This window comes from Peromyscus maniculatus, chromosome 21, assembly GCF_049852395.1.
Source record: "Peromyscus maniculatus bairdii isolate BWxNUB_F1_BW_parent chromosome 21, HU_Pman_BW_mat_3.1, whole genome shotgun sequence".
In the NCBI taxonomy this organism is placed as follows: domain Eukaryota; kingdom Metazoa; phylum Chordata; class Mammalia; order Rodentia; family Cricetidae; genus Peromyscus; species Peromyscus maniculatus.
Window position 1 is genome coordinate 64114645 of NC_134872.1, and position 72089 is coordinate 64186733.

The 72089-nt window shown below is 35.8% G+C and overlaps 1 pseudogene across 1 annotated transcript; it reads right to left on the bottom strand.

Annotated features, from left to right (window-relative positions):
• Positions 1-1022: 1022 nt before the first annotated feature.
• LOC102926903 (histone deacetylase 1 pseudogene) lies at positions 1023-59679 on the bottom strand (annotated as a pseudogene). Its single transcript, XR_013046808.1, has 3 exons — positions 59674-59679; positions 58875-58995; positions 1023-7912 (listed from the first exon to the last, which is right to left on the bottom strand). The product of XR_013046808.1 is annotated as a histone deacetylase 1 pseudogene (transcript).
• Positions 59680-72089: the final 12410 nt, after the last annotated feature.

Here is a 72089-nt window from a genome sequence, read left to right on the forward strand (position 1 = left end):
TTTGTGGTGATAAAACTACATTAAATTTATAAGAAAATGACCAGAAATAAAATGGCAAGGAATTAAGCCATTTTATAGTATATGTTATCTCAAAAGCCTAGAACTTATTTTCAATCACCACTGGGAAGAGATAGTTTTATTTTCCTAATTATACCTGGAAAGAGTAAGTCACAGCAAGGTTTCAGTTATGTATGATTGGTAATTTTGGACATCTACAAAGAACCTTGTAAAATAGTAAATCATAATCTACTATGTACTTAAATATTGCTCAGAATAGACCATAAATAGTTTACTATACACAAAAATAGAAATAATTATGTAAAGAGTTAGATAAGTTAATTTGTTTGTTTGTGGTAATCTCATAATGCATACATGCATCAAATATCAGATTTTTAAGCATAAATATGTACAAATGTATTTGTCAATTTTATTTTATCTTTTAGAAGAAGTGTCAAAAGAATAATATTGCATTTCACTCTTATATATTTCCTTTTGGAAATAAGAAATATATAAAATATAGGATTTCCTTTTGGAAATCCTAGTGTCCAGAAAGTGGTTAAGAAAGAAGAGTCACTTATAAATGCAGAGTCTAAGAAACAGGCAGCACACCTACACAGGTTCAAGGGAAATGGGATCTCAGGACTGAGATTTCAAGTAGAGATCAACCACTACCAAGAAGCAATTCTAAATTGGTACTTGGTAGCACAGGGAACATTAGTTTTCTTCAGTAGTGTGTCACTAAGTATATGAACCATACACGGGCAGACCTTACAACTCAAATGAACTCCATGTTTGTTTGGTTTTTGGAATGGGCTTTTGGTTTCCACTTATTTATTTGTTTGTTTGTTTATTTATTGTTGGGTTTTTTCAATTGTGTGTGTTGTTGATTTTTATTGTTTTTGTAGAGAAAGCATATAAAGGTGTGTGTGTAGGCAGGTCAGAAGGATCTATAAGAATTTGGGGAGGGGAAGCATGAACAAAATATATTTCATGAAATAATTAGAGACACAGTAAACATAGGATAACTTTAGTGCTTTTTCAAATGAAGCTAATGTAGCTGGCTTCAAACAAAAGATGATTTTCTTTCTAGACTATAGGATCCAATTGTCTCAAGTTAAAAAATTAAGTGCTTACACTTCAGGAACACAGTGCTCTTAATTCTAAGAGCAAAGCCCTCTCCATTGAGTCTTTGTTAATGGTTCCATCTAAGGGAGAAAGAGAATGGTAAATATTCAAGAAATGCCTGTAAACAGAAAGATCAAAACCAAAACCAAATCAAAATAAGAAACAACTGTAAATAAAACCTCAAAAATGACAATGGTTTATAAGATGTACAATATAGTCATGCAAACCATTAGAATACTCATAAAATAAGACAATAGACATCAAAAAGTGGTAACATAATAAGATAATACATATATAACAAAACAGAATAAAAATCTTTGAATTGGAGTAAGACAAATATGCAAAATATCAATTACTTTTATATTGTCAATATGCATCTCTGTATTGCTCATGTAAGAATGGAATTTAGAAATATGTTGTTGTGTAAAGTAGTAAAAAAGCATAAAAGCATGAAATTCTGGGATATAAATTATGCACCCACATGCATATCAATTATGCAAATAATTTCAAGGCACTCTCTTTAATTGCTTCCAATTCATAGCTGTGAAACATTAGGGAAGTGTTTGATTTTTTTTTTAATCATTTTTATCTTTTCATGAATCAGAAATATCCTTTATCCTATATCCACATAGAAATTGGTAAAACTTTTTATGGTACTGCCTTATCTTCAGGGACAAGATACAAACAACACTATGGCCTAGGATACATGGGGAGATGTATATAACCATGGGGTTAAGTCCCACAATACATAGTTTGAAAACTTTACTTGAAAAAAATAAGCTAAAAGTGAGATTACATGAAAGATATAATTTCTATGAACTATATGAATTGAGCTTAATTTAATATTCTAAACTAGAAAGAAAAAATATGTAATTATTAACAATATATATTCTAAATTATCAATGTCATAGATATGAATGCTTGGCTAATAATATAGTATTTCCCTTTTGTAGCACACTAAAATATAGTTTTTTAAACATAGATTTTTTTCCCATTTATACTTCATTCTATACTAATATTTTAAGAAAGTTCACCTAAAATTACCTCAAACTGTTTTGATTTCAAGTTTCCCTTTCTTTAGAAACTTACTGTTTCTCTTTGATCCTTTGTGGCAATTCTTTGAAAGAGAAAATCAGAGTGTGTTATTGTAAAGCTCGGCAGTAAGTTCATAAAGGGCAGCATTATGGAACAGCAAGGACAGGCTTTATCTGAAAAGGCCTTGATCGCCTTGCAGAGATGGATCATTTCCAGGCTTCACATGAGACTCTGCTCTGGGAACAGTCCCACAGGGCAGAGGGATTTGATCTGCACTCCACTCATAAAAACAGATTGTAAACTACTTATTTTAGGTCAGCTAGTTGCAGGACAACCAAGTCATAACTAAATGAAAACAAAAATGAGCAGTAAAAATCTCTGTTCACCATATTAAACAGCATGCTTACAAATTTGTCTTTCAATGAAGCTTAAGTAAAATTAACCTAAGATAAAAGATAAGAGACATAATAATGAAGTTTGAATTAAAGTCATTGTTTAATATGTTTTGTAAAAAAAAAAAATGAACTTATGCAATACATCATTTCTGGAAGAACCAAATTTTGCATACTCTAAATCTTGTGAAAATAAATTGAAAATTTTCACAGCATGTATTAAAATGCAATGACTCAATTCCAAAAACGAGCTGCTTCTGATATTATTCCAGGGTATTGAAATTCGTGTGATCGTTAAAGAAAACAAGCGATCATCTACACACAGACAATACTTGTCAGTGACTCCCTATCCTGCATAAACATATTTTAACATTAAACAGGGCCACATTTTGCTCATCAATAACATGGTTGATCTGTCATTAGACTTTTCATTCGTGTCATTGTCAGGATGAAAGTGAGATGATATGGAACTATGAAGCAGCAATGCCTCTGAAATTAAGAGTTCTAAAGCTTTATTTTTTGATTATATATCATGGATGATGTATAAAACACAGAGGCAGAGGTAACACTAGCAACACTGTCTCTAGCACTTAGGAGATAGTGCCATATTACAGGCATCTTTTTTTCTTCATATTTGATCATTACCTAGAATGTTAATAAATCCTCATTTTTAATTTTGTTTTGTCTAGTTTTATGTCATCCTGACACAAAGTAGCGTCATTTTGGAAGAGGTGACTTAAATTGAGAAAATGTCCTTACCAGGCTAGTCTACGAGCTAACCTATAGTGCATTTTCTCGTTTGATGATTTACGTGGGAGGGCCCAATTCACTGTGAGCAATGGTACCCAGAACAGGTAGTTCTGGATTGTATAAGAAAACAATATAAGCCATCGTGACCAAGCCTATTAGCAGCACTCGCCCATGGCCACTGCATCAATTCCTGCCGCAGTGTTATTGCCTTAAGCTCCTGCCCAGGTTTTAATCACTGATGGACTGTGCCTGGGTTGTATAAGTGAAGTAAACTCCTTCTGTCTGAGTTGCTTTTGGGCATTTTGTTTTTATCAAAGTAATAAAAATCTAAGACACATGCATGAATTTTATTAGGACATTTAAACACATACACATCTCTATATTTTCTTCTTTTGTCTCTCCTGTACTATCTTCCCATGGACACATTGTTTCTCATTGTTTGTCTCTTTGCTCTTCTGCCTGCAGAGTCTGTCATTCTGCTTCCATGACACATGTATCTAGTCTGCATACATTTTTATTTATTTAAAATATAATTATATCACCTTCCCCTATTTTGTCCTCTCCAGCCACTTCCAAGTCCCTTTCCTACAACTCCTTCCATGTCCTGATCACTCTCAAATATATAGCCTCTTCTTCCCAATTTTATATATATTCTTCCCAATTCATATATATATGAATGATAGGATCAACTGGTTCTATGTATTTAGTATTTGTCCATAAATTTTGGAGTTGACCACTTGGGACTAGTCTCACTCTCCTTTAAAGCAGTCATCAGTTGCTTTTAGATCCTTGCCAAGGGTTATGATCCCATGAGGTTTTCCTCTTTCTGAATTAGCATGCCTTTTTATATTGCCATTGTACAGATCTTATTCAGCCATTTACATGAGAGACTGTTTCACAGCAGATGTCCTGTGAAATCTTATAATTCTATCTCTCTACTCCTCTATCTCAATATTACCTGAGTCACAGATGCACAAGCTGTGATGTAGACATTTTCAATTTTTGCTGAGCTCCCCAAAATCTCTTGATTTCATCAATGTGTCAAGATGTGGTTTTCTGTTATGGTCTCCATTTGCAGTGAGGAGAGGCATCTTTGATGGGAGATGACAGCTATATTTATCTGTCAGTATGAGGATAAGATTCCAAACTAAAAACATTTTGTAAAGTTAAGGAAACAGTCAATTGATAAAATAAAACATAGAATGGAAATGAACCTTTGTCAGGAATATAACTGAATGAGGATTAATGTGCAGTTATAGAAGGAACATTTTAAAAAAGGAACAAAAAGAAATCAAAAACAAACCAAAACCAAGAATCAATATGTCAAGGAAAGAAATGATCCAATTAAAAATAATGGGCCAGAGATATCTAATTAGAGAACTCTCAATATAAGGAATAAAGTGGCTAAAGAAACACTCAAAAATGGTCAGCATCCTTAGCTATTTCAGCAATGCAAACTGAACCAGCTTCTATGATTTCCTCTTAACTCAATCAGAAAGCTAAGATAAAATTAAACATTGAAACAAACTGACCAAAATGAAGGGACCTGACAGGCAAATTTAGCAAGGTTGTAAGGAATGGGGGATTCATTGTCAGCAGTAATGCAATTTGGTGCAGCCACTCTGGAAATCATTATAAATATCCTCCCTAAATATAAAATGAAGCTACCATATGACCTATCTATAACACTCTTTGGCATATGCACAGAGGACTTCACATTCTACTCAACAAATACTTGCACATCTGTCTTTCTATCTACCATACTCACAATAGCTAAGGAATTGAAACAACCTAAGTGTCCCTCAACAGATAAATCGATCATGAAAATATGGTACATATATAAAGTGGCATACTATTCAACTACAAAAAAAATGAAATCAATAAATGTGTTCCCATATATTTATGGACATAGAATAATAAAATGTAACCCAGACAGAGAAAAAAACAAGCACTGAGTGTCTTTTCCTATCTGTGGTTCCTAACTCAAACCCTTAGATGTGAACATAAAAATGAAGTAACCACAGAACCAGAAAAGTATAAAAGGACTGTGGAGGAGACACTTGATGGGGAACAGCACAGTAAGGGTGAAATAAAACAGAAAACAGAATAAAAGGAGAAAGAGGGTCTGTATCTGGGGTGAAGAGGGTAGGGGGATAAGGGACAAATAACATCAAGGTTGTTTGATAAAGCAACATGGAGTCATAATATTTTATATTTACCTGAAATGATACACAATATATACAACTATATGCATACATAATTTATATAATTTGTGTGTGTGTGTGTGTGTGTGTGTGTGTGTGTGTGTGTGTGTATGAAGTAATATCATTAGGAGTGATCATGACCTCCTTATGTATTGTATTATACTCTTGTTTTTTTAGTAGAAATGTGATGTTTTATTACAAGGAGTCTCACAATATGAAAATATCTCAAAAAAGGAAGCTAGTCTAACAACCTCCACCTGCAGAATTGTGAGAAGACAGAGAAATGCGTTTTTCTGCTTGCCTGAGACCAGTTAGAAGTTATAAACAGAACCAATCTAAAAATGACCTAATCCTGAAACTAAGGGGTCTTGGAAGGCCCAGGCATCCTTTGTAGAATGCCTAATAAGGGCATCTTAACAGAGTTCATAAGCAGGCACTTGGCAGTTTGGGAGTTTGTCTTATGGTGGTTTTCTTTCCTTGCAGGCCCTACAGGGTTCAAAACTAAGACCTGGGCCTCCATAGACAAAGCAGCTTTGGGAAGAGGTCCCCCAGCACCACAGCTCTGGGCTTTGGTCTCTGGTTTCTTTCCATCCCCTGGGGATATTATATTTAGTATATTTTATGTAAATACATAGAGGAATAGAGAATATAAAATATGAAAGATTGGGGAGAAGTGAGGAAATTAGGAGATGCTAGAGCCACGGATCTTGATTGGGTCAATTAGACCTCTTTTTTTTGAACCCTTTAACTTCTGACTTCTCCTTGGTTTTATACTCTTCTGTGGCTTCTTTTTCCTCTTCTAGATGTGTGTCATTTTTATCCTCTGTTTTGACTCTTTTGGCTTTTTTGATATTAGTAGAGTTCTTGAGACCACCTCCTCCTTCTTCATCTGAATCGGATTGGAGACTTCTTTCTCACTTGGAATTCCTTTGTCAGAGGAGCAGACCGAGATGCTTTTAATAGGGTCTTCTTTGTTCTCATCACTACTTTTCTCTGGAATGGCATTGGGACCATGTGTGCATGGGACCACATTCTGACCGTCTTAAAGAGCCAATGCTTGAATTTGTCTAGATATTTGTTAGTGTTCTGGTTAGTCATAGTGGAAGGATTTATGTGAAGCTTGAAATCTGATCCAAAGTTGCTGTGGGATGTTCTGTATGTCCTGTGGGAGCCCTTCTTGGGTTCTTTGTGGTGTTACCCAGCAGGTCCGCATAGAGGATGATTAGGACCATGGGCCTGAGTGCAGGTGTCTGAGATGGTCTGCACTTGGCTGTGCTGGGGGATGGTCTGTATGTCAAATTGTTCTGATTGATCAATAAATAAAACCTGAACGGCTGTGGCTAGGCAGGAAGGATAGGCAGGACTAACAGAGAGGAGAAATAAAAGGACAGGAAGGCAGAAGGACTGACTGCAGCTGCCGCCAGGACAAGCAGCATGTGAAGATGCTGGTAAGCCACGAGCCACGTGGCAAGGTATAGATTTGTAGAAATGCATTACTTTAAGATATAAGAACAGTTAACAAGAAGCCTGCCACGGCCATACAGTTTATAAGCAATATAAGTCTCTGTGTTTACTTGGTTGGGTCTGAGTGGCTGTGGGACTGGCGGGAGACAGAGATTTGTCCTGACTGTGGGCAAGGCAGGAAAACTCTAGCTACACAAAGTATTCAAAGTAGTCATTGTAAAGTAACTCATTAGGGATCTCTGTGTTCAGGGCAACAGGTGTTTCATAAGTCCAGCACTGAAAGACATTACAGGTGGTATATCCATCTCCTATATTATTGGCAAGTTGAAACTCTTGATAAACGCCACACACTTGGCATGTCCCTTGACGGTCAGGTTGGAGAAAACAAACCAATCCCCAGACAGGAACTTGGAGCCAAACTTAATGACCACTGAACTAGGCTGGAAATTCTTCAGAAAAGATGGGCTTGAAAATGGCTTCATAGGACTCATCATAGATTCTATCTCAGAGCAGTTAGTTAAGAGTATGTTACTTGCCTTTTCCAGCCCCAATATCATGTCGGTCCCCAATTTCTGGGAAGTACTCTCCGTACTTATAAATAGACACAATCATAATCCAGTCTGTGGTATAGAAGGCCTCTTCCAAACCATTGACATGATGAATACCAGTATCAATATAGAGCACCCTCTGGTGACATTTTAGCAGTTCCAGGATGACTAAGAAGACATCATTGATGTAGTAGAACCAGATACTTCAGACTTCTTTCCATGAGGCAGTCCCCCAGTCCAGTCTACAGCAATGTCCATCTGTGTCTTAAGTTTCACAGCACTTGCCATAACAACACCAGTAGACACTTGACATAACTCAAACAAGCCATCAAATACTGGCAGTCCTCACAAGCATTGAATCCCAGCATCCGTTTGCTGTACTCAGATATGTTACCTAGGCAAATGGAACACAAGAATTGAAAACAGACTTATAAACAGCATCAATTTATATGTTGCCTATTGAAATTTATCATTCTACAGTCTCTGCTTTAATATATTAAATATATACATTCATCATTTTGTATCTAAAATATCCAGATACTTTATTTCAGCTCATTTTGCATTTTGCTGTTACCTAAACAGTATTGCAATATCTGAATATATAATACATTAGTATTCATATATTTAATTCACAAGACTAAGGTCAGAGAAGTTAAACACTTCTCCACAGGTGAAAATATTACTAAGTGGCAAATCATGACCTTGAACCCATGCATTCATATTTCAAACACTGTGTACTTTCCAATATTTCAAACCTCCTGGTTATGAAGTCAATTGGATTTAACCTTCAATTTAGAAGTAATTAAAGTTAGTAATTCTTAAGGATTCTGAGTACTCTAAGTATTCTAAATTGTTTGTGGGATTTAGGTTAAGTGGGTAGAAATGATGATTCACATAAAATATTCATTTTTAATGAATCATTTTATTACACTTTAAGGAATTATGAATCAATGAAAATGTTGACACTAATATACATATTAAAGTCAGCTTGTCCATAGTTTAGGTTCTAGGGAACTGTCTGACTCAGATGTCCAAGTGTCCAAGGATTTAATTTTTTATTTCATTTTATTTGTATTGTTATTTTAAATAAAAATATTTTAGTGCTCTAAAATTTTCATTGCTCAGTTGTACAAAACATTTTTTATATTTGTTATTTATTTTATCTAGATTCTTTTATAAAATTAGATTTCTAAAAATAAAAATGAAGAAAGTGAAAATTATATTTTTAGAAACAGTAAACTCATAATTTTTCATGCTTCATTTTATAAATGAATTATGCTTGGGGAATATTAAATATGACATATTAAAATCACTTACATCATATTAAAGTTTCTTAAAACATTTTTTCAGGTTACATCATGAAATATCTTGGAAAATTATCTTAATTTGGGGTTAAACACATGCCTGAAATTTTAATTTTCTTAATGACAGGAAACATTAACTCCATTTTAGAGAAGCTGTGGTTTCTGCACAGAGAACTACTCACACCTAAATAATGCTTTGTTTATATCAATAAATGACAGCTTCATCTACAAAAAGCTAAATGAATACATATTTATATAAGAGAATTATTATTGACCTGTTTTGATGAATTTTATATTTTCCTGAATGAATTAATGTTTTCAATCCCATGATATTCTGAAATTATCATTCTTTGATGAGAACTTATTTAATCCTCAAGATGGGGCAGACATCGATCCACAAATGAGGGACATATAGATGAATGAAAAATTCCAAGCTTTGTATAACTCAGCAAATTCCAAGCTTTGTATAACTCAGCAAATTCCAAGATTTGTACAATCCAGCAAAGAACATAATTTCTAAAAGTGTAATTAAAAATTGATCACTGTTAGCTAGGTAAAATTTACAGACTACTTCTTGAAAAGGGGGTAAAGAATAATTAATATTCAACTAAGATGTGATGGTAAAGAAGAGCTCATCAGTGAATAAAAATAAAGTGAAGAGTTTTCCTTTCAATGAAAATAAACAAGCATAACATGGATAGATAACCTATCAATTATAAAAATTCTGATATTAATTTAATGCAAATCACATTTTAGAAAAGTTAATAAAGTTTACAACTGTTCTAAAAAGAGACATAGATTCTTTTTAAAAGAAGAAATGGTCCTAAATAAAATATGCTTTATACAGTTAGATATGGAGAGATGCCTCAACCTGTTAGAAATACTTGCTGCTTGGACACAAGTTTATTCCCAGAACCCACATCAGGCAGCTTACAAACACTTGTAACTCCAGCTACATGGTATTTAAAAACTGTTTCTTGCCTCTGAAGCCAACCTCATATGCCATAAGCAGACACACACACACACACACACACACACACACACACACACGTATATATGTATATACACACGTATATGTATATATACATATATATGTTCTATATATACAAATATGTAATATATGTACATAATCTTTCTAAAAACAAAGACAAAATGAAAAAAATAAGGTTTGGAAATATGGGGAGAAAAAATAAAATATCTGTTGAAATGTAGAATCAAGGATTATTTAATAATCACATTCAATAAATCTAGGTGATAAATGGTTGTGAGCAGTGGGCACCATATTAACCAATGTTGCTTCTGGAGATTTTAACTTAATAGACCTTGAAAAATTACATCTATCTATCACAAGGAATTTGGAAGAAAATATTCTCAGGGAGAATAAGTTTGTTGCAGATCAGTTCATTTAGAATCCTGTTTAGTTCACCTCAATGTATGGCTAGAGAAAAGTTAGAATTAAGTATTAAAGTTGAAAGGAGATGAGAAAGACATGAATATTTTTTTAGGGGACCGCACTTGATTGTGATGGGAATCACCAGAGCAGGATTGTTTACAACAGGAAAGGATCCTTATGGCTCTAACCACAGGGCAAACATGGTTTTAGATGTGCTGGGGCCATGAGTTAGGAGACTGTGGAGATCAATTAAGAAAGTCTCAAATCATGCTTAATTTCCAAATTAAGGAGAAAAGCAGCAAAAGGAAGATTTTAAAGCATCCATTAAAAATAATTAAGGAGTCTGATTCCAGGCTAAGAGCTAATGTAGAAAATATTAGGTCTATCATAGGTGATGTGAGGGCTTCACTTACCTGGCACATCTCATGGGAAAACTCTACCCCAATGCAGATATTCTGTACAGTAAGTTGGGTAGGGTCTCTAACAGTGTTGCAGCCAGGACCTCTACTCTTCCTATCTAGCATCCACCTGACAGCAGACTGTTCTCTTGCTCAGGTGTCTTGTCATGACCCTAGTTTAAGACTTTTTCCTAGTCTGTCTTATGTGGACACCATGTGTACAACCAATGTGGGGGGCACACTAAGTCTTGGTGTCTGGAGGATTTTTTCTTACTCTGCCATTTTCCCTACAGTGCTTCAGATGTACAGAGTAGGGAGAGCTTTTCCTTCAAAGGAGCAAGTAGGGGCTGATGGTCTTCACAATGTCTTGCAGTTTTAGATATACACAGTGCTCTCCTGGAGGGAGATGGCATGTTGAAGGTGACTATTTTTTTTCTGCCTAGGGTCTGGCTTACACTATGGTAGTTAATAAGTTTTTAAATAGTGCTGTGATTTTTGCCTTGAAGTTTCAATCAATCATCTTAGAAATTGGGAATCTGGTACTCTTCAGCTCAGCTCCGTTAGAAGAGCATGAGGCCCCAGGGTTGAAATAGCTATGGGATTCTCAAAGCTTGGCAGACTTGATGTTTCCTGATCTCAAAGCTGTGTTTTGGAAGAATTCCCTTGAGGAATATACACCCTAAAGCTACAATGGCACTGAGGGAGAAGTTTAAACCCAACACAAGCCAACAGTTTCTCTTGCTGCCAACTTTTGTTACCTGAAAATGTTATTTCTCACTCCACCAGGAGAGGAATTCTTAAATCATTTAAAACAATTTGAACTAATTTTTTTTTGTTTTATTAGGCCTTACAAGAGAACCATAGACTTAATCATGCATATAACTTAAACTAAACAAATATTATCATAAATGTGAACAGTGTTATTTTAAATCAAATAAGGAAAAGACAGAATTAATTTGATACCTTAATGCAGCGAGTAGCTGTTCCAGCTTTGACCTCGAAGCACTGCTCCTAGTGAGGAAGGTGGGGTAACTGCCACACCTTCCTATGACCTACCCCTGGGGTGTGGCTAAGACCGGAGCACTTAAGACCGGAGATTCATACATTCTGGCCCTCTTGGCTCCTGGTGATCCTGGATGCTGGATTGCAGACCAAGTCAGAGTTCTCCAGAGAACCATGCTGGATTGTACCTCACCTCTCCCAGATCCTGTAACTGACCCCTTTACTAGCTGTAAGTTACCCTGAAATAAACCTCCTTTTAACTATCAGATAAACTACTTGGAGTTGCCTTGCTAATTCCCTGCTTTATCTGTAGTCCACATGGGGCAAACTACAAATGCCTAGGTGGTCTCCACCCTCAGCCTCCTTTGTTGCTGCTATGGCACACTTTCCACACTTCCCTGTCTCTTTTCTTCCCTGTCTCTCTTAAAATTCCCACCCATCCTGGGGACCTAGTGCTTACTGGTTCAGCCCATCACCACTGGGTCCTGCTCCTTCCCTTCCTTCCTCCTCTCCAGCTTGCAGGGCACAAGCACCCACCTGCTGGATTCTGTATATTGGACTCCTTGCTGCATAGGTGCCAAGGAGCATCTCTGCCTGTCTGGTTCCATTCTTGATGCAAGGGAGCAGCTGAGTCCAGTCCCGTGGTAAGCTTAGCCCCTAGACTTGTGAGAGCTGCCTGAAAGAAAGTGCAGCTGCTTAGCCTGCGCTGGTTCCTGTCTGAGCCACTGTATCTCCACTATATCTCTATGAAGCCCTCAGAGGCAGCCCAGAATGGACAAGGAGGTGAGGTCTGCCACTGCCCAGCTGGCCCCCCAAGGGCGCTGACCCTACAGCTGCTCATAGGCACTGAAAGGGTCTCTTGTTCACTTCGGTCAGCTGTCGTCCTTGCCACCTGGAGCTCTCTACCCCAGGAGCTCAGGATACTCAACCCCACCCATTGGTCTCTTGTTGGAGGGAAGGGTGCTGAGCGTCGAAGGAGGCCCTGAAGCTCTGGAGAAATGCAGGAAGATCTGCTGTGCTGCTGCCACCTCTCCTTCACACATGTACTTGGGAACACTGTTCCTGCCTGCAGATGCCACCAGCCAAAGCCTTCAATGGTATCTGCTTTGGCACTACAATCGTGACACCTGCTAGCCAAAAAGCGCTACTGCCCCCAAAAAACCATCACAAGGATGATAATACAAGCAAGCCAGTGTTTCATTTCAGGTAAGAGTACTTGGTAATTTTATACCTTGAAAGTAATTTAAAAATGTTGAATATTTCTCATAATATGGCAGAAAATATTACTTCACAAAAATATAAAAACTTTTTTTTGCATGTATGATGAACGACATTTTATTGGAAATACATGACCTTCCTCAGGTGTATCTGGCATGCACCATTTTGGCATTTACCATAATAATTCACACAGCATTAAAAAACTAGCTTAATAACAATAACAAAGATGAGTCATTATTGGGACTGATACAGACTTTACAAGATAGCAATGAAGACTTACATAAAAAGATTCTTTCTCTGGAATCTACTAACTAGGATTTACAAAGTAGTAATAAAGACTTACATAACAGGCTCCTTAATTTGGGACTGGGTAACTTATTACAAGGACTTCAATTCATTAATAATAAATACAAAGCCAGATTTGATTTTATTGATAATAAATATGAATACTTAATGGATAGAACAATAACTCTTCAGGGTGAAGTTGTTGTTCCTCAGACACTTTATAAGGAAGAAAGAATATTATTAACTGATAAAATAAGGTCTATGGGCTGGGCGGTGGTGGCGCACGCCTTTAATCCCAGCACTCGGGAGGCAGAGCCAGGCGGATCTCTGTGAGTTCGAGGCCAGCCTGGGCTACCAAGTGAGTCCCAGGAAAGGCGCAAAGCTATGCAGAGAAACCCTGTCTCAAAAAACCAAAAAAAAAATAAAAAATAAAAAATAAGGTCTATGGAATCATGTGTTTCAGAAGAACATAAAAAGTTCCATGATTCCATGAGAAATCTGGAATCCCTTGCAAGAGAGGAAGATCATTCACTAGGACAGACCCTAAGTGTTTGTTTGCAAGCCCTGGAAGAAACTCTCAGTAAATGCAACAAAGGACCTAATAAGCAGAAGGGCAAGACCATACAGGTCACAACATCTCCAGATGACTTTCATACAATGGCATATCCTTTCATCATGAGAGGCCAGCAGATGATAGACAGCCTGAGCCAATGTGGAATATATATTACAACCAATTTCAATGAGAGATTTTTTTTTAAACATGTGAGGGAAGCAGTAGTCACATATGGCATACACTCAACATTTGTAGGACAGATGTTAAATTCATGGCCTACCTCAAAAAGAATCATACAAGATGACTGGAATCAGTTAATTTCAGCTATTCTGGAATATATCCAGCTGTGGTAATATTTTATTTGTGCTGAAATATGGTGATATTTTATTTGTATGTTAATAAATAAAGTTTGCCTAGAGATCAGAGGACATAACCAGCCATTTTTAAGTAAACATAGAAGTCAGGCAGTGGTAGAACATGCCCTTAATCTGATCACATGGCAGGCAGGGTCTCTGTGTGTTCAAGGACATACTAGGAAACAGCCATGGGTGGTGACACAAGCCGTTAATCCCAGTACCAACCATAGAGACTTGGAGGTCTGTACAGACAGGTAGTGACATGGAAGTGAGGTAGCTGGGCTAAGAGCCAACGAGAGGGCAGAACAACAAGGCAATAAAAGACTGGGTAGACAGGAAGTAGCTCTCTTGGGAAGCTACAGCAGTGTGTTGAGTTAAGGCTAGCTGGCAGCTCTCACTATTTCCTTGATCTCTAAGGCTTTCACTCCTATTTGGCTCTGTGTTTCTTTTTTTTTTTCCAAGACAGGGTTTCTCTGTGTAGTTTAAAACTCCCTTTGTAGCCCAGGCTGGCCTAGAACTCATAGAGATCTGCCTGCCTCTTCCTCCCAAGTGCTGGGATTAAAGGTGTGCACCTCCACCACCCGGCTCTGCCTCTGTGTTTCTTGTTTAATGAGACCATTTAGAAATCTGTCTATAGCCAGCAGTTGCAATGGCAAAAGCTAGATGGAAGAGGAGGCTAGGAACCTGGAACAACAGAGTCAGATCAGAAGTTTTGAGATCCCAAGATCCAATTCTTGGTGTGGAATGTTTCGCTGACAGGAATGTATAAGCCACTTATGATGAGCATACAATATCCCTCTGCCATACAGCAGCTCTAAAGGCTTGGGAAAAAATTCCAGAGCCAAGAAAACCAACTGAGATGTACACCAAGATATTCCAGGGACCATAAGAACCTTTCACTGATTTTTTACAAAGGCTGACCACAGCTATAACAAAAGCTGTGTCAGATAAAGAATTAAGACAAATATTAACTGAGTCCTAATACAGAATGCAAAAGAATACTTATGCTATTAAAGGTCAGATCAGCTCCTTTGGAAGAATGGATTCAGTATAATAACAGTGTCGAGTCTCTTAACTATAGTAATGAGGCTTGAATAGGAGAGGCAATTCCCAGAGGTGGAAGAAAGTCCTGGGGTACCAAATGTTTTAAATATGGTATACCAGGTTATATAAGTAAAAACTATACACAGGGTTCTCCTAGTAGTAATAGTCCTTCTATAAATAACCCAAACAGAGAACCTAACCTTCTGGATTATGTAAAAGATGTGGCAAAGGCTGACATTAGACCAATGAGTGCAGATCCGTAATAGATATACAAGGCAACACTTTACCACTGGGAAATGCCTCAAGAGTCCTCTTCCAGGCCCCCAAATTGAATGTGATCCAAACATTTCCAGCCACTGTGGAGGAAATTCCTCACAAGGACAATTAAATAACCCAGTCTCTAATGTAAAGTGTGATACTGCACTGGATGATAGAACAGCTCTGATAGATGAATCAAAACTTCCAAAAAACACAATAAAATGAATATTTTGGCAGACTTCCATAAATGAACAAAGACCAAAGCTTAGAATTTGGATTAATGGCATTTTTCTGGAGGACCTGGTAGACACAGGTGTGGATATGAATATAATTACACCAACATCATGGCATCTGAATTAGCATCTTCAAGAGATAGATGTCCAATTTCTAGGGATTGGCATCCTATCTCAGATAAAACACAGTTTGAGATGGGTTGGATGCATAGGGCCAGAAGGACAGAGAGGAAGGCTGAAGCCATATGTGACAAATATAGCAGTGAATCTTAGGGGCCAAGATCTGTTACAACAGTGGAATACACAGATTAAAATTCCTACAATCTCAGAAAGGGAATACAGACTAATGCATGTTTCTAGGAATAATATTATAACATGCTATAAAAAGTCACCAACCATTTAGACTGTACATAAACAGAACACAAATGCTGTTGAACTCTCAGAAGTAGCAACAGCCTTACCTTTAAAAATGGCTAACTAATAAACCTGTCTGGATTGGACAATGGCCTTTCATAAAAGAGAAGCTACAAGCCTTAGAACAGCTGGTTCAAGAGCAGTTAAATGCTCAACACATTGAAGAATCTACCAGCCCTTGAAATTCTCCTATATTTGTTATTTAAAAAAAGTCTGGTTATTGGAGACTGCTGAGAAATCTGAGAGCTATAAATAAAGCAATTCAGCCTATGGACTCCCTACATACTGTGATGTCTTTGCCCTCTCTGCTACCCAAAGAATGGTCTAAAAGAGTTATTGACTTTAAAGACTATTTCTTTACCATACCTTTATGAGAAAATGATAGAGAAAAAAATTGCCTTCACAGCACCTAATTATAACCATTCCCAGACAGTCAAGAGATATCAATGGAAGGTCTTCCCTAGGGAATGTTAAACAGCCCTACCCTGTGCCAATGTTTTGTGCAAAAACCATTGGAGAAAATTTATGTGAAGTTTCCACAATCCATAATTTACCATTATATGGATGATATCTTATTAGCTGATCCAAAGTTAGGTACATTGGAAAGCATATTTAAAGAAGTAAAAACAGTTTTGCCTCACTGGGGACTACAAATTGCTCCAGAAAAAATACAACGAGATTCTATTAATTACTTATGATATAAGATAAAGCTACAAAAAGTTAGACCCCAATAAGTACAACTAAGGAGAGACCAATTGCAGACTGTTAATGATTTTCAAAAATTGTTAAGGATTTCCAGCTTACTGGGTATCCTGGGAATACCTAAAGATGGACTACAAAATTTGGCTAATACTCTAAAAGGGGACAAATAATTAAATAGTCCAAGAGAATTATCATCTGAAACTGAGAAGGAATTAGCTCTAGTAGAAAAGACAATGCGAGAAGCACATGTGGATCAATCTGCTGTGAAGAAGTGTATGTCTGCTGCAGAAATGTCAGTGATGGATGAAGTAGAAAATAAATATGCAAAGTCTCTGTGGTCTTGCAACTCAAACAGTGTAATTGAATCAGTAAAGATACCACAGAAATGAACATGGTAGAGAGATTACAAGTCTTTAGATTTCCATGACTATAGATGTAATTCTGCACAGTCTTATTAAATAAGAAACACAGAGCCAAATAAAGAGTTGAATGCTCAGAGATAAGGTGGTCTTAGCGCTTGGCGCCTGCTTGATCTCTGGGCTTATAACTCTTATAAATTTATTTGGCTGGGTTTCTTATTTGATAAGACTGTTTAGAATTACATCTACACATGACCCTGTAACATCCTAAAAAACAAAGTCTTCAGAATGAATTATCTTGTGGTCTGTATCTAAGGAAGGTGAAAATGTATGCCAAAAAATTTATTACATAGAAGTCAAGTATGTGGTATTTTTATGTGGACCATAAGGTTTCTCTTTAATATTAATTTTGACCTCATATATATATATATATATATATATATATATATATATATATCATCTTTACTAATTAACTATCATTAGCAGAATGTTTTTTATTCTCTAAAGAGAAATAGGTACAAGGACAGAGAGTTGCTTATTTGATTCTGCTTCCTAATGGATAACTCATTGTCTGACATTCAAGAGTGATCACTATATTAAAGTGGAACAAAACCATTTTTGGTGTACTTTTAATAATAAAATAAAAACACTTTCTACATGAACATACCTGTGTTCTTAGCTTATATAATTGGTATTGGTGATGGCTTTCCTAAGGAAAGATAGCATTTTAAGACCCATGTTGCACTAGTTCTAAAAGCAAATGGCAGATGTAGAGAAGAGACTGTATACTCCATCTTCTGCACCATTCAGCTCTCTGTTCTATAGAAAAATTCTTTCTATGCAGTGTTAAATCCCACCTCTTTCTCAAAAATACACACACACACACACACACACACACATACAAACACAAACACAAACACATTCTTTTAGAGTTATATTTCTATCACATTAAATCATGAGAAACCGAATAATAGAGATGTTGACACTGATCACTACATTTTATCAAACAGAAAAAAATACCCACTTAGCATTAATACATGTAAAAAATTGTTTGGACAGTGATTGTTGCTACATTAGTAAATTGAAAATAATAGAAAAATATATTTATGAGGGTTCTGTAAGTTTTCAATAACATGGAACATGACTTAATGCTGTTTCAGTGTTAACAGCTTTGTATTGTTAATTCATGATAAAGATATTTTCTACCACGAGGAAGATCTAGAGTTTAAGCAAACTTCTACATTTCCCAATAGAACAAATTTGTACTTCACACCTTGAAGGACTAATGCTTAGGTCAGAATATTTATCCACACTCATACGTGCAAAACAGCCCAGGTACACATTTAAATAACAGTCTCAACATGGGTCCCAAACTAATTGTACTTCAGTCATTTGAAATGATAAATAAAATAGAAACAGATAGATATTCTGAAATTGATGTTTAAATTTAGGGTGGGTTTGTGGGTCCTATCTGTTAAAACACATAATGTCCTATGCAAACTGTAAGAATACATCTTAAAATAATAACAGATCTGTGTCTCACTTCCTATTTGGAGAGCATGCCAGGCCAGATCCCAGCTGAATGTCTTTTGTGCCTAATAAGATAAACCATGGGACAACTGGGAGCTGATTTTTTCATCTTGGCAATGATACTGAAGAAGCATTCTTGTTCCTTTAAGCCAAAATATGAAGAATTCATTTGGCAAGATTTATTCTTGGCTTTGACCTGCAGCCTTCTTGGAACAAAAGGCTCTGGCAAGAAAATCTGAAGTGATGGCATGGTTGGCTCTTAAGGAAGGAAGACATTTGAGGCAAACTCCAGGGACCTTGAATCCTGGCTTCCACATCAATAACTGAAGAGATACTTAGAAGGCAGGACCTCTGCCTCAATGGGTTGTTAAGATCTGCCCAAATTTTTGTTCCTGTTTTTGCCTGTCCTGAATGTGGATTTAAAAAGTCTTCAAAAATATTGCAAGAGTTTTATATTTTCTTAGAAACTTGGACTAATATCAATTTCTAACAAAATAGCTTACTAAAATTTTTGAGAATCTTTATTGAAAATAGACTTCACTGTTTACCTTCGAGTTAAATAGTATATTTACACATAAATATTCTGTTAGTTTGCACATGTAAAATTTAGATTTAAGCTCATATTTTTTATTATTGATTTTTTTTAATTTTATAATTTAATTTTACATATCAGCCATGGATTCCTTTGTTCTCTCCCCTCTAGCCCCCCCCCCAGCCTTCCCCCCAGCTCACGCCCCATTCCCATCTCCTCCAGGGCAAAGACTCCCCCGAGGATTGAGTTCAACCTGGTAGATTCAATCCAGGCAGGTCCAGTCCCCTCTGGCGTCCAGGCAGTGGGGCCAGGTCCTGTACTCAGTGCATGAGTTCGCTGTTTGAAACCTGGGGCTTATAAAGGGACACTTGGTTAAGCTCATATTTTGAGAAATTAAATGTTGTATACTTTCTTTACTTAGGCTTAACTGCTTAAAGAATGAACTGATAGGAATGAAGAACCCACACAGTAAAATAGAGACTGCAATATGCTGTCAAGGACTCAATGTCTGTTGCAGTAAAGTTCTACAGTGGAGTAGAAGTAAATACAGGGAATTTCCATGACATTTGAATTCAAAAAATGTAATTGAACAGATATAAAAATAAATAAGTAAATAAATAAAAGTAGTATGATAGATAAAAATCTATGAATATGTACCCATATGTGACTGAAAAATCTGAGAAGTTTCAAATTGGAATGATGCAAAATATCCTAATATTTAATAACGATTAGGTTTTGCTTACATAACCAAGTTGCATAATTAGTGTCCAGTTAACATTTGAAAAGTGCTATGTCATAATCATTGACTTTTTTAATTTAATTTTATTTTACAATATAATTTAGTTCTACATATCAGCCATGGATTCCCTTGTTCTCTCCCCTCCCGCCCCCCTCCGCTTCTCCCAGCCCACCCCCCATTCCCATTACCTCCAGGTCAAAGCCTCCCCCGAGGATTGAGATCAACCTGGTAGACTCAGTCCAGGCAGGTCCAGTCCCCAATCTATAGAAAAAATAACCAATGAGTATAATATAATACAGTTATAGATTATCAACTAAATACATAACAAATACCTTTCTAATCACCTAATTAATGCTCAGGCATGTTGATACTTCAGTACAACAAACATTACAAATTGTGTATACTTTACTAATCCCAATAATCATGCAAAGTAGTGATGATTAATGCAATTTTGAATTGGAAAGAAAGAATACCCTTTCAAGCACTATTACCCCAGGGAACAAAAAGTCAGAAAAAAAGTATTTTAAAGATATTATAGTTAATTTGATAAAATGGGAAAACAATGCTTTTTTACATTTTAAACAGAAACTATTTCTCCAATTAAAAACATAGATAAGCTAAGCATACACTGAGAGATATGTTGTTTATTTTTGATTGTTCTTTTATACAATAAGCATTTTATGACTATACCTACATGAATCAAGTTTGATATATTTTTAAAACTAAAATTACATTAAATATACATATTAGTTGTGCCACAAAGCATGTGGAAAGAACAGAAAAGTCCTATTTATCTATTAGTTAACAAAATTCCTGACATAATTATTAATGTCTTTATATATCTTCAAAGTGTATGGATCAGGGAAGCTGGGCAGAGCCAGGGAAGCTTAACTTTGTTTCATGTATTTTTATCCCCACAGAGAGCAAGGCAGTATCTGGGAGTAGAAACAAGTTTATCAAGAATTTCTCTACCATCTACACTTCTGTTTTTCAAAAAGTTTGACTTCCTACATTAGATGGCCAAACAATATGGCAACTTCATGAATGACATTTTGTTGATATTCTGACCAAGTTTGCCTGGAGATCAGAGGGCAGTGCTAGACACTAGTTAACCATAGAGGTTAGGCAGTGGTGGCTCACATACCTTTAATCCCAGGACTAGGAAGTTGTAGACAGGAATATAAGGTGGGTGGTGACAGGAACTTTCCAATCATTCAGTCTGAGGATTCCTCAAGACGGGATCTGCCCATTCAGTATGCGGTTTCCTAGAGACATACCTGCCCACTTGTCTGAGATACCAAAGAGGTAAGAAGTTTCTGGTGCCTAGCTGCTCTGCTTCTCTGATATTTCAGCTTCCACCCCCTATATCTGACTCCAAGTTTTTATTTAATAAGACTAACTAGGATTGTGCTTCAACCTCAGGTGACTGAGACTTCTGAAACTACAGCTCTGCATTCTGAGAGGCTAATTTCAGAGGCTAATTTTCAGTCAACATAAAAGCTAGGTGTGAATCTCCTCGTCATTTCCCTGGACATTGTTATTATCAGCAGTCACACGATCCCTCTATGAATGGGAATACAATCATATAATTTTTAATGTGTCATAGCCAAGACCAAGCTGAATGAAGTCCTAGTTCTGAAGGAGCCCCAAATATCTTTGTTTCTCAGCCTGTACATCAGGAAAATAGAGTTCTTGATCCATACTTTTTCAAAAATTTATTCTGAAAGTTAAAGTTTATGAATGTAAGAATTGGCTTACGGTCTCCCAAATACCAGAGCCAAGTGATAAACATAAAAGCTTGTTTGCTCACTATTTTGGAGGCTTCAGTCTGTGATCAGTTGTCTCTGTTGTTTTAGGACATGTGAGATAGTTCAAAATGTCAGGAGAGTAATTTGAGTGAACTCTTCATCTTGTAACCATGAAACAAAAGAGAGAATGAATAAGACACTGAGGTTCATTACCCCTCAGTTCTATGCCCTCAGTGATGTAATAGCCTCCAACTAAGCTCCACCTCTTAAAGGCACCATCATCTTCAAATAGCAGCCCTCTGTAGAGCAAGGCTCCAACTCATGACCTTCGGGGGCCTGTGAGAACCAAGAATAGCAACAATAACTAAAAAAATGGTTTACAAACAGCATTGTTAAATTGTATAAATGTAAGAATTTTTAATTGTACATTCTATTTAAAATTTAATTGTGGTCCACCATTTGTCATTCCCTTGGAGTTCTTTTGTATCATGCTGTTTCCATACTCTGTCTGTCTGTCTGCTGTTAATTTTTAAGCACATGTGTAGATGTAACCAACCGTCTTATTAAATAAGAAACACAGAAACAATGTAAAAGAGAAAGCCGAGAAGTCAGAGCTCAGAGCTAAAATCTCACCCTTCCTCCTGCTGTCCCAGCTTCACGAAAAAAGACCTACTTCCTGTCGGTTCGTTTTTTTTTAAAGTATGTTGTTCTGCCTTCTCATTGGTTGTAAACCCAAACACATGACTGCCTCGTCACTGTCTGAATGTACAGCCCCCTAGGTCTTAAAGGCATATGTCTCCAATGCTGGCTGTATCCCTGAACACACAGAGATCTTATGGGATTAAAGGCGTGTGCCACCACAGCCACACTCTTGCTATGGCTCTAATAGCTCTGACCCTGAACACACAGATATCTATGGGATTAAAGGCGTGTGCCACCACCGCCACACTCTTGCTATGGCTCTAATAGCTCTGACTCCCAGACAACTTTATTTATTAACATACAATCAAAATAATAATTCAGTACAATTAGATTATCACCACATTTCCCCTTTTCTATTTTAATAAAAAGAAAAAGAAAGCAAAAGGTTATAACTAACAAAAGAAAAACTATATACAAAAGTACAATAACTATATACAATATATACAAGTAATAAATACCTAAACAGGTATTTGACAAATCAGAGAAAATAATTCCATTATCTATCCTATTTTGGTAATTCCAAGATGTATCTAATGCACTTTCTATCCTAATTAATTTTCAACTATAACTAACTAATCTTCAACCATAACTAACTAATCTTCAACTCCCTCAGAGACCCAAGAAGGGAATAATAGTAGCTAACAAAAATAAAAACAGGAAGTGCATGCAAGCAACTTCCAAAAAATTTTGTGAGTTGACAGAAACAGCCAGCTGCCTGGGCAGTCACCTGAGGTTTCTCCGCAGTGTTGGGGCATCATCTTCAGCCTATAGGCTTAGTGTATCTGACAGACTCATTTGTGAAGTAGGATGTACACAAGGTCAACAGTTCAACCTCACATTGGGTGAGAGCAGTCCACATACCAGAAACACCTGAATTCCACTAGTGTCCTGTCATGATTCAGGATTTTAAATTCTGGAAATTGTTGACAGTTTTTTAATTCAGCTGTCCATTCTTCTTGGCTGTGTATATATGGCTTCATCTCAGCATCCCCTTCTTCTCCACATCCCTCTATTAAATGCCAGTCTACTTTTGAGAGGCATGAGCTTTCAGCTGCTGTTCCATTGTACAACAGAATCCATCGGCCCTCTGCCTGTTAAGCTGCCTTCGAAGAAAAGGGCACCATACCTTTTCCGGATGCGAAGGCCACTTCAGGGATGGGGCCATATTGTCCTGGCCTCAGAAGATGCCTTTTGATAAAGCCATAACCACACTTGTTTTGGCAAGAATCAGTAGTCCCTTGTTTCGTGATCTGTCTGTCGATTTTGTCCTGTTGATTCGAGGATACTTTGTTGTCCAGTGGCTAACTTTTGCCAGAATGAAAGTTGACTCCATATGCAGTTTCTTCAATGCCCATATTTTCTCTAAAGTAGATTGGTACTGCCAGGAGCCGACATGTCTCAAAAAAGAAAAATTTTCTAAGTTATTAAAACATTTTAAATGCCATATTCTGTAGATCTCTGAAGGGTTTGAAGATGACCTGTCTAAAACATCTCTGCTCAATTTTTAAAACATATCTAATATGACTACAAGTTCTATGATAATGTCTAACTACTAGCTTTCATTTCTTTATATCCTAATAGTTGATAATAATAACATTCAAGGATCAGAAATTTGCATTACATTGTTAAATGGATGGAATAAATACAATTAGAAATATACATATAGCATTTTCTAACAATATCAGTTTCAAATTTGTGTACAATATAAAACAATTCAATCCAATGTAAAGTATTTTAAACTAGTAATTGTCTTTTTCTTTTCTTTCTTTCTCTTTTTTTTTTTTAAACAAGAACTTTAAATCTAATCTCCTTTGCTTAGCCTTTTTCCTAACCCTTGACAATAACTTGTAACCAACCCCCCTAAATACTGAAAATTATCCCAGACCCAAAACCCATTAAAAAGACCAAAAAACCGCCCGCCCCACACCACCTCTTTGGGAATGTGGGTGTCGTATTCTTAAAATTGCTTCCTGCTGGGTATGGGCGAAGTTTTCTTTATCCTGAAAGAAAAATTTTAGGTTAATTGTCAAATTCTAGGAGAGGTAACTATATCCTTCATTATCCAGTCTGTGTATAATGCCAAAGTTCAGGGTTTATCTCAAGTCCTTATTCAAGTAGTCTTTGAGACTGGATCATTTCAGCTAGTCATCTCAAAATTGCTCTGAGCATCTTATAGTTCAAATCTGATCTATGGATGATGTTTGTCAGTTTAATGATATTATTATTGTCCATGTGGAATTGTTGTTGTTGTGGGGCCCCATCTTCTTTCTGGAGACTTCAGTTGATGTTAGGCCAGGCCGTGATTTCCTGCAGAAAACTGATAAGAGACTCGAACACAAAAACATATATATGCAGCTAGCCTTTTTTCTAGAATTAGTTAGTACTCTATGTGACCATTCATATCTTAACAAAGTTTAAAATGTATATATATATTAATCTTGTAAATTTTGATATAAAATTTATACTTTGAGAACAGTTTAAAGAATCAGAATAGAATCAAAGAGTTGAGATTAGTAATAGAATAGTCCCTTAATTAATTTTGCTTTTGTCCTGTACCATAGCAGAAATGGCTCTTATTCTGGCATGATACAGGGAGTTTGCATTTTCCTTTTAATAACATGCTTGATTTTAAAGAAGGAGAGAGCCATTCTCCAACTCCAAAGTCAGCTTTAAATTTTAATTGAACTGGGACTGTTAGAAGACCAATAGTGTTAAATCTTTAGAGAAAAGCAGAAACAAACATTTAGGAAGACATAAAATTTTTTTAGATAATATATACCCATACACCGTTTCACTCTGTTTCTTGGGATAGATGATTTGTCCCTTTTCTTCAGTTGTCTCATTTGTCCAGTGTTCTTCAGATTCCTTAACCTTCATTCTCCTAAAAGACAAAAACAAAAACCTTTCCCCAAGACTAATTTTGGGGATGTTCCTTTTTGGCAAGTTATTATCTGATGAAATGAAAAGGCATGTTTTATTGATACAAGTTAGTTTAAATTGGATGTTCATGCTGGTTGATGAACTATCACCTCCTCTAATTAAGAGGTCTCTCTTGTTCAAATCGAACCTTTATCAATTTTGATGGTACCCACAGCTTATCTTCTCCTGTAGAAACAAAAGCAAAACCACGTCCCCAATGTAATACATACCCTGGTTTCCATTCTGAGGTCAGCACATCCTTAAAGTATATAGGCTGATTTAATTCTGTAGTTTTTTCTATTATCCAATGTCTCTCTGCAGCTGTTGTTCCTTTCTCATTGGCATTCAGAAAATTCAAAGTTAGAAGAGCATTATGCAGTCTATTTCTGGGGGTTTTTGTTACCCATTTCTGTTTATTTAGCATATCCTTTAGAGTTCTGTTTGATCTTTCTATAACTGCTTGACCTGTAGGATTATGTGGTATGCCTGTAACATGCTTTATATTGTAATAAGCAAAAAACTGTTTCATTTTAACAGAGACATATGATGGAGCATTGTCAGTTTTGATTTGTGCAGGTATACCCATGATGGCCATAACTTCTAGCAAATGAGTGATTACAGAATCAGCTTTTTCAGAACTCAAAGCAGTTGCCCATTGAAATCCTGAATAAGTATCGATAGTGTGGTGTACATATTTCAATTTTCCAAATTCTGCAAAGTGAAACACGTCCATCTGCCAGATTTCATTTCTCTGAGTACCCTTTGGGTTACATCCTGCTGGTAATGGCGTCTGATTGTAGAAGGAACAAGTAGGACATTTCTTTATTATTTCTTTGGCTTGTTGCCAGGTTATGGAAAAATTCTTTTTTAAACCTTTACTATTAACGTGATGTTTTTTATGAAATTCTGAGGCCTCCAGCACATTTCCTATCAATAATTTATCAATCTCTTCATTGCCTTGTGCTAGAGGGCCTGGCAGACCAGTATGGGATCGAATGTGAGTTATATATAAAGGATGATTCCTTTTCCTGATTGTATCTTGTAATTGAATAAATAGTGAAGTTAATTCTGAAGCATCAGGGATAAATTCTGCAGTCTCAATATGTAACACCACTCTTTCAGCATACTGAGAGTCAGTTACTATGTTGAGAGGTTCTGAAAAATCCATTAATACCAACAGAATAGCATACAATTCTGATTTTTGCACTGAATTATACGGACTTTGAACCACTTTACTTAAATTTTCTGATTTGTAACCTGCCTTTCCTTCTTTGTTGGCATCTGTATAAAATGTACGAACTCCAGATATGGGTTTTTGCCGTACAATTCGAGGCAAGATCCATTCAGCTCTCTTTATAAGATCAATTCTATTGCTTTTGGGATATTTGCTGTTAATTTCTCCCAAAAAATTACTGCAAGCTCTTTGCCAAGGTTCACTTTCTGTCCATAATTTTTCAATGTCCTCCTTAGTTAATGGTACGACAATTTCTGCTGGGTCTATGCCTACTAATTGACGAAGTCTCAATTTTCCTTTGTAAATCAAGTCAGAGATTTTTTCCACATAAGTTTTTAATTTTTTATTTGGTTTATTTGGTAAAAATATCCATTCCAATATAATATCTTCCCTCTGCATTAATATTCCAGTAGGAGAACGCCTAGAAGGTAAGATAACCAAAATGCAATCCAGCTTTGGATCAATACGATTCACGTGTCCTTCATGCACTTTCTTTTCTACCAAGGCTAATTCTTTCTCAGCTTCAGGTGATAATTCTCTTGGACTATTTAAGTCCTTGTCACCTTCTAAGGTTTTGAACAAATTAGTCAGTTCATCATTTTTTACCCCAACAATAGTTCGTAGATGAGAAATATCTCCAAATAATCTTTGAAAGTCATTAAGAGTCTGTAGTCTATCTCTCCGAATTTGCACCTTTTGGGGTCTAATTTTTTTGTAGCTCTATTTTATATCCTAAATAATTAATAGAATCTCCTCTTTGTATCTTTTCAGGAGCAATTTGTAATCCCCAGCAAGGCAAAATTTTCTTTACTTCTTCAAATATTATTTCTAAAGTATCTGCATTTGAGTCAGCTAGTAAAATATCATCCATATAATGATAAATTATAGATTTAGGAAATTTTTTACGTATCACTTCCAATGGTTGCTATACAAAATATTGGCACAGAGTTGGGCTATTCAACATTCCCTGTGGGAGGACCCTCCATTGAAATCTTTTAACCGGTTGAGAATTATTATAAGTAGGCACTGTAAAAGCAAATCTTTCTCTGTCTTTTTCTTGTAAGGGTATTGAAAAGAAACAGTCTTTTAAATCAATAACTATGAGAGGCCATCCTTTTGGTAACAGAGTAGGCAAAGGCATCCCAGATTGTAGAGAACCCATTGGCTGAATTACTTTGTTAATTGCCCTAAGGTCTGTTACCATTCTCCATTTACCAGATTTCTTTTTAATAACAAATACAGGAGAATTCCAAGGGCTGGTTGATTCTTCAATATGCTGAGCATTTAACTGTTCTTCTACCAGCTCTTCTAAAGCCTGGAGTTTCTCTGTTGTTAAAGGCCATTGCTGGACCCATACAGGCTTGTCTGTTAACCATTTTAAAGGTAGAGCTGTTGGTGTCTTTGGAAGATCATCAGTTATTGTGCCCTGTTCTTGTATAATATGGATGGCTGGTGACCACTCATTAGAACAATATCTTCTAATATTTCTCTCAGTAACATGTGCTAGTTTATGATTTGTTTCTGAGATTGGAGGGATGTTAATCTGAGTATTCCATTGTTGCAACAAGTCTCGACCCCACAGGTTCATAGTTATGTTAGCCACATATGGTTTTAATTTTCCTCTCTGTCCTTCTGGACCTATACATTCGAGCCATCTTGCACTCTGTTTCACCTGAGATAATGTCCCAATTCCTAACAGTTGAACGTTTACCTCCTGAAGAGGCCAAGTTGGATGCCAAAATTCTGGTGCAATTATGGTAACGTCCGCACCTGTGTCTACCAGACCAGACAACAAAACACCATTTATTTTTATCATTAATTTTGGTCTTTGTTCATTAATAGAAGTTTGCCAAAAAATTTTCTTTATGTTTTCTCCTGAATTTTCTATTCTCTCTGTTTCATCATCCTGACCAGCATGATTTATTCCAATAGGCATTTGGTTATTTAATCGCTCTCCAGAGCAGGCATTTCCTCTATGGCTGCCAGAAAGGTTTGAACTGGATTTGCACTGGGGGCCTGCCTGAGGCCCCTCTGGGAGTTTCCCGAAGACTGAGGCAAAGGATTACCCTGTCTGTCCTTTGTTGATCTACATTCGTTGGTCCAGTGTTTTCCCTTACCACACCTTCTGCATACTCCAGAAGGAAGGGGCATTCTGTTGCCATTGTTCCTTGAAGAAACATTGTTTCTGGAAATGACCTGTCTACAGTCCCTTTTCAAATGTCCTTGCTTTCCACATCCAAAACATCTAACACTCCTCAAACCTTTTGAAATTACTTCTCCTACCCATGTATCATCATGCTCATCAGCTTCAACATTAATTGTTTCTCTAATCCAATCTTCCATAGGTGCAGATCTTGCCCTTAATGGCCTGATTATTCTTTTGCATGCTGCATTCGCATTCTCAAAGGCCAAAGATTCAATTATTGCCTTACCAGCTTCTGAATCCGAGACCGTTCTCTTTACTGCTGAAGCCAGTCTTTGTAAAAAATCTGTAAAAGACTCTTTTGGGCCTTGCTTCACCTTTGTAAATGACTCAGATTTTTTTCCTGGTTCCTCAACTTTGTCCCATGCATTCAAGGCTGCCGTTCGACATAAAATTAGGGTTTGGACATCATATAAACATTGTGCTTGTGCTGAAGCATATTGGCCTTCGCCCATAAGCTGATCCTGGCAAACTTGTACTCCTTTATCCCTCCATTGTTTTTCTATGTTTTTAGCCTCCTCCTTAAACCAAGTCAGAAATTGAAGTCTCTGGCTGGGTTCCAGAACACCTTGTGTGAGGTCCCGCCAGTCCTGTGGTACTATCCTATTATATGTTGACCAAGTGTTTAACATTTGCTTTACATATGGGGAATGCATGCCATAAGATACTATTGCCTCCTTAAACCTTTTTAAATCCAACATTTCAATTGGAGCCCAAGTATTTTGTGTAGCCATTTGATCAGGCATCTGCTGTACGGTTACAGGATAAATTAAGGGTGACTGTGTGAAAACAGGCTTTCTTTCTGCAACCTTATGATCCCTACTTGAAACAACTTCACTGTTAATTTCTTCTGTCTGAATTTTTACAGGTTTAACAAGTTCTTCTAAAGCTGTTATCCTGGCACTTAAATTGACTATCTTTTTAAATATTAAAATGTGGATTATTATAGTGATAAGGTGCATAATTCCACCAATACTAATATTATATAGTTGTTCCATTGCCAGACTGCCTAAAATTTCGAACAAAAACCAATTTTCTTCCAATGCACACATAAAACCCATTTGTTTTTTAATGTGGAAAAAATTTCTCTTTTAGATAGTTTCCTTTAAAATATCTGATATGTTATGACTTACCAAATCTTCGTAGAACAGTAGAAATCCGAGGGGATTTTCAAAGCAGCCACCTAGTGTCCCAGGTGTAAATCCAAAGAGAAAGAGAGAGAGAGAGAGAGAGAGAGAGAGAGAGAGAGAGAGAGAGAGAAAGCGTAGCTGGCTAAAGTTTAAATGCAGCCACGTGTTCCCTCTTGTGCCGAGTCAAGGCTTGGGTCTGACTTCCTTAAACTCTGACCACGTGCGTTGGCTTTACAGGCAGGGCCCTGTTCGGCAGGGCAGGTCTGAGTTGTTTGTAGCACCGGCTTTAAGCAAGTAGGATTTAAGCAAGCAGCTCACCGATAGTCCAGCCTGAGGTCAAGCAGAACTAGACTCAGGCTAAGAAGCCGATCGCCGCCAGCCGACCCGGGCCGCCTGCCGCCGCCGCTGCCGCCGCCGCCGCCGCCGCCGCGGGCCGCCTGCCGCCCTTGCAGGAAAGTGGACCTGCCGCCAAGCCAAGCAGTTTTTAATGGATTCTTGTCACGTTGGGCGCCAGATGTAGATGTAACCAACCGTCTTATTAAATAAGAAACACAGAAACAATGTAAAAGAGAAAGCCGAGAAGTCAGAGCTCAGAGCTAAAATCTCACCCTTCCTCCTGCTGTCCCAGCTTCACGAAAAAAGACCTACTTCCTGTCGGTTCGTTTTTTTTTAAAGTATGTTGTTCTGCCTTCTCATTGGTTGTAAACCCAAACACATGACTGCCTCGTCACTGTCTGAATGTACAGCCCCCTAGGTCTTAAAGGCATATGTCTCCAATGCTGGCTGTATCCCTGAACACACAGAGATCTTATGGGATTAAAGGTGTGTGCCACCACCGCCACACTCTTGCTATGGCTCTAATAGCTCTGACCCTGAACACACAGATATCTATGGGATTAAAGGCGTGTGCCACCACCGCCACACTCTTGCTATGGCTCTAATAGCTCTGACTCCCAGACAACTTTATTTATTAACATACAATCAAAATAATAATTCAGTACAATTAGATTATCACCACACACATGATTTCACACATCTTCACAATATGGACAGACTTACTCACATCTAGAATTACATACAAACATTCAAGCATTCACTTATTTCAATTAAAAGTTATATAATAAATAGATTTCAAATAATCAAAAAGGAAGATTAAAATTATATTTTGATGAACTATATTTTTAAACTTTAAAATCATCTTGTTTATCCTGTATATGCACAAATAAATTAAAATAATATCCAATCATAAGTATAAAAACAAGGACATCAAAATTCAGTGAAAGGTATTCTGAAAATAAATTTACATGTAAAATTTATTGAATATAGTAAGATATTTTGGAAATAAATACATTAAATTAAATCCTATTGCCTTCATTGAGGGAGTAAAATAAAAAATTTCCTCTATTTAAGACATAAAGTAGCTGGACAGCAGTGGCACTTGCCTTTACTCCTAGAATCCAGCATCCAGAGACACACAAATCTCTGGAGTTTGAGGATAGCCTGGTCTACAGAGGGATTTCAGTGTAATCAGGGGTACACAGAAAAACCTTGCCCCCCAAAAAACCAGTAAATAAATAAATAAAATTAATTAAATTAAGTTAAAAATAAGAGAAGACAATCAGGGGTACACAGAGAAACCTTGCCCCCCCAAAAAAACAGAATATAAATAAATTAAATTAATTAATATAAAGTTAAAAATAAGAGAAGCCAATGATAAGAAACTATGTAATAATGGTTAATGAAATAAACTAAAACAATAAAAAATGGTGCAGATAATCAAACTGTAAATTGAATTACTGTAATACACCTGGTTTCTATAATGCTTTGGAAACTGGATCAAAATAAATAGATGAAAGGCCATAAAATTAGCAGAAATTATAATAAGAAGTATGAAGACTGCAGCATATTAAGGTAATAATAACTTTTCCTTGACATTCAATGGAAAATTGAAAAGAAACTAATGCTGTTTAAAAAAATGTAACATTGTAAGATTATCATACATTATTCCTAAATAGAAACTGAATAAAATATCTTGAAGAATAAATAAAAAAATTGAAAAGTATCAACGTTACATCTGGGTTGCATGTATATAGTTTGTTCTACAATATTATACACAACCATCTCACCAATTATTTTATAAATATATAGAAAAGAATTCAAAACCTGAATCATCAGTCTTACTTAAACTAGAATCCAAATATACTGCTATTGACATTAAAGCAAGTTGTACATTTAAGTAATATAAAAGGCGTTATGTAACAGCCAAAATAGGGTTGTAAATAAAGTAGGAACAACTCAGGTTGAGGCTGGGTTGTCCACAATGAAACACATTTCAGATCTCAGCAACTAGCAAGAAAAAGATGTACTACTGAAGCAATATTTCCATTTTTTTATTTTTGTGAATTTTTATCATTGAATTAAAATTATATATTTGTGTATTTCTAGGTAATTCTAGTAATTGTCATAATTCCACAAAAATATTGAAATAAGAAACAAATTGAAATAAAACATAACTTAGAATTATTGACCTCTTCAATGTAAAGATAATTAATTGCTATGGATGAAACTTGAAGGTGGCCATTTTTATCAATCTTCTTGTGGTAGCAAAAGGATTTGAATGCCTGGGGTGGTGTCTTTAGAAAAGGTTATGATAAGCCATAACTTTTACTTTTTTAAAAAAAGGAAGGTTAGCATTAGTGCCCAACTTTAATGATTTCACTCATATGTCTTACTAATTCTTTTTTTTTTAATTGCATTTTGTTGTTGGCATTTAAGAGAGTATGTTCGAAGCAATTTCAGTGATTATTATTCCAGAATTTCACATTTCTTATTCACATAGTGATTTGCCTGTGCATTAAAAATATGGTTTATGTCAATCTACAGTGAGTGACTGGAATGCACAATAGAATAATATAAGATAGAGAGTATTTGTTCTTAAGTTTGACTTGGACACTAGCCAAGTTCATCAGCTCTAAAAATTGTAATGGTATAAAATCATAGAGATACTTACTGAAGCATTTTCATAATGGAATAGGTAAGTAGGCAAAATACCCTAAAAATATAAATATATTCTTAATCTACCCTTTTGTACATCATAAATATCACTGTCATTGCAGAGTCTAGCAAAGAATCCACATAATTTTCTACTTATAAGTACAGTAAAAAATAATTGAATATTATTTAACACATATATTAAGGTGATAATTCAAATTTTATTTGATATATCTAATTTATAAAATATAATTTTTATTATATAAAATTATTAGATAAATGTAATTCCAAATGTATTATTTTTAAGGAATGAATATAATAATACTGGGCAAGGAAGCACAAAAATGCACTGGATTATAATAAGCTCCTTAGGCTATTTTCTGATATAATGTAGTGAAAGAAAAAAATGTAAAAAAAAAAACATGGGGTTTAATACACAGCATGCTGTTAATCTGCTATGATAATTTATACTGTAGAGAACAAGTAAGAAAGCAAATGTGTATATCAGTTGTTTTACATTTATCATTCATTTCCCTAATCATTCAGAGAGAATACAGAGAGACACAAACTAATTATGTTCTTCATTCACATGTATGTATATTTCTGGGAACAAATCTTGTGTCCTTTTGTTCTTCCAAAGTTCCACATATAGTATAAAGTCTGGTTTGTTTGATGCTAAATAGCAGGACAAACCTTACTAAATAATAACATAAAGTATGTGTATTGAAATGTAATTGAAAATGCAAGGTATCTTGTTGCAAGTAACTCAAGTAACTATTTCCTCAAAAGATGACTACATAGAAAACCTTATTTGAAATTTTAATATCACAATTATATACTATGACACAAATCCTCCTACTGTGTGTGTGGACACATTTTTAAATATAAACTTCTGTGTGACTGATCAACATATAATGGAAACTCAATATTTTTTATATAATAAAAAAATATATAAAACAGTTGTGCAGTATCTGTGATAAAGATTCATTATATTTTTATTTATGTTTTACTAATTCAGAGATAGACAACAATTGTATTTTAAAAAAGGAAATAATTGAAGTAATTCATAACATTCAGTGTGAAACCAAATGGTGAAACAGCCCTTCAGATTGTCACTCCGTGTCCCACATATCCAGTAATATACATTTTCCTTGATTGTGTGAAAATCATGTAAATGAGACATCCCACCCAAGGACAGAATTTATTACTTGAATTTAGTTTAAAGGGAGGGCTTCATGGTTTGATCCTGGAGTGAAATATTCAGGAAGAGAGATTCCCTCCCTTAAAGAAAACAGATAACCATACCGTGAAATGAACATGGGAAGCACCAGTGCTTGTAGGAGGTCATTATGAGCCTTAGACTTACAACTACACAGCAACAATCTATTATAGACATAATGAAATACATTGTAAACAAATTGGGTGTGACTGTGAGAGAACACTAGGCTACACATGTGTTAGTCATCATTAATGATAAACATCTTGACTGTAGCTGCCCAGATTCTATCTGAAATTCAGTTCTGACTCATTACCCTTGAGACTAAAGGAAAAGTAAATTTTTAAATATCTTTAAACTAAAATTTATGATAATTTTTATAAATAATGAAAATAATTAAAAAGTCTCTGAAAATAATTGAAAAATCACAAACAAATAGTGAATTGCTCAAGTCATTACAGTAGACATCTATGAGAGAAAATGTCTTGAAAGCTGGAAACAATAAAGAAAGATGAGGTGTAAGATTATTTCACACACACATACACACACAGACAGACATCTCAGAGGAAAGAAAATCTATTATTATCATCATCATCATCATCATTATCATTATTATTAATCATCTTAAAAAAGAAAAAAAATCATGTAATTTTTTGTTAGGTCAGTTCTAGAAACGTTCTCCAGTATAACAAATCAGATAATGAAAATCAGATAACATAGTTGGGTCTCAGAACTTAGAAAACAGTTTAAGAAGTGACTAGATCAATCTACTGGAGCATGGTGACCCAGTAGGAGACATACCATTAAACAAAACTGACTAGCTCTCAGAAGCCATCAACTCTAAATATCTCCTTAATGAGGGATGGGGTCTAGTGAGCTCCTATCCACTCCCTGCTGGAAAGTTGGCAGGTCTGATCTCCTGTGGTTCTTGTGCAGGCAACCAGAGTGGCTGTGTGTTCATGAGCGAAGCAATCCTTTCACATCCAAAAGACAGTGTTTCACTCTGTTCCTCACCAATATCAGGCTATTACATTTCTTCTGCCCACTCCTCAAGACTGTGCCTGAACCCTGGGTTGAGAGGGTGTGATATCGATGTCTCATTGCTGGTGGAGAACTCACTGCCCAGACATGTGTCATTTGCACATTCACATATTGTGAATTTCTGTGTTAACCATGTCAACTGAACACAGACTCTCCCTAATTAAATCTCAGAGCTGCACTAATGTATGGGCACAAAGGTATAAATTTAGAGAGCAGTTGGATGTTATCTCTGTTTAACCAAATAAGAGTAGATATTTCAGCTCATAGGGTCTATGAGCTCCCCAACAATAGTTTCCTGGCCAGATTTTCAACACCAGACATGCATTTGCTCCTGTGGAGCTGTCCTTAAATCTAATCAGAAAGCAGAAGGCTTCCCCCATAATGTCTATGCCACTCTTGCATCCATAGGCATATCTTGACATGTGAGCAACTATTGTAGCTCACAGGGTTCACAGTTGGGTAGGACCCTTTATGAACTTTCTCCTAGCAGGCTCCAGTAGTAACTTTTAGTACTATGAGAGATAGCCAGGAGAGTGGGAGATTCGTGTTAAACAACACCTTGATATCTCCATTACCTGTAGTCAAAGTGTGTGGTTTCTTCAAAAATGGGATCTGACCATCAATTTTTGGTAAGTAACCATTATAAATGTCAATAATCTATGTTATTCTGTGGATCTCTATCACAGCCCTTACCATCAAGTGAAGGAGAGGTATACCATGCCTGATACTGGGTGTTTTATTTGCCAGCCTATGGTTTCTGAGAGCAGCATTTTCTCTGATACCAGGCAACTTAAGTCAAACTACACTATAAGAATATATATGCAACACACACACACACACACACACACACACACACACACACACACACATGAGAGGGGGGAGGAAAGATGGCTCAGCTGTGAAGAACACTTACAGATGAGAAGGGTTCAATTTTCAGAAACAACTTGGCATCTCACTATCATCTGTAAACCCAGTTCCAGAAGATTCAACTAACTCTTCTGCCCTCTGTGGGCCCTGCATGCATCTTATACATAAAGGGAAAATACCCTGACACATAAAAATACTTAAACAAATGAAAATATGTAATATAATGAAATTAATATATAATAATATTTATATATTTACATGCAATATATAATGATATATGAGTAGATACATATATTATGCATACAATTTCTAAAATAATGCATTTGTGTGTAAATTTTTCAAATATGCTTAGTGTTAGTTTCATGAGTTTTATACTCTTATAGTTTTATACCTATGTATAAATTAGTGGTGTGGTGATATTGTGCCCCCCCAATATATTGTGCACACTAATAAACTTACCTGGGGTCAGAGAACAGAACAGCCACTATACAAACACAGAAGCCAGAAACTGGTGGCACACACACCTTTAATCCTATCACTTAAGAGGCAGAGATCCATCTGGATCTCTGTTAGTTCAAGGCCACGCTAGAAATCGCCAGGCATTGGACACATGCATTTAATCCCAGGAAGTGATGGCAGGGAGCAGAAAGGTATATATATATAAAACTTGTGAGGACCAGGAACTAGAGCCTGTTAAGCTTTTTGGCTTTTAGCAGCAGTTCAGTTGACATCCATTCAGATGAGGACTCAGAGGCTTCCAGTCTGAGGAAACAAGATCAGCTGAGGAATTGGCAAAGTGAGGTTAGCTGTGGCTTGTTGTGCTTCTCTGATCGTTTAGAATTTACCCCAATAGTTGGCTACAGGTTTATTTTTTTTTTAATTAAGATTCGTGTTATGCAGGGGACATAAAACAGCACAGGAAGTAGAGAGGCATAGGGGCATATTGAAAAAATAGTGCAGGTAGGGGCATGAACATGATCAAAATGCATTATATTCTTTAGAAAAATTCCAAAAGTTCAACCACAATGCTACACATTCTTTGCAAGTGACTGGAAGGTGTTTTAGGTAAAAAAAAAAAAAAAAAAAAAAAAAAAAAGAACATGGGCATTAAGAACTCTCTCTCAGGCTATATTTCTTTCAAATATGCAGGAGAATCTAGAGAAGACTTTAGGGAGAAGAAGAAACAGAGGAAAAACTTCAAAAAAGGGTAAAACATTTATTTTTATGATTACATATTTAAGATACTTAAAACTAGACATCTTTGATTAAGCAATATTTTAAATTAACTTTGAAAATCATGTGTTATTAGAAATTACCCTCACTCTTACAATATTTATTATAAAATATTGTTTTGTGGTAACCAAAGCCTCCAGTACACATGCACAGTTTTAATAATTGTCAGTGGTAGTCATAGACAATAAACATTTACCTTCAATTTTATATTCAGCAGTAATTACAACAAGTAACAAAGGAAAATATTTAATGTAAGATAATTAGTCCATTTTAGTGTAAGAACATATAGTTCTTTTATTTAAAAGTAAGTTTTTCAGAAATTTTAATTTTATCTGAATAATATTCTTAATGTTAAAGTTTTGAAGTCTGTACAATCTCAAATAAATTCTCCTACATGTAGAATAAGAATTAAGATTTTTAGTGACATACAACAAACATAATAACATGTAAAACAAACATTTGACCAACAAACACACCTGCACATTAGATTTTTTTTTATATCCCCTTATTTATTTAAGGTGTTTCTAAAATTGAAGGTGTTTATATTGGACATGTTTCATTTTAAATTGTGGAATAGTTGTGTCTTCCTGTCTTGTTATGGTCAGCTGCTTTCCTGTTTAGTCTTCCCATGTCTTTACCTTAGAGATCCAGTCTTCTGAAATCACAGCTGAGAAGCCCAGAAGGCACCAACTATGAGTTTCCAGACACTTTTCAGGCTTAGTTTCCTAACTGGAATAGCATCAGATGTAGTGATGGAAATAGTAAAGAAAGTCTCCATTCAGCATTTGAGTTGATAAACTTCACTTAACAGGAGGTAGTGATAAGGGAAATAATAAGGAATTGCCAGCCATCCTTAATAATATTACATAAAAAAATGAATTTTGGAAGACATAGATAAAATGTTTAAAGGTATGTTATTTCTCAGTAATTGTAAATGCACAGCAATTTCGTGCAGTCTACATGTGTATCAAATATGCTTGGTTGTTTTCTCTCTTCAGTTAACCTGGGACCAGGATATAATTTTTGGTTATTATAGCATCCCGAGAGTCAAGTAATGCTGGGCTAACACATTACTTCAAACTAAAGACCTTAAGTAGCAAACTGCTCACCACTGTGGAGACTAGAAGTCTAAGATCAAGGTTGCAGATAGAATCAGAGTCTGGAGTTCTTTAGCTCTTTGGATTCTATGAAGCAGTGTTCACTTGTGCCTCCTCATGGTCTTACTTTAAATCATGTATGTTGTGCAAGTCTCAAAAAGATATTGATCATACAAAGATCCCACCCTTTGGGGTTACATAGATTCCTACCAATCACTAAAAGAGCCATTTAAGAGTGTCAACACATTGAGGATTAGCTTCCAGAAATAAAAATTTTATAGGTACAGTTTAATACATAGTAACAAATATAAAATTGTGGTGATAGTACACAATTATATAAATTTATTTACATGATTAGGAGCTAGAAGAAACCTGTGTGTGTGTGTGTGTGTGTGTGTGTGTGTGTGTGTGTGTGTGTGTGCATTGTGGGGGGTGGGGGCAGTCCTCTTTCTCTCTTGGCCAGTGAGCCATCAGTCTGAAAAGGGAAAGAGGCAGAAGGAGTGACAGAAAGCTTTGTATGTAGCCCATGAGCATAGACAAGGGAGGCCTCAGGGAGACAGAGTTTGTTTAATCAGATCAACTTTATTCCAGAGTATAAGGAATATATAAGATTGGGGAGTTTCTTCAGAATTAAGTATTAAACACACTATATTAAAGACTGTTTTTCTTTTGGAAATAGTTGAAATTCAGTTAAAACAAAATTTTAAAAAATAAACTCCATTGGTTCATATAACTTAATATTGATAAACCTAGAGGATTTAAGTGCCCTGGCTTTTATTGCAATTGAGGCTGAACCATTACAAAAAGGTCAGTACATTCAGATTCATGTACTTCTGTATATCTACTTAATTATTTTCTCCATACTTGTTCTGTTGGGATAATGAGGTAGACTAGCTATACCTTTAGTTCAAATCCATGAGGTTATAAAGCAAGTAGCAATCAAAAGTAAAAGAACATATAACAAACAGCACATAGGCAACATCATAAGGCACTTGTAACACCTGATAAAATTGATCAGATAATCCCAGATGAGAGGACCATCAATAGTAATGCAGGACCTTCAGAATAGGTGTTTACTGCATCTATCAGAAATGATTGAGAGTTTTCTGGGCACCATATCCTTATGTCCTCCCAGTGGATTGGTTCCATAGTCTTGTCCCCACTACATGAGATCAACCAGAGCTACCACTGTGAAAAATGGTTTTCCTCATAACTGTTCTCAAGTGCATAATATTTGTTAACATCTTCAAATGTGGGCTACCAGCCTGTCTGAGTCTTAGTGAACACCATCATCATAGTTAGGGATAAGAGATCCACATTGGTCTCAGATTCAGTTCTTCATTAGTACAAAAAGCATTTGACAGTTTTCTAATATAATTTGTATTAATTATTATCTAACATAGTTCAATTGGAGGAGAAAGTTAGATGATAGGTAGAGAATGCTGTAAGTCTATCACCATCAAAGTATTGACACTCTTCCCTCATTTTAAATTTTATATTTTAAATTATTTATATTATGTGTCATGTGCATGTGTATGGCATGCACATGTCACATGTGATCAGGGGAAAACCCCTGGAAGTGGTTTCTCTCTTTCTACCATGTAGAATCCAGGAATCAAATTCTTGGTGTCAGACCTGATGACAGTAACCTTTACCTGATGCTTCTTCTTGCAGGCCTTCAGCTCTCAGTTGTAAATGTATACTGTCTTGACAAGTGTTTCTGATCAGCTGTGTGCTTACCTATAGTCAATTCATGTTGGTAGAAACCTGTGACTCAATTCTGTTACCCTTGATAATCCTACATAGTTCCTTCCTGAAGAAGAAAACTTTACTAATGGAGAAAATGAAAGCTAACTAGGACATTCATTTTTTCACATGGCATAACAAGATAGCCCAAGCTATGCCTCATGACTTCAAACATATATGAACATTGACATTTGGAAGTCTAAAATACTCACAGTATGAAATGCCACCAGAAGAATTTCCCCTTTCAATTCACCTCAAGTTGGAACTGAATGAGTAAAGTAGCTTAAAAATTAATTGAGCTGGGCGGTGGTAGCACATGCCTTTAATCTGAACACTCAGGAGGCAGAGCCAGGCAGACCTCTGTGAGTTCAAAGCCAGCCTGGTCTACAGAGTGAGATCTAGGACAGGAACCAAAACTACACAGAGAAACCCTGTCTTGAAAAAAAAAAATGAATTGTAGTTAGTCAATTGATATTCTTACTTTTGAACAAATACTTTCCTTTATTCATCCTTTATTGCTTATGATTCTGAAGTCTAATATCAGAAACAACTTTCTATATCTAAAAATGAATTTCTCACATCAAACAATTATCAATTTCTTCTTACAGAATTTGTCAGGCTGGAAGAAATGCTTCAGAGATTAAAGGCACTTACTTTTAGGCCTAATAATCTGAGTTACTTTCCAAGGACCCACATTTTTAAAGAGAAGAAGCAATTCTTTATAATTTATTCTTTGACCTCTACATGCATGCTTTGGTACACTGCCGTGTGGCCTTCCTGCCACTATACACAAGTATACACAACAGACACAAAAAACTGAGAACATAATAAAAGAGATGATGTGGGCCAGGAGACTAGAAACTTCTCCTCAGCTTTCTGAGACTCATCTAGAAGATACAAAGGTAAAATCACAAGCCACCTTTGTGTCTTGGTATTGAGGTGAATCCCTGTTTTGTGGAGGTGGTTTACCTAAGATATTAACCAAAAAATATCAAATATTAAATGGGATTCACATTTTTTTTGCAATTTTGATCTACATGAATAGAAAGTAAATCAATTACACAGGGAAATTTTGTGAATCATTCTCTAATTCGGACTCAGAATACTCGAGAAATAAACCCTGAGCATATCAAATTGAGGAATACTTTCACTGGGATTCAAATATCGCAGTTTTTGTTCTTGTGCAAAAACAACTGCACAACTTACTAGAGTTAATTTTGTGGAAATTAAACAATTTTACTTTTTTCTGCATAGGATACCACTATTAGGACAAAATAACACACACACACACACACACACACACACTCACACACACACGCACATCTGTGAAAAATGAGAATACACTGCCAGGCTACAGCATGTTAACAAAAGCAATTTCTCTTTTTGGAAGAAAGAAAAATGTCTGAAATTCACAATATTTATATTTTCCTAGTAAGTAACAAACAAGAATAAAATATATGTGTGTAGATGTAACCAACCATCTTATTAAATAAGAAACACAGAACCAATGTAAAAGAGAAAGTCAAGAGGTCACAGCTCAGAGCTAAAATCTCACCCTTCCTCCTGCGGTGGTCCTAGCTTCCCAAAAGAGAGCTATTTCCCTGTGTGTAAGTCGTTTCATAGTCATTCTGCCTTCTCATTGGTTGTAAACCCAAACACGTGACTGCCTCGTCACTGTCTGTATGTACAGCCCTCTGGGTCTTAAAGGCGTATGTCTCCAATGCTGGCTGTATCCCTGAACACACAGAGATCTATGGGATTAAAGGCGTGCACCACCACCGCCACACTCTGTCTATGGCTCTAATAGCTTTGACCCCCGGGTAACTTTATTTATTAACGTACAATCAAAATCACATTTCAGTACAATTAGAATACCACCACATATGTGTGTGATTTTTGAATCCAAATGGAAGTATTTCTCAATTTGATATGATCAGGGTTTATTTCTCAAGTATTCTGAGTTCCAAGTAAAGAATGATTCACAGAATTTCCCTGTGTAATTAATTTATTTTCTATTCATTTAGAACAAAATTGCAAATGCAGTTTCATATAGAGAACATTTTCATTTATTTTTCTGAAAATTAGGCTCCAAGTTTCTGTCCAATGAGGAAAGTTGACACCATGAGCATCTTACAGCACACTGCTTGTGCTTAGCTTTTGCCACAATGGAGACAATATTCCACAAATTCCCGCAAAGTACTTATTTTCTCGAAGAAAGTATCCTGTTTCTGCCTTTGAACCCAGATTATTAAAAAATAAATAGCTTCAACTCAATGAGATTTCATGAAAATAAGCATAATAGCCTATATAGTCATCATTATACAGATGAATTGTAATGAGAAATTGAAGGTACTAAGGAAACTAAAATCGAGGTTGGGGGGGCTGGGAAGCTTTCATTCAACTTCCAGAGTTTCTTCATTTTACTTTTAAAAAATTCAAGACATATATACTCTTAGTATATCCCATAAATTTGGTCATAGGCATAAAAAGATTTTTATTTATTTATTTATTTATTTATTTATTTATTTATTTATTTATTTATTTATTTATTTTTATTTTGGACTTTTTGAGACAGGGTTTCTCTGAGTACTTTTGGTGCCTGTCCTGGATCTTGCTCTGTAAACCAGGCTGGCATTGAACTCACAGAGCTGAGTCCTGGGATCAAAGGTGTGTGCCACCACCACCACCACCCAGCCTTAAAAAGAAGCATTTTACTTGAATTAATTCTTCGGGATAGTTTTTTTTCTTTTATGATTATTCCTCTTTTGCAGACACAATCTTATTCTTTAGTAACTCCAAATTGTCTTTTTGCTTCTGGCACTATCAGTGTCTACAAAATAAGTCCCATATTCTCATGCATATATTTTTAAGAATATTTCCAATGTAAGTAAACATGGAGATGATGTAAATGTAGAGATGCTTTGAGAAACACCCCTTCCCTTTTCAGGTTTTTTGATGCAGGATGTGCCTGGGAAGTTCTCTGGTTAAAACAAACAAACAAACAAACAAAAAAAGTATTGAGGGAAATCCTTCCTGAAAGAGTCCTGTGAGGAAGGGAGTGGGAAAAGAGAGGAGGAAGAAAAGAAAACAAACAAGTCAGCAAAGCTCAATAAATTTTCTTCTACATGCTGGCATCCAATTATACCAGCACTCTTTGCTGAAAATGCTTACTTTTCTCCATGGTATGATTTTGTCTTCTTTTTCAAAAATCAGGGATCTATAGGTGTGTGGATTTACATGTGATGCTTTGACTTGATTCCATTAACCTGCCTGTCTTTTTTTAAGCCAATACCATGAAGTTTTTATTACTATAGATCTGTAGTAGAGCATGAAATCAGGGATGTTGATACCTCCAGAAGCTCATTTATTGTACAGGATCATTTTAACTATCCTGGTTTTTTGTTTTTCCATATAAAGTTGAGTAATATTCTTTTAAGGTCTATAAGAAATTGTTTTGGGATATTAAGGGGATTCTGTTGAATCTGCCTATTGCTTTTAGAAAGTTAGCCATTTTACTATGTTAATTCTACAGATTCATGAGCATGGGAGATCTTTCCATCTTCTCATATCTTCTTTAATTTTTTCAAAGTCTTGATGTTCCTCTCATACAGGTCTTTCAATTGCTTGGTTAGAATTATATTACAATATTTTGAAATATTTTATATTATTTGTAGCTATTGCGAAGAGTGTTGTTTCCATGATTTCTTTTTCTGTCATTTATCACTATTTGTATATAAATCCTGATATACTGAATCTGATAAAAGAGAAAGTGGGAAATAGCTTTGAATGCACTGGCACAGGAGATACCTTTCTGAATAGAAGATACCAAGATTGACAACTAGTAAATGGGACTTCATGAAACTGAAAAGCAAAGAACTGTAAGGCAAAGAATATCATCAATAGGATGAAATGGCAACATTCAGAATGGGAAAAGATCTCCACCAACCCCACATCTGAGAGAGGACTGATCTCCAAAACATATACAGAATTCAAAAAACTAGGCATAAAACAAACAAACAAAAATCAAATAATCCAATTTAAAAATGGGGTGATGATCTAAACAAGAATTCTTAATAGAAGAATCTCTAATGGCCAAGAAACACTCAAAGAAATGCTCAACCTTTTTAGCCATTAGGGAAATGGAAATCAAAATGACTCTAAGATTCCATCTTACATGTGTCAGAATGGCTAAGATAAAAACACAAGTGAAAGCTAATGTTGGAGAGGATATGGAGCAAGGGCAACACTTCTCCATTGCTAGTGGGAATGCAAACTTGTACAGCCACTCTGGAAATCAATATTATGATTTCCCAGAAAATTGGAAATTAATCTACCTCAAGATCCAGCTATACAACTCTTGGGCATATACCCCAAAGATACTCAATAATGCCACAAAGACACTTGCTCAACTATGTTCAAAGCAGATTTATTTGCTATAGCCAGAAACTGGAACCCATCTAGATGTACTTCAACTGAAGAATGTAAAAAGAAAATGTGATACATTTACACAATGGAGTATTACTCAAATATAAAAAAAAATATCATCATAACATTTGAAGGCAAATGGAAGGAACTAGAGAAAAATCATCCTGAGTGAGGTAATCCAGATACAGAAGGATAAATATGGTGTGTGATATTATATAAGTGGATATTAGCCTGGGGCATGGTGGTGCACGCCTTTAATCCCAGCACTCGGGAGGCAGAGGGAGGTGGATCTCTGTGAGTTTGAGGCCAGTCTGGGCTACACAGTGAGTTTCAGGAAAGGCACCAAAGCTACACCTAGAAACACTGTCTCAAAAAAAATCCATAAAATGTGGATATTAGCTGTGGAGTAAATGGTAAGCACACTACAATCCACAGACCCAGAAACATTAGGTAACAAGGAGGACTCAAGGATGAATGCTTAGATTTCCCTGGTAAGGGTAAAGAGAGGAGATTTTGTGGTTATACTGATGATGGGTTGGGATGGGAACATGATGGACCAAGTTAGGGGGATGGAGTAGGAAAATACTGAAAGAGATTATTGGAAAGGAGAAGCGTTTGAGGGTTAGGTAAACACATGGTACAAGGGATACTCCCAAGAATCTACAAAAATGATCTCGTATAAGTCTCCTATCAATAGAGGATATGGAATCTGGTGTGGCCACCTCCTGTGACCAAGAAATTCTTTCAGTGGAGGGATTAGGACACCAACCCAAGTACATGTCCCTCAACCTACAGCCTATTCTGCCTGTGGAGAGTGCTGGAGTAAGAGCCGCACAGAGATTGCGGCAGTGCCCAACCAATGACTAGTCCAGCCTGAGACCAACCTATGTGGCAAGAGTGAGCCCACACCCAAAAATCCCTGCAGTGCCAGGACCCAGAGGTTGGAAGTCTTAGAGACACAAGACAAAACCAAACATGACTGGAGAAAAAAATATTTCATGTAATGATGCCTGGTGATATTCCACTCATAGATTAATATATAGCTCAATTGTCATCAGAGAAGTTTAATACAACTGATGAAAACAGTTGCACAGACCCACAGCCAAATATTAGGCTGAGTTTGAGGAATCCTATGGATGAAAGGCAGGCAGGATCGTAGGAGCCACAGAGCTCAAGGACATCACAAGGAAAACCACAGAATCAACTAACCTGAGCTCTTAGAGAGACTGAACTGACAACCAGGGACTGTATGGGACTGACCTAGACCCTCTGCATAAATGCTACAGTTGTATAGCTTCACCCTCTTGTGGGACTCCTAACAGTGTGAGTAGGTACTATCTCTGACTCTGCTGCTGGCTTCTGGGACACTATTCCTCTTACTGGGATGCCTTTTCCAGTCATTATACAAGAGGAAGTGCTTAATCTTACTGCAGTTTGATATGCCATGGTTTGTTGATATACATGGGAGGCCTGACCTTTTCAGAACAGAAAAAAAGATGAGAAGTAGATTGAGGGGAGTAGAGGGGATATTGGGAGGATGGGATGGGAGGAAAGGAAGGAAGAAAAACTGTGGTTGGGAAGTAAAATATATAAATAAAAAAAACTTTTTATCAGCAAAAGATTGACAGGAAGAGCAAGGAAAGAGGATCTGTTTTGTCATATTGTACCTTTGGCCATAAGCCTCTTTTCTTTCCATCAAAGAACTGATTGGAGGTTTCATTCTGTTTTACTGTTGCTATTTTCCAAACTCTTGGGCTGAGGGTAGGGTTATTAAGAAATAAGAAAGGCCTAAAAGTGTGAATTCTTAAATTTAAATTTGGTTAAGAGGTGTCTATGTGTAATATATATATATATATATATATATATATATATATATATATATGATTCAATTAAGAATAATTGAACATGACTTAATAGATACTGAGTGTTTGAATCCAAAAGAACTGAAGCTTGACTCAGCTGTCACCATATGAGTATTAGTTTGGGGGATTACAGGAAAGCAGAGATGAAGCTAGGTCTGTCTTGTTGCACTGCTTTCCATAAACTGCACCTGTCACCAGGTACAGCGACTATCCCTCCATACTATCTTTGTGTCCATGATGAATCCAGACGTGCTTTAAAAAGATCATAGAATTGACTTGGAGATTAGATTGTAATCCTGGATTTTAAAGTGCCTTTCAGTTGCTTAATGAGATTTATTTAAAAGCACTGTCTCACAGAATATATGACAAGCATATTAAGAGAAATCCTATCCTCAAGAAGTACATACGGACTTAAAAAAAAACAGTTGAATAAAGAAAGCTTTAGATGACTCATGGATGATTGCTCCAGGGTATTTCAGAAGCACTTATTAGTAATAGATACATGGGGTACATTGTCAAGCAATGGCTGGAATGAGGCAATGAATTATTCTGTGGTTTGACCCCCTTTGTCTGTTCTTAACGCCTTAATGAAAAATGAAGCTGTATATTGGTTTTGTGTCTGCAGGTCCCTCTGAGACAGCGCAGTAGTGTTTAAGCCAAGTAATCGGGCAGTCACTGTGTCCCTAATTAGTTTTCCTGGCAAAGGGGGCTGTTTATTTGTGGCAGGATAGCAACCTCCTTCTTGTCTCAGTATGGTGGCTAAAAAACTAACTTTGTTAAGAAACTATTGAAAGTTTGTTGATACAGTACCATTTAAATGCTAAAAATTGGACTGGATGAAAAATACATAATACACAATTATTTCCTAATTCAGTTCTATTTTTGTCTTATTGAATTAAAAAATAGTGTCTGAGGAAATGATTTAGTTAGGAAAGTGTTTTCTGTTCAAGAATGAAGATGTGAAATTCCAATACCAAGTACCCATGGATTGGGAGAGTCTGGTTCAATGAGCAATTTTAACTCAAGGGAATGAGACAGAAAGAGATAGAGGAAGATATGAAGAAGTTTCTTTTATCACCTCTGTAGTCAAAGACAAGAGCATAAATTTACCCAAAGAATCATGTGCTTGCAACACACACATCCACATCCATACACAAACAAATAAACAAATAAATAAATAATACCTATATTTTAATTTACCATGTTTGCTTTATCTCTTCATGTACTAATTAAATTTTTTCCAAGCAACTTTATTTATTAACATACAATTAAAATCACATTTCAGTACAAATAAAATACCACCATATTTCCCCTTTTCTATTTTAATAAAAAGAAAAAAAGCAAAACGTTATAACTAACAATAGAAAAACTATATACAAAAGTACAATAACTATATACAATATATACAAGTAATAAATACCTAAACAATGTCTAGTCCATTTGTATTTGACAAATTTAGAGAAAATAATTTCATTATCTATCCTATTTTGGTAAATCCAAAACGTATCTAATTCACTCTCTATACTAATTAATCAGTTATAACTAACTAACCTTCAACTATAATTAACTAATCTTCAACTCCCTCAGAGACCCAAGAAGGAAATAATATTAGCTAACAAAAATAAAAACAGGAAGTGCATGCAAGCAACTTCCAAAAAATTTGTGAGTTGACACAAACAGCCAGCTGCCTGGGCAGTCACCTGAGGTTTCTCCGCAGTGTTGGGGCATCATCTTCAGCTTATAGGCTTAGCATATCTGACAGACTCATTTGTGAAGTAGGATATACACAAGGTCAACAGTTCAACCTCACATTGGGTGAGACCAGAAATACCTGAATTCCACTAGTGTCCTGTCATGATTCAGGATTTTAAATTCTGGAAATTGTTGATGTTTTTTTTAATTCAGCTGTCCATTCTTATTGGCTGTGTATATATGGCTTCATCTCAGCATCCCGTTCTTCTCCACATCCCTCTATTAAATGCCAGTCCACTATTGAGAGGCATGAGCTTAGTTACTCTTCAAGAATAACTGTTTCAGCTGCTGTTCCCTTGCACATCAGAAGCCATTGGCCCACTACCTGTTCAGCTGCCTTCGAAGAAAAGGGCACTGTACGTTTGTTTTCCGGATTGCGAAGGCCACTTCAGGGGTGGTGCCATATCGTCCTGGCCTCAGAAGATGCTCTTTGATAAAGCCATAACCACACTTGTTTTGGCAAGAATCAGTAGTCCTTTGTTTCATGTCCTGTCTTTCCTGTTTGTCAGCAGTTGATTCGAGGATACTTTGTTGTCCAGTGGCTAACTTTGCCACAATGAAAGTTAACTCCATATGCAGTTTCTTCAATGCCCATATTTTCTCTGAAGTAGATTGGTACTGCCAGGAGCCGACATGTCTCAAAAAAGAAAAACTTTCTAAGTTATTAAAACATTTTAAATGCCATATCCTGTAGATCTCTGAAGGGTTTGAAGATGACCTGTCTAAAATATATCTGCTCAATTTTTAAAACATATGTAATATGATTACAAGTTCTTCATTTTGTGGGGCATGTGGGAAACTCTGAGTGAATGAATTCCTAAGTGAGTGCATTCTGTTGACAGGGCATGGCCATTTCAGTACCCTAGCCTCAGACCCATCATGAATGGATGTTGAGATTCTATGTAGAATATACTTACCACAACTTTCTTCCCTCACTCAAGATATTTACAACCTGAAGAGCATCACCTGTATCAGCGATTCTCAGCCTAGTGTTGTAGCCCAAGGTTTCCCAGTGGCTGTACCCAGCAGGACTGCATAAGAGGTTGATTGGACCAAAGGTCTGGGTACCAGGTGTTTGTAAGGTTCTACACTTGACTGTACTAGCAAGGGGAGGTCTTTTGATCCACTCCTTGGCATTGTTATAAACAGACCTACGGAATAAAGTTCTGAGCTGGTGAATAAGGATCCAGGCCTGGTAGAGTCTACCCTGTGTTTTTCTCTGTTTCTCTATCCCTCATTCCTCAAGAGTCCCTGGGGTAAATAATGGTGGGAGCTGGTCTGTCACAGCCTGGGGGTTGGAACCCATTTGGAGGTAGCATATCAGATAGCCTGAATATCAGATAATTACATTATGATCTACAACAGTAGACAAATAACAGTTATGAAGTAGCAATGAAGTAATTTAATGGTTGGTCATCACCACAACATGAGGAAGTATATTAAAGGGTCACAGAATTAGGAAGGTTGGGAACCACTGCCCTACAGAGTCTACACCTACCAAGATTAACTAAACCAGTCTCCTTAATCCAGCTCTATACTGTAAACCCTGCTTCCTTGTTTATCTGTATGTAATAACCTTGCCTTCATGTTCAGCTTTATACAGTAACCCTGCCTCTCTGTAAAACCCTATATAATAAACATGCTGAGCTTCTGGGATGCTTCAGTTTCTCCATTAGAGAGCCCAGTCCATCTTGTCCCAGGTTTTTGTCTGGGTTGGTAGGTCTTTTTCATCCCCTTACTTCCCCAGTCAGATCCAACTCCCTGAAAGCATATAGGACATGGCACTGTTTAATGATTTTTAAATTAGTTATTATTTCTCACAAATGTAGAAAACCTGTTAGATATGTAAAGTTGAACTTTCTTGCTTGTAACTTGGCATTTTTTTGTAAATACTTTGCCAAAAAAAGTATATTATAGAATTTTACATTTTATTTGTTGCTTAAAATATAATATTAAATTTGGAGAACAATAATGTTCATTTTAAAATACCTTATATGGGGCTGCTGAGATGGTAGAGCATGAGAATTGTTTGTTCTATATGCTTGATGAACTGAGTTGAATCTTAGGACTTCATGGGAGAAGGAGAAAACTGACTCTTCACAATTGGTCTCTGATTATATGCATGCAGTATGACAGTCGTGCATCTGCACACACACACACAAATACACCATGGACACGAGGATAACAAATAAATGTAAGGGCTGAGTAAATGATAGATGTTGAAATGAATTTTCAGTGTTCCTGAATGTCAGATTTTGATAGTTATATCAATGATTTGTAATATCTGACATCATTTCCCTTTAAAATGAATTTAGCAGTGATCATCAGCAAGTAGATACTTTGAAATTGTTTTTACTATTTCAATTATATATCTTTATATTTATGTGCACACATGGAGACATCACAAAATAGGTCTATAATTTAATAAATTGCCTTAAGCAAATGCCCTATTAAACTAGCAGAAAAACAGAATTTGGCAGCTTCCTCTGATGCCCTGGTAGCTACTCCCCAGGAAGCTCAAACCCTCCCTTTCCCTCTCTAAAAGTGAGAACTCACTGGTGTATCCATCAATTTGTCAATTGGCTTTATCATCATAGTGTGAGTCCTTCATTGCTACTTGTTTAGTTGAGCTACTTTATATTTGAGATGGTTAATTTCTTCTAAGGTAAATAAAGATTCATTTCATTCTGGTTTCTTTTTTATTAAATTTACCTAATTTATCTTTCAGGGTTGTGTTATGATCCAGTGATAGCATTACTTGGCATGTGCAAATCCTTGGGTTCAATTGTCACGGACTCCAATGCAACTCCATAATTCACATAATTGATTCAAAGTTTGAGATTTCCTTAAAGTCTTTTTTCTTAAGAATAAAAAAAAAAAGAATTTTGTTTTTATTTTTATTTAGGTTCCAAGAAAACTGACACTAGCTTTATGAATTTTAAGTTTCAATGGAGCATAGTCATGTAATTCCTATAACTTTGTGGAAATAACACATCAATTATTTTACATTTTGTTCATAAATATTGTTTAAAATATTAATCATTGAGGCTTGTGTTAGCAGTAATAGTAACTGTTTTGCTTTGCAAACATTTACAAATAAAAATGAAAGATTTTAAAAATGATGTGCTTGTAAGTATCTTCACTGTGGTGGTTTGAATGAGAATGGCCCCCATGTGCTCATATATTTGCATACTGAGACCCCAGTTGGTAAGCTATCTAGGAAAGATTAGGGGGCATAGCTTTGCTGGAGGTGATATGGTCTTATTGGAGAAGGTATGCCCCTGGGAATGGCCTTGGAGTTTTCAAAAACACATGCCATGCTCAATGTCTATCTCTTTGCCTGCTTGCCTGAAGAGGACGATGTTAATCTCTCAGCTACTGGTATATCACCATGCAAGCCACCATGATCCTCACCATAATGACAATTGATTAACCTTTGAAACTATAATAAAGCCCCAATTAGATACTGTCTTTATAGGAGGTATCTTGGTTATAATGTTTCTCTTCACAGCAATAATATACCAAATAAGACAGTCACAATCCCACATAATATACCTAAATATTTTGATGCATTTCTCTACTCTTCTTCTTATATTGCCTCATAATTTTTCATTCAATATTAATTAATCTTTAAAAAAATAATCACAGGACATGGGATATGACTCAACTAAAAGAGTGCTTCCCAAACACACATGAAGCTGTGGGTTTGATGTCCAGAACCACAAAAATCATCAAGTTGTGGAACAGTGCTATCATCTCCAAATTTGGTAGCTGAAGCCAAAAGGATTAGAAATGTATTGTCTTCTTTAGCTACATAGTGAGTTTGAGGTCAGACTAGGCTACATAAAACCTGTTTCAAAACACATAAAAGTTTCTCAATGAATACAGTACTCTAAGGAACATAACCGTGATCCATAGTGAATATTTCATCCCAGTCACATGGTCAATTCTTGAACATATAACCTTTTTATCTTAAAGTTATTAGCACATTTCTTATTGTTTACATTGGAAGAACTAATAGGCTTGAATAATTTGTGACATATTTTTTTCAAGTGAAACTAATGATTCCAAAGGAATCAATTATATCTCTTAATGGGTTTATAATTTTTGTCATTTAAAGCCCCATCAAGAGTGTACAAAGACTCAGGAACCTCCTGAGTTCTAGACCAGCCTTGGCTCCACAGTCATACCCTGTCTATAAGAGAAAGAAGACTAAGTAAAACGTTTCCTTAAGTGTCTTTCAGCCATTTGAGATTCTTTTGTTAAGAATTCTCTGTTTAGATCTGTAGCCCACTTTTAAATTGGATTGTTTGATATTTTGATGTTTAGTTTCTTGAGTTCTTTATATATTTTGGAGACTAGCCCCTGAGCTCTGGGAGTCCAGTCAAAGAGAGGGAAGAGGGATTATATGAGCAAGGTTGGGGGTCAAGATCAGGACGGGGAAATCTACAGAGACAACTGAACCAAGCTCAAAGGAACTCAGGAATTATAGACTGACAGCTGTGTAGCTTGCATGGGATTGGATTAGGCCTTCTGCATAGAGGAGACAGTTGTGTGGCTTAATCTGTTTGAGGGGTCCCTGGCAGTGGGATCAGGATCTACACCTGGTGCGTGAGCTGGCTTTTTGGGCCATTACCTATGGTGGGATGCCTTGTTCAGCCTTGTTGCAGGTAGGGAGGGGCTTGAACCCGCCTCAGCTGAACATACCAGGCTTTGCTGACTCCCCATGGGAGGCCGTACCCTTTGGTAGGAGGGAATAGTGGTGAGTCAAGGGCAGGGAAGCCTGGGGAGGGAAAAAGGGAGAGAGGGGAATCTGTGGTTGGTATGTAAAATGAAGAAAAAATTTCCTTAAAAAAAATAAAAAGAATCTCTTTTCTTAAAAAAAAAAAAAAAAAAAAAGACTAAGTCAAACAAAGGGAGTACACATGGCAGTCAGATTAACCAGACTTTGAATAATGTTATGTGAAATATCTGTCATAGGATATGATTTCATATAAATACTTATCTTTCTATTTAGTTATTAATTACTCTCTAATACTTGTAGGTTTATTATGCACTAAATTTGGCCTAAGCTCCTGTCTATATTTTTCTCAGTTATAGATGAGAACCAGCATCTTTTATTTCTTATTATCTCCAACAACTTTTAAACTTAAGTATATCTTGAGGATTTTCTTCCCCACCTCCACGTTCATCCAGATCCTCTCCTTTTCCCTACACACCAAACGTTAAGTTCTTTCTCAAAATAAAAAGTGAAAAACCAAAAAGACACAAAATATCAAAAACCCATGCAACAGTAGAACACCAGAAACCTAGAAAACAAATGACATCATCACTTAAAGCTCAAAAACCATCCACCAAATTCTAACCCAATAAAAGCATGAGAGTGCACAGTGTGTAACCCCTACACAAAAAAATGAGAAAAGCAAAAACTAAAACACAAACAAAGAAACTGTGGTGTCCATTATTTACTGGTCACCTACCTTGAACTCTGTGCTAGAGTGGTTGATATACCTAGTGTCTTTCTATTGGAGCAAATTGATTTTCCCTCTCCCAGAAGGTATAACTGACAGTTGCATTCATAGCCTTTACCCTAGTGACTGGGTATCCATTCATTCATATATTTTAAAAATAGAACAAGATAAAATGTAATAACATATAACAAGAAACAATCACATCAATGTTGGGCAGGACAAAACAACAGAAAGGAAAGAGCCCAAGGCATGTTACAGTCAGAGACCCATTTTTTTTCATATGCTCAGAAATCCCATAAAAATACTAAACTGTAAGCCATAAACTGGAAACCTGTGCAGGTCCTGTGCATGCTACTATAGTCTCGGAGTTCATATGAGTGTACCTGAAGTTATCTCCAGTCCCGCCCAGACCTGCAGTCACTCAGATCCAAATAAACACACACAGGCTAATATTATTTAAAACTTCTTGACCATTAGCTCCGACCTACCACTAACTAGCTCTTATACTTAAACTCAGCCCATTTTTGTTAATCTAGATGTTGCCATGTATTCTGAGGCTTTAACTTTGTGCCTGTTATATGCTGCTCCCTGGATGGCAGGCTGGTGTCTCCTGACTCAGCCTTCCTCTTCCCACAATTCTCTTCTCTGTTTGTCCCACCTATACTTTTTGCCTGGCTATGGCCAACCAGCACTTTATTTATTAACCAATAAGAGCAACACATTCAGAGAATACAGAACATCCCACACCACTTCCCCTTTTCTTTTATTTTCAAAAAGGAAGGTTTTAACTTTCACATTGTAAAATTACATATAACAAAACAATTATCAAGCAAAAATTATAGTTATAATATCTAGTCTATTCACATTTGGCAAAATTAAAGAAGATATCATTTCTATCCTATATTTGTGAGTCTAAGGTTTCATATCTAACTTATCTTTGATCATAACTAGGGAAAACTGTAACTATGTATGCTTCAACTACATCAAAGACCCCAGAAGGATATAATATTACCTGAGAAATGGGAGAAGGATGCAAGCAACTTTCAGGAGTCTTTTGAAAGTAGACAGAGATAGCTGTCAGTCTCGACAGTTATCCAAACTCCCTTTGTAAAGTTGGGGCATCTGTCTTCAGCCCACAAGCCTAGAGACTCAGTCACTTTTCTCTGTGTCCTGTAGAATGTCTGGCAGTTTCCTCTGAGAAGCAGGAACCTGAAGAACCATTTTGCCAAGTTAAATTCAGTGGTTACCTTCCTATGGGTCCTACATGTCCAGTCGATCAAGCAGTCCAGGCAAGAACAGTTTTATAACCAAATGGCTATTTTTGCTAAGAAGAAGATAAACTCCATATAGAGTGTTTTTGTTACCCATCCTCCTCTCTGAGGTAAGTCAGTGATGCCAAGAGCAGACATGTCTCACTGTCCAGAAAGACTAAATTTTTAAAATATTTTAAATGCCATATTCTGTAGGTCTTTGAAGTATTTGAAGATTACCTATCTATCTGAAATATGTCTATGTATACCTAGAGAACTCAGCTAACATGGCTACAAGTTTGACTATCATAGAAGACTAATTATTAATATGTATTTCTTAATTATCAATTACAACTTAAATGAGTTATATAAACATAATACCTCAAACAAGAGTAGAAATATATATTAAACAAAATTAATTTTAAACTTGTATCAAAAAACTAAAATCCATAGCAATGTAAAACATTTCTAAACAAGTTTTTACTCTTTAATAGTAGGTTCATTAATCTGCCCTTTCATCATATCATATCTATATCTGAATGTATTGCTCTGATTGGTTAATAAGCAAAGTGCTAATTGGCCAGTAACCAGGTAGGAAGTATAGGCAGGACAAAGAGAGAGAAGGCTGAGAAGTGGAAGGCTGAGTCAGGGAGACAGTGTCAGCCACCATCATGAGAACATGTAAGATACCTGTAATCCATGAGCCATGTGTCAAGGTACAGATTTATAGAAATGGGTTAATTTAAGATATAAAAACTAGATAGCAAGAAGCCTGAGCCATTAGGCCAAACAGTTTAAATAATATAAGTGTCTGTATGTTTATTTGAGTCTGAGTGGATGCCGGCCTGGGCAGGACTGAAGATAGCTCCAGCTCCGTATGAGATATGCTTCTGTTGCTTTAGAGATCCTTGTTTCATGGTGTCCACCAGATCCTAAGGCTCTTACATTCTTTCTGCCTTGCATTCTGTGGGATTATCTGAGTTCTAGTGAGAGGGATTTGATGGAGATATCCCATTGAGGACTGAGTGTTGCAAGTTCTCTCATTCTGTGAGGGATCTGACTATAGGCCTCTGTATTTGTCCACATCTGCTGCAGGAAGAAGCTTCTCTGATCATGGTTGAACATAATACTCATTTGTGAGTCCAGCAGAATATCATTAGGAGCCATTTTATCACATTTTTTTCTTTTTCATTGTTGTCGTTGGTGCTGCTGTTGTTCTTCTTCGCCCCCTCCTCCTCTCTTTCTCATACTCCTCCCTCTCCTCCTTTTCTTTCTTCTTCTTCCTTCTTTTTTTTTAACCATTACTCTTTGATTTAGCCCTGGGTACCTGGGATATCTAGTTTGAGGATCTTGGTCACCCTAACCATGTCTTGTATGGGTTACATCTTGTGGACTGGGTCTTAAGTCGGACCATTTATTGGTTGGTTACTCCCACCAGCTTTGTGCCACTATTGCTCTAGTATGTCTTGCAAGTAGTACACCAGTACACATGAAGTGTTTGTGGCTGGATCGATGTTTACATTTTTCTTTGGGGAGTATGTAATGCACATTCCTGTATCAAAGAAGCTGGAACATAGGGATGAATGATCTATGTAGGCACCAGCTAGACATCTCCATATTCAATGGGCTGTGTAGGTGATGTCTTCAGCATTGTCAGTTGGTGAACAATCTATAGTCTTGGCAATAGTTGGATTGGTTGGGGATTCCTGTGGGTCCCTTTTGCCCCAAAACTGAATTAGATGTATCCCAAATCTGGTACTGGAAATTGTGTTTGGCAGAAGGTATAGCCAGTTAAGTCTCTGATCTCCCCATTATTTGGCAATTTCATTTAGAGCATCTTGATGTAGGTATATATTGTAGTAGGTTTCTACTATATTAAGTTTCCATATAACGCTTTGATGCCCACCAAATTCAGTTGTCTCTCCTCATATTCCCATGTACTACGTCCTTTCCTCTTCACATCCCCACATGAACCTCTCATTCTAGACACCCCACCATTCATCCATAAATATCTATTTTACTTCCTTTTCCTAATCAGATCTAACTGTTCTATTCCCTCTAGTCTTTCCCTCTATATCGTTTGATGCTATGGATTGTAGCTTGTTCAACTGCTATTTCGTAATGAATTTTTTATTTATTTATAGTCATTTTTCACCTGTGCAAAACATTTTTGAGAATTGTTGCATTTACCTATGCTGATATTTTAATTTTTATATTTTGGCAAAACTCAAATGCTATGATGTTAAGGTATCAATTATTTTACAGGTATATTGATTTGTACCTGCAATAAGAAAGTTTTTGTTATAAGTTGCATCCTGAAATTAAACCTCATAGTTATCATAACTTCAAAATTGACATTTTAATGTTGTCAACTGATTCATTGGTTATTTTCTTTTTGCACACTAAATATATCAGTCCTTTTATTTTTTGTTTATGTTTTTACTAATATCTTAATTTTATGAACTAAAGTGAAGTCAGTGTAATTATGCATGACAACTCGTAAGTTGTGTTTGAACTCCAAATCACATTTCTACAATTTTCTTTGTGTTGCTGATTATTAGAATCTGAAAGCCACATCTGTGTGTTGTCTGCCTGTTCAACACTGACATTTGCCAAGGAGAACAATAGGGGAAAATTGCAAGAACTCAAGAAAGACCAGTTTTGGTTCTTTCTATTTCTTCTTCTTAGTTCGAGTTTCTTTCACAATTTACAACAATGTGCTTTGTCTTGTTTTTCCATTTTAAAAATAGAAGTTTATAAAATAAAATTTCTGAATTTTTGAAAAGTTTTGCTTGCTTTTATATTATTATATCAATGTTACAGTTTATTTATGCAGTTCTATAATGCTAAACTTTTTGATATCTTTGATCATATTTTTCAATTTTTGTTATAGAAACATAATTTCAATATGAAAACTTCTACCATATGATACTCTGATAACTCTAAATCAATACTTATTGTGTGTCATATCACTGCAACATATAAAAACATGAAATGCAATTGATATTTTCCTTAGTCATTCCAGAGGAACAGGAAAAGCTGAGTAATTTGGTGTTGTGCTTAATCTCAAACATTAAGTAGGTGCTTTCTTTTCAGGCCACAGCAAGCCACACTATTCCAATAACATCACAGAAGTCTGATTTTTTGTTTTCCATTTTCTTGTATCCTTACTAAATGGTTTTGATATCCAGCATCTATTTGCTGCATAGCCATCAAAGACTCAGACTGTTTGGTTGTTGTTTCTGTTGTTTCAGTACTGCTGAGAACCCAGGACACCACTGAGGTATGACATTCCCAGATTTTTAAAAATTAATTTAGAGATGGTCTGTGCTCATTTGAGATCATTCATTTTATATTTTGAGGTCATAATATAATTACATTATCTCCCTTTCCTTTTCTACCTGCCCAATTTTCCTATATACACTACCTTACTCTCTTTCAAATTCATAGACATTTTATTATATATATATATATATATATATATATATATATATATATATATATATATATATAATGTATATTTATATTCCTAAAGAATCTGCTCAGTTGGTATAATATTTCCTGTATGTATGTTTTCAGGGTAGACCACTTGGTACTGGATAATTAGCTATTGTAATCCTTGCTGAGAATGACTACATATTCTTTTCTTGGGATTTCTTAGTTGCATGTAGTTCTTAGCACAGAATTGAAGCCTCTTCAGCTCTCTGTCATTCCCATTAACATGCCTCTTCTTGTTCTTTTTTAGTTCCTGTTTATGCAGTCATGTTGGTGAGAATTATTGAGATAGCTTCTAATACTCCTAGTAGACACAATCAAAATCTTTTTTGTTTTCTGAAATTAAAACATAATTATATAATTTCCCCAATTCCCTATTTTCCCCTCCCCCAAGTTACCCATTTTCATCACTCTCAAAATCATAGGCTTAATTTCATTAATTGTCATTACAAATATATTATATATATATATAACATATATATTGTTAAAATATAAATTTTTATCCATAAAATATACATTCAAAGTAAAATTCATATATTAAATATAGAAATACAAAAATTCACTTGCATTTATATGATATTATCATTGACCACTTTGTATTGAATAATCAATTTGTGAGTCCTGTGGAAGACTACTTCTCTCAGCATTCCTTACTTGCCTGTAGTTCTTTGTCTAGGTCTGAGGCCCCCATGTTGCCACTGTGGAAGTTATACCAGCTACTGGTGTCATAATTGTCCACAGGTGAGTCTTCTTGGATATAGCTCCTCTGACATTTCTAGGAAAGGAAATTTTAGAGCAATTATCCATTTCCCCTGGATCTTACAAACTTTAAGTCCCATTTTTTACTATCATCTCTGAGTTTTGGATGCCAGAGTAGTGTTGTAGATGTATCAGTTCAGAATGGACATCACATGGTCATTTGTTCTCTTCATTTTGATTGTTGTGGGTTATCTGTCTGTTGTAAGAAGGCATTTTTTTTAATGACAAGTGAGACCTGTGCGTGCCTGTGGTAATGCAAATACATATTAAGAAAGTAGTTTGGAGTTAAGCCAGTTTAATAAATTGGAGGTTGTAGTTACTCCTCCAAGATCTATGAGTTCATGAGCCCTAGGTCCAACACTAGCCATATTCCTAGGTTTCCAACACTAGCCATATTCTCCCTTGTTGACCTTAACTAAAGCCCAGTTAAAGAGCTATTGATTACCACAAATATATGCATGCCGCTATTTCACCCCTAAGGATATGGTACAATTTCTTAAGGATATGGTATAATGCTGGCCATTATTTCAGTTCTTAAGTCTCAAAAGCTAAGATTGTTTTTCTCCTTTGAAAGAATGCATGGCACCTTCTGTTACCATGAAAGTTCATCTTTAGGGAGAAGATTTTCAGGTCCTCTGTGATCTTACTGGCTCCATTTCCAAAGTACATGGTATTTTCAGCAGTAGGGACTTACCTTCATCCTCTGGGAGACAAACAAAGGAAACAGCAATTGCCTATAAAGTATCAGGAGTCTCTTTGACATCCCTCAACAAAAACTCAAAAGGAGACTTCCTATGCCTAATGCTGAGGATTTTGTTAAAAAGTACACGCCTCTAATCCCAGCACTTGGGAGGCAGAGACAGGTGGATCTTTGGGAGTTCAATGCCAGCCTGGTCTACAAGATCCAGGACAGGTACCAAAACTACATGGGAAAATCCTATCTTGAACAACCAAAAAAATCATAATGATAATAAAGTGTATTGTCTTGGGTGACTCATTGCCAGTTGAGATAGAAAAAAAAGTTATATATGTATACACATACTTGTCTTATTATATGTAATATTAGTAGGTACATAATTACATGATTCCTCACACCATTTTTCAGACGTATTTCCTATTATTTTACCTTCCTCTTCCTTTTTTTCTGTGTTAATGTCCTAGACTGAGGTGTGTGGAAAACTAAGATGTTATCAAGAAGAAAGTGGACAAAATGGGGGCAAACTGTGATGAGGTGGAGGGTAGAGGAGAAGGAGGAGGAGGAGGAGGAGGAGGAGGAGGAGGAGGAGGAGGAGGATAACTAGCACTAAGGAAGTTTGCAAAGGCTGTTTGCCAATGCTAATTTATAAGCTTCTAAAGTGTTCATGTATAAGAAGAATATAAATACAGTTACCCTGCACAATATGGGAGAAAATCCTATTCCCAGAAGCAACTGGTGTTAATGCAAATGTCCAGTGCTAGACATGGTTTATCTCCCTTCAATTTATTGTTTAGAAGAGTCCCAGAAATCTTTCCTTAAAAATAAGGTATTGATATTGGCCTTTGTTTCCAACCAGAATTTGATGCTAAGACTACTGCTGAAGACATCATACACTGATGAAAGAATATTGCAAGTTTAAGTTTGTAATTATTCGGAAGCTTCCTCCCTGTCTGCTAACTTGCACAGTCTAAGAATGTGCTCTGCAGGCTTCCGTGAGATAAAAGTCATTAACAGACTTACCCAACTGTGAACCCTGCAAGCTACAATAAAGACTGGCGAGGCAGATATGCCCCTGGGTCCAATAGTGGCATAAATGTATTGGGAATAACCAACCACTTTGTGACTGGATTTAAGGTCTGTTCCACAGGAGGAAACTAATGCCTGTACAGTAAATCCTACCAAGAATCCATGTCTGGAGAACTCTCAAGCCCTGGAGAACAGAGCTTATGCATCAGTTCCCCAGCAGGCCTAACTCTTATGATCCTTCTCAACAGACTGAGTATATGAGATTGAAGATGTGCATTGCTGTGCTCTATTCACAGAGATTTCACCTTACAATTAGGACCTCATTCCTCCTCAGGTCCTTCCTTCCTTCCTTCCTTCCTTCCTTTCTTTCTTTCTTTCTTTCTTTCTTTCTTTCGTTCTTTCTTTCTTTTTGTGACATCACCTCTACCAATCAACATGGAGTAATTACCAACTACTAGTGAACAAATGGTTGGAACTGCTTACTTGGAAATAGTTTAGTCAACTATCATGACATTCAAGGAATATCAGTCTAGCTTATAGTTACTTTTGTGTTTTATCTTTGGAATTCTTAGCATTATGCGTAGATCTGGCATCAGAACAATACAACTAAGGGAGTCCAGCAAAGTGGAGCTTATAGGCAGAAGAAAAATTCAATGAGGATGATGCAGCCATCATCATTAAGGTTACTTAAGTACACACACAATTCTGGTATATAGTAACTTATTCCCAACCAATTTGTAAAACCATACTTCTCTGATCAAAGATATGCCAACCATTTTACCTGATGCCCTAGTTTGACAGCTTAGCTGAACCATTGAATTAAATGCTATTATTGTCTCCACTTGCAATGAGGGTTAAAGCTCAAATACTGGGGAAACTTATAATGCATTGCTCTTCAATGCATTATAACTATGAACTTGAAAACATAATAAATTAGTGATATATCAGACTATCTGAGCAATTGTAATTTATGTTGCTATACCCACAGATGTTTTTATTATCTGGTAGTTGGGTAAGGAATTATCATTATCTTTTCTTATAATCTACATTACTATTTCAATTTCAGGTGTTTTCTAAAACTTAACACAATTGAACATGGAACCTTGGATTATGTTTAGATCACCTTCCAGTTTTTTGTTATCTCTGTCTTGCTTTTCTGAAAATTAATTCATGGAGCCAAATGGAACTTATTTGTGAGCATGAATTGCATGCCTCTACAAGTAAGTTTTATGAAAGAATACTGTTTGCTATGGTACAGCCATTACAAAGAATTACATAGTCCAGTAATAACACAGCCTTCACCAAAAAAGTCCTTAATAATAAGGCACCTAGCTTTATCTAAATCTCTTTTGTCACAAAATGTGTGACTTTTGCCAGAAATTAAGAGTTTTTAAAATATAGATTAATTTCATTTATATTTTCCTTCTTCATATTGTTTTAATGATCTTAGTTGGTGGTTTTAGGAGTTTTATATATATTAAATAGGTAAAAATACAATTTTGCAGAAAGATTCTAATATACTAACCATCCTTGAAACACAACTTTGATGTTATTACTTTCAAGTATATTGATAGCACATTTTATGCATGAATCTTTAAAAATATGAAGGAATAGAAAATGCAATCTGAGTGGGATGCAAGAAAACATTTTCTTGTGTTGTAATAATATAATATAACCTTGATTTGCCTTGCAAAAACAGATAGCATTGTCCTGCTACAGAAATAAGACTCCATGTTTTTTTGATAGGAAATATAAAAAGTTACATTACTCTGTTCTAAATTGAACCATTTAGAAAATCTACTACTGCAGAATCACACATTCTCTTTTTCTTTTTCCTTTTTTTTAAAGAATTTGTCTTGTTTATCCCAGGATAATATCATTGGAAACAATAAAACATACCATTGTAAGATCAATGAGGGTTGATATGACTATATTCTCATAAGCTAAAAAAGACAACCAGTATGATAATTAGAACATGTTAATTATTCTCCACCAGCAACCCCAAAATGCTAATGATATACAGCAGGAAATTAACAGCAGTTACTGCTCAATATTGCATGACTTTTCCATTAAGAATAATATGAGAAGTTGTTAAATTATAAAAAATGAGAATAATGAGGTTGGAGTCTTAAAGAGATTTTCGTTTCCGGTCTGACTGTGTAGGAGTCATTAGAAAGGATTCTTACTGAGTGTTGCAGCTTGTGTGGGTTCAGCAAGCTGGAGTACAATGGGGAAATTTTTCTGTATGGTTTTGTTTTTACAAGGTGGAACAAGATGGGGTATTCCGGCTCTTCCAGCAGCAGTACAGTAACCTTTCCTGAATAATACATTTGCCAAAATCTGCTAACACCATTTTACCCTTTCCTTTAAAACTGTTGGACTGATACAACAATGAATATAATATACTGGGGTCCCAGAACAATCTGAAGAGCTGGGGAAGGCTTTGTAGTTAGAAATCATTTTTAAAGAAAGAAAACCCGCCCATTATGTGACTAAGACAGCTGAGACATAAATGTGGTAGGGAACTGAGGGGCTTTAATTACTTCATATGAACCCATCTTGGCGACTTTCTTTGGAAAATTTAATGTAAAAGAAAATACACTGCAATAGAATATTTCATTGACAATCACTCCTACACCATTTTTTCTGTCAAATATAATGCAAATATAATATATAAGCTTGAAAATAAATGTATATTTGAGAAGATGAAGTTATAAAAACATATTTTAAATACTGTGGAAACAATCTCATCTCAAAGAGAAAAACTACTAATTTATCTAAGCAATTGACCAAAATTTGTAATATAGCATGCTATATGAAAATTAAAACTTTTGTTGAAGGGAAAATGCAGAAGAGACAAGGAGAAAATATATCAATGTGGGACATTTCACAAGATCAGTTATTCAGAAATTTTAACTGTTAATTGAATAGATTAATGTATATACATCTGCTTTTGTACATATGTAGGACATATCATTAGGTATGCTTTAATTGTTTTATTTTGTTGTACTACAGTCTATACTTTGGTGTTTTATGCTCTTTAAAAATTTTTAAAGCAAGGAGTTGACAGCCAGATACAGAAGAAGCAAGATGACAAGGTACAACTGAGTAAAGGTACCAAGACACATGGCTAAACATAGATAAAAATTATGGGTTAATTTAAGTGCAAAGATTTTAATGCACAGCTAATCAGTATCTAGTATATACAGGACACACTTATATGAGACCATGATCAGACGATAGCTTCCATATCAGTTCCATTTTCATCTATAGAACAGATTTTGGGATTTACCTTTTCATTCCATCCAGGAGCTTCAGATCCACCAGAAAAACATCTCTCCTTTGCTCAAGCCCAGCCAGTTTTTTCCTAATGCAGTACTGAGTTATTGCCACCTCCCCGTTGCCTCATTTTCCTCTTAATATCTACTTATGAAAGTCTGGCCTTGTGATTCCATTTACAGAAAAAGACATTTTAAAAGCATCCTAGTAAGTGCTACATCACTGAAATTACTCCAGAAACAAAATTATTGGAATAAATAGATGCATTACGACCAAATACAAGCTGCTGCTAACTACACATAAGCAAGCTGAGCTGTCTCTTGCATAATATCATTGTACTCAAGGTAGGCAATTCATCCCTTTGTAAATATATCTAAAAGTATCCTCAAAATGATTGTTTCATAGTAAATATACATTTCACTGCTTAATGCTTTCCTGTTATTATTGTTTGGCTTTTATCCCACCGTAGAAGTTTTTTTAAAAAAAATATTTTCTTTCTGAAATACTACCATATATCATTTTCAACCAATAGACTGAAATGGATTGTAGTAGACTCAACCAATCTAATCAAGCTACTTCATCAAAATTTAAACAAATAAGCTCATGAGGTACACAGATGACCCCCTAAGATTTTCAGCTTTTCATCCCACTTCATCATATCATCTGCTTCCCTGCTGCTTCACGGGAAACTGCTTTTAGGGCAAAATAACAGCACAAACAGTAACATGAGCCCACTTTTCAGCCACGGCTTATTTTCACAGTGGAAATTATTATGAGATAGTGTGTATATACCCAGATGAAACACAAAACATGAAGGTGTCCACAAAGACCTCGGGGAGTGTTTGCTTGCTGTGTTGAACACTGAGTACCAGCAGTTGATGAGGTTTTGGGATCTGATGTGCACTTTGGAAGACTTTCAGAAAATAATGGAAGTTATTGCTCACATTCAGCAATAGCAACCCGTCCTGAATGTTTTGCAAGGGCTGAAACCCAATTGCACCTGAAATTTTGCCCCTGGTATTTGAAATAGTTCTATCTGACAAATAGGTGATTTATGAAATCTTGAAATACAGAATGAGTTTATTTATCAAAGTACATCCCAATCCTATAATCACGCATGTGACATAAAATTTAGGGATGAAGTGAGTGGTAACATTGATAAGGTTTAACTCAGAGTTTAGTACATAATGTTGGACACTTTAAAATTAACATATGCAAAATGTTGTGCATTGTCCAATGCATACTTTACATATCTTTAGATTTAATAAAAAGTCAATCTCCATATGATGCTTCAAAATGTCATTAGTGTCTACAATTGCTCTAACTACTATATATTAGCTCATTAAAAGCACAGAATTATACATGAGCTGAATAAGATCCTTATCCACATTTTGCTTAAGAAAAAAAAAATAGAAAACATGGACTAACTTGCCAGAGATGAAGTTTGCATCACATTATGCTTTTTCTCTTATTATAAACTATATTGTAGTATACTACCTAAAGAAAGAAACATATGTGTGCACAAGCATTAAACAACTGATCAAAGTTATCATTAATAGAAAATATAAGTTGTCAATATGTAGCATGAAAAGCAGCATGTCTGGTTGTATTTTAGCTAATTAAAAGATGAATACCCATATTGTTATTTTCAATTCAAATAGGAACCACCATTTAATTTCCCCAAAATATAGTTATGTGCAGTAGATATAACAGAAAAACGACTATTCTTAAAGTGGTATATTTGGAAATACGATAAACATTTCTTATAGTTAGATGTGACATTTTTCTAATTTTTGTATTCACAGACCTAGAGAAAAGTCTCAAGACGAACCTATCCATAAATCTTACTTACTTTTCCTTAGTTTAAGACCATCTGAGTTTGTTCCATGTTTGAATCTGAAAAGGTGTGATATTGCTTCTCCAGTAAATGGAGTACACAATGACCATGATAGTCAGAAGTTTGCCTAAAAACTAATTCAAAGTATTGCTGCCTAATAGTTTATGACTTACAGTAATTGATTAGTGGTAAAAAGTAAAATTACTTTGAGTTTTTCTCCATTTAATTTGATGTTGGCTGTTGGTTTGCTGTAAATTGCCTTTATTATGTTTAGATATGTTCCCTGTATTCCTGATCTCTCCAAGACTTTTGTCATGAAGGGGTGTTGGATTTTGTCAAATGCCTTTTCTGCATCTAGTGAGATGATCATGTGGTTTTTTTCTTTGAGTTTGTTTATATGGTGTATTACATTGATGGACTTTCGTATGTTGAACCACCCTTGCATCCCTGGAATGAAGCCTACTTGATCATGGTGGATAATTGTTCTGATGTGTTCTTGGAGTCTGTTTGCCAGTATTTTATTGAGTATTTTTGCATCAATGTTCATGAAAGAGATCGGTCTGTAGTTCTCTTTCTTTGTTGCATCCTTGTTTGGTTTAGGAATCAGGGTAATTGTAGCCTCATAGAAGGAGTTTGGTAATGTTCCTTCTGTTTCTATTATATGGAACAATTTAGAGAGTATTGGTATTAACTCTTCTTTGAAGATCTGGTAGAATTCTGCACTGAAACCATCTGGTCCTGGGCTTTTTTTGTTTGCGAGACTTTTAATGACTGTTTCTATTTCCTTAGGGGTTATTGGACTATTTAAATAGTTTATCTGGTCTTGATTTAACTTAGGTATGTGGTACCTATCCAGAAAAATGTCCATTTCTTTTAGGTTTTCCAGTTTTGTGGAGTAGAAGTTTTTGAAATATGACCTCATAATTCTCTGGATTTCCTCAATGTCTGTTGTTATGTCCCCCTTTTCATTTCTGATTTTGTTGATTTGGATTCTCTCTCTCTGTATTTTGGTTAGTTTGGATAGGGGCTTGTGTGGTGGTAATCTAATTGTACTGAATTATTATTTTGATTGTATGTTAATAAATAAAGTTGTCTGGGAGTCAGAGCTATTAGAGCCATAGCAAGAGTGTGGCGGTGGTGGCACACGCCTTTAATCCCATAGATATCTGTGTGTTCAGGGTCAGAGCTATTAGAGCCATAGCAAGAGTGTGGCGGTGGTGGCACACGCCTTTAATCCCATAAGATCTCTGTGTGTTCAGGGATACAGTCAGCATTGGAGACATATGCCTTTAAGACCTAGGGGGCTGTACATTCAGACAGTGACGAGGCAGTCATGTGTTTGGGTTTACAACCAATGAGAAGGCAGAACAACATACTATAAAAAAACGAACCGACAGGAAGTAGGTCTCTTTTCGCGAAGCTGGGACAGCAGGAGGAAGGGTGAGATTTTAGCTCTGAGCTCTGACTTCTCGGCTTTCTCTTTTAAATTGTTTCTGTGTTTCTTATTTAATAAGACGGTTGGTTACATCTACAGGCTTGTCTATCTTGTTGATTTTCTCAAAGAACCAACTCTTTGTTTAGAGACAGCCAAGACTGACCTACTCTGGTGATGGGATGGCCAAACACCCTAATAGTTGTGCCATAAACCCCACCAAGGACTGAGGAATCTGAATGCAGACATCCACAGCTAGGCCCCGGGTGGAGCACTGGGAGTCTAATTAGTGAGAAAGAGGAGGGTTTATATGAGCGAGAATTGTTGAAGCCAAGGTTGGGTAAAGCACAGGGACAAATAACCAAATGAATGGAAACACATGATCTATGAACCAAAGGCTGAGGGGCTCCCAACTGGATCAGGCCCTCTGAATAGGTGAGACAGTTGATTGGCTTGATCTGTTTGGTAGGCATTTAGGCAGTGGTACTAGGTTCTGGGCTCGTTTCATGAGATAGCTGTTTGAAACCTGGAACTTATGCAGGGATGCTTGGCTCAATCTGGGAGGAGGGGACTGGACCTGCCTGGACTGAGTCTATCAGGTCGACCAGTCCTCGGGGGAGACCTTGATCTGGAGGAGGTGGGAATGGGAGGTGTGCTGGGGGGAAGGGGAGGGGGGCAGGAAGGGAGAGAACAAGAGAATCTGTGGCTATTATGTAGAACTGAATAGTATTATAAAATAAATAATAATAATAATAAATAGTAAAATTAACTGGGACTTAATGTTATATCAAATAACTTTCTAGAGAGAAGGCAATTCAAATATGTTGTCTAATATGACTATCACCAGCAAGAAATCATGTATTATTTTGAGATAAATGTAAAGAACCTCAGGTATTGACATCACAAAGGAGTCATACACTGTTTCATTTTTTGTTTCAGCAAAAAATTTAAGTTGTTCTTTTAAATAAATTAAACATTATACTAGTTCATAAATGATGATTAATATATATATATATATATATAACCTGTATGTAGCATGCATAGATTTATATAATTAATATATAAAATGTATATCACATATGCATACATATATACATATATGCATACAAACATATGGTTTGTGTGTGTGTGTGTGTGTGTGTGTGTGTGTGTGTGTATGTGTGTGTTTATTAAACAAGCATCACCTAACTGTCTCTTAAATGTAGTATTCAGGACCTACTACAGGATAGCATCATATTTTCATTTTGTGGATGCCATGATCTTTCATCAGACTTTGCACAGGCTGTCATCATGTGTTGCTTCTGTTCAGATGCTTCTCTAGGCCCTGAGAATAGTCTTGAACCAGAGTGATAATGTCTATGATCTTAATGAAAATTATTATGGGTATAAATGACACAGTAACAATACAATTGAAATTAATCTCTGATCTGTTTTGGAAAAAAGAACAAGGGCTTGATTACATATGGAAAGAAGTAACCAGACAAACATTCTACAAAAGGCATCATGGCTAACATGCCATGAAACCCTGTTTTTTGTCCCTGACATTCAAAGGCTAGGGTTAGTGAAGAGTTTCTTAACTGAAAGGCAGACTTTTATTTTGTTGAAAAATTTAAAAAGGTGTACACCAGCTTTGTTTGAATTTATTTGCTGAGGAAATATACTTGTCTCTGTGAAATGTCTGATCATATTCCTGTTCACAGCACCAGACAAGGATTAGGAGAGGGTATCGCAGGAACCATTTCAGCAAGGAAAGGAACAGCAGGGTAAGTATATACCTCTTCTATGGGAAACCGCAGCACTCATGATAAAAATGAAAAGAAAAAAAGAATAAACAATATAGATAGCTCACCAGAACTATCTGGATTCCATCTAGCATTTAATTAAACATAACAAAATTTTTAGTTTCTACTAACTCATAGCTCTTAGAGAAGAAAAAAAAGGCCTTTGAAGTAATATAAATGATAAAATGACATGATTATGTAATGATATTAAAGCCTTCAAAGAATAGCCAAGGAAAGGATGTTTCCCAAGTGTAAAATGCATATAAATAAGTAGATTATCTTTGGCTTAAATAGCTTGAAAACTGTATTGCAGCCATCAAATAATAAAACTATGTCATATTCTGGCGCCACCCTTTACTGAGGAGGTGTTGAAAGTTGCTGAGGAAGGAAGAATTATTCTTTTATGAGGTAATGCCATTCATAGGTTTCCTATGTCTCAATAGATACCCCACTCATATCAACATATAGGCAGAGATAGCTAGACATAATGAACTATAAAATGGACATGAAGTTGGGAAGGGGAGTTGTTGGGGAAATATAAGAGGAAATGGGTGGAGGAATAAAGATATAATATTTTATTGTATGTATGTATGTATGAAATGCTTCAAGTAAGGACACAAAGTAAACTCTCCATGAATTTGATCAATTTAATCTTGATGTAGTCTTTTTTAAATACATGAATAGCCATATGTGCATCAGGTAGGCCACTGGTGATATATGGACACTAAAAACACAGACACAAAATAATGTGCTACTGTTCACTAAGATGGAACTTGAGGGATTGCACAGAAACTCCCAAGCAAGATGAAAATGAGGAATAGTGGGTACTTTCTAAAAAATAATAAAAATACCTAAAGGTTATAAAATGTATGTAGATGTGGAAGGTGTGTGTGTGTGTGTGTGTGTGTGTGTGTGTGTGTGTGTCTTGAGAGATCAAAAAGGATACAATCTTTGAATTTAAATGCAATTCTATGAACAAAAAAACTTCAACAGAGATTTCTCAGGATATAAATCAACCAGAAATTATTACTAACAGTGAGTGTTGAACTAGAACCCTTCTGCTGAACACAGATACCAAATACCATGCATCTAGAACATTCAATATTGATAGGTGTATTCTCATTTAGTTGACTATCTTGTCTAAAATGTACTTCTGGATATTATGCTAGTAACTATCATGAAACCTCAACTTGAACTCAGGACATACTTAGAAAAATCAAAAATGTAGAGAGACACAGAAGAGTCCTTAGCTATCTGGGATAAACTTATATGATTCTATTTTAAAATAAAAACTGAAGTCTAAATGACTATTATAGGTCAACTGTACAAATATATAAAAATGTGTTTGTATTTACATTCACAATTTCTGAGGCATCAAAGCAATTTCTGTGCAGCCTCAAGTAAAAGGCTATCTACTGTTTTATTTATGTAAAATTAACTAGGAAACAGAAAGATTCTGAAATACGAAAGGACACTAGAGAGTTAGTAATACAATTATGTAAGAATTGTCAACATGAACTTCTGAGACTGCTTCATACATTTGCTTGTTCATTTTTCTCAAAATTTAAAACAGGTGATTTTTGGCTAAATACATAGTATGATATTTAGTGAGATGTAAGTTTACTCAACCAAATTATTTACCTTATGAAGAGCAGATGTCAATGATAAGCTAGGTATTGTTCTCTTATTCATCTATTTTAGTGTTAACAATGATAATAAATTTAGAGCAAAGATTTTAATAGAAATTTGAACAAAATGGAAAGGAGTGATGAAAAAGAAGAAACTGAAATAAGGAAAATAAATATGTGTAACATTGTAATCCATTTGGTTGCCGCCATGAAATGGTATCTATTTAATAAAAAGAAAAGCTCACCAAGGGGGATTGCATAATTCCCAGAACAAAGCGACCTAACTTTGCAGAATATTTAACATAACTGAGGTTTTTGATTAGCAATGGAATTAAGTATGGCAATCACTGGTACTCTTGCTCTCTCTAACTATTAGTTGTTAGTGCAGAGATTATGTTTGACACTATGATTTGCATACGCATACATACAGATATCCAAGCATTAATTTGACTAAGTTATCATAATATTCTTTGAGTATATTCTATGTTAACCTTTGGATTCCAAAGTTTGCTAATAATTTCAAATAACAATTTCATTTTAAAAAATTAAAATATGATAGCATAATTTTCGCTTCTTTTTTCTCTGTGTAATGAATCCAATCTTGTTTCCTCTAAAATTTATTGCTTCTATTTATTAGTTTTTACAATCTGTTAATGTAATTTTTTAGAAAAGTATTGTGACTGGTGAAAGCTATCAACCCCCCCAAAATAGCAGTTAAATGAAAATACACCAAATCAAAAGTTAATGACTCCACTCACAAAATGGCTTTCTGTATTAAATATTAAAATTAAAATATTAAGATATATATTTCACATTAATGTCAAAATCTTTACTGATTTCTGGAGCAAGTATTGTTAGATTTATGTGGAAGTCGATCCCATTTGATAATTTACTTATTAACAGCATCAAAATAAATAAAATAAAAGTATTGTAACTATTCTGTTCCATTAAAATGCATTGAAAACTTAAAAGGTTATTGTAATTTATATGGTTTCATTATAGAACCTCCTTAGTACATCAAAATCTAAAATGCTTATGTTTTCAATACAAAATAACAGGCAATTGAATATGGTAATGTACAACATTCTACTTATTTTAAGTCATCTGTAAATATCTCCGATACACCATGAAACATAAATGCTAGCTAAGTGGTTAATATACATTGTTGATATGAGTAATGAGAAGAAAATGTTCATATTCATTAAAGATGAATGGTTCTTAAGACATTCTGATCCACATTGGGTTCACTCTGTGGATACAGGGCTCAGACCCAGAGGGCTAGCTCACATTATCCTGTCAGTTTGTATTTTGGACATGGAGAAGACTACATGTATGTGCAGCTTCAAAGCATGTATTCTTTTTTTTTTTTTTTTTTTTTTTTTGGTTTTTCAAGACAGGGTTTCTCTGTGTAGCTTTGAGCCTTTCCTGGA